General features: G+C 49.0%; 3 protein-coding genes across 4 annotated transcripts in view; 1 reads left to right on the forward strand and 2 right to left on the reverse strand.

The window, feature by feature from the left end:
- Positions 1–11,889, reverse strand: part of TIAM1 (TIAM Rac1 associated GEF 1) — a 127,000-nt gene extending 115,111 nt beyond the window's left edge. The window contains exon 1 of the mRNA XM_040090388.1: positions 11,795–11,889. The gene's annotated coding sequence lies outside the window, so the exon portion shown is untranslated. The remainder of the gene's footprint in view (positions 1–11,794) is intronic.
- Positions 11,890–23,445: 11,556 nt separating this feature from the next.
- Positions 23,446–26,583, forward strand: SOD1 (superoxide dismutase 1). The gene is made up of 5 exons (XM_040056747.2): positions 23,446–23,565; positions 24,013–24,106; positions 24,512–24,581; positions 25,889–26,003; positions 26,307–26,583. The coding sequence occupies exons 1-5, from the start codon at positions 23,491–23,493 to the stop codon at positions 26,415–26,417; spliced, it is 465 nt and encodes a 154-aa protein (XP_039912681.1). The 5' UTR covers positions 23,446–23,490; the 3' UTR covers positions 26,418–26,583.
- A 2,076-nt stretch (positions 26,584–28,659) lies between these two features.
- Positions 28,660–60,713, reverse strand: SCAF4 (SR-related CTD associated factor 4). 2 transcript variants are annotated; one of them, XM_040056208.1, is made up of 21 exons: positions 60,639–60,713; positions 52,936–53,019; positions 52,300–52,344; positions 51,667–51,828; positions 49,413–49,548; positions 47,032–47,171; positions 46,336–46,512; positions 46,039–46,139; positions 45,491–45,538; positions 44,269–44,377; positions 43,778–43,945; positions 43,108–43,193; positions 42,199–42,389; positions 41,174–41,274; positions 38,569–38,682; positions 37,723–37,879; positions 36,771–36,925; positions 35,835–35,997; positions 35,651–35,731; positions 35,380–35,568; positions 28,660–29,827 (listed from the first exon to the last, which is right to left on the reverse strand). In XM_040056208.1, the coding sequence occupies exons 1-21, from the start codon at positions 60,666–60,668 to the stop codon at positions 28,986–28,988; spliced, it is 3,279 nt and encodes a 1,092-aa protein (XP_039912142.1). In that variant the 5' UTR covers positions 60,669–60,713; the 3' UTR covers positions 28,660–28,985. The 2 variants fall into 2 exon arrangements, with proteins under 2 accessions (XP_039912142.1, XP_039912143.1); XM_040056209.2 differs by lacking the exon at positions 45,491–45,538 and having other exon boundaries at positions 60,639–60,704.
- Between the last annotated feature and the right edge of the window lie 3,630 nt (positions 60,714–64,343).

The following is a 64,343-nucleotide window of genomic DNA, read 5'->3' on the forward strand; positions in this document are numbered from 1 at the left end:
AACCCCTTCACATGAAGGGCAGCACAGAAACCCAGCAGAAGACTTCCCCGCACCCAGAAAGATTATTTGGGATAAACAGGTCCCTGTCTGCCTGTGCTGGAGCAGATGAGCCACGAGGCAAGAAATCCACACATTCCTTCTGTCAACAAGGATTTGGGATGATCTGAGAGAAGATCCCCAGCCCAAGCTGCTCACATTATCCTGAGGCTCACTCCCACCACGCACGAGCTCTTCCCTCTCCTGCCCACGAAAACAGGGGAATAAATTACCTCCCTGTGCATGAGACTCGGTTGCTCACTGATTCCAGAGACCTGGAGCATCTGCAGCAGGCAGATCTCCCGAGGCATTTCATGTCCTGCCATTCCCAATTCCCCACAGGATGATTCCCATTAGGGTGCCACTGCCTCCTCTGCAGGATTTCAGCTGCCATGGATCCTACAAAACTCTGCTTCCACTGCTGCTGCCAACCCTTGCAGCATGCCAGAGCTCCAGTCCTTCTGGAAAAACATTCTTTCCTCTTTTTTTTGTCCATCCATATCCCTTTGTTTTTGTCCCCCACCGCAGGATGAAGCCAACAGGTGAGGCAAGAGCCAGGCTCAAAGATGTCCTTCCACACTTCCAGCACAAGGAACAACCTGAAGCACAATTTCTCTTCAAGAAAATTTGGGGTCTCTGCAGAAAAACTATGGATTCGCTCCTACAGCTACACCAAGCAGAGAGTTCGGTGTTAAGCGCAGGGTTCAGTCCCCTGTGCTGCTGCCTCTCCTGCTCCCACTGCAGGGCAAAAGGAGGCAATGGGGAAAGCACTGCCAAAAAGAAATGAACTTGTAACGTGCTCCAATCCAAGGCAGCGAGAGGGTACCCAGTACCCCAGCAAGCCCTGGTTCCACGTCTGAGCTTTGCAGGAACAGGGGGCCAGGTCAAGACACCAAACTGGAGGGGCCAGGGCCAGAAGCAGCCACAGAAGCTCAGCAAGTGTGCCAAGGCAGCGTGCAGACTCACCTGGCCAGAGTTCCAGGGGTCTGGAGGAGCAAGGGCACCTGCTTCTCCTTCCAGCAGCAGTCCTGGCACACCTGCCCTACCCTGACCTGCCCAGAAGCAGGGGATGCAGGAGAAGCCCCCCAGCAGACACATCCATCTGCCCCAGGAGCTCTTTGGGACTGGAAGAACAGTTTAGTTCTGTGAAACAGTCAGGAAAACCAGAGAGCCCCAGGGGGCAGATGAGGGGCAGATAAAGCCTACCTGGAGCAGGGGCTAAGGCAAGGAGATGACTCCCTGCCACAAAAATGCAGACAGCTTATCTATCAGACCCCAGGGGGTCCCTTCTGAGGGATGTTTTCCCTTCTTTTCCAGGAAGAGAAAGGAGAGGGAGTGTCTTTCGGCACTCCGAGTTAAAAAATACAGAGCAGACCTACTCTCTGTTGGCCAACCTACAAGCACTCCTTCCACTCCCCCCTCCAGGTGCCCCCTCACTGTCCCCCTGCCTCCATCACCCCTGGACAAGGCCAGAGGGGGAGGAGATCAGCGAAGATTCCAACCTCCGTGGGGAGAAAAGGCAAGGAAAAGGGATGGCGTGTGGAATCTGTCAGTTAAATCAAGCATTTGAATTCTCAACTGCAACCAAGCTCTACACAGGCGCATTTTTCACCCTGGCTTGATTTGGGGATGCCCATACTCACAGGTTTTGCTTTACAAGGTCTGCTGTCTGTTTAAAAGCAGTGCCCAGCTCTGCTTCTGAGAGCTTTGGGGGAACTTGGTTCCCTCTCTATGGGAGAACTATTTAGTGTCTTTGCTGGTGACAAGGACAGTGGGACTGACGACACCGAGCTCCGTGGTGCAGTCACACCCCAGAGGGAAGGGATCCAGGGGCACCCAGAGGGACCTGGGTGCACGGTGAGAACGTCGTGATGTTCAGCGAAGCCAAGGGCAAGTGCTGCACCTGGCTGGGGGCAATGCCAAGGACAAACACAGGCTGGGAGAGAATGAACTTCCCACGGCCAGAGGGCAGGGATGGATGGGACAGTGGAAAGGAATTATTCCCTGGGAGGGTGGTGAGGCCCTGGCACAGGGTGCCCAGAGAAGCTGTGGCTGCCCCTGGATCCCTGGCAGTGTCCAAGGCCAGGCTGGACATTGGGGCTTGGAGCAAGCTGGGACAGTGGAAAGTGTTCCTGTCCATGGCACCGGGTGATGCTCGAGGTCCCTTCCACCCAAAGCACCCTGGATTCCCTGCAGTGGATGAGCCGTGCCCACAGCCTGAGAGGCAGCCCACAGATGGCCTGGGCAGGCTGCAGTGAGTAATGCAATCAGCCCTAAGCGCCCGGTCACATGCTGCAGGGACCGCAGGAGCTGTGAGCTCCCACACTGCACTGCACTCACCCTTCACCTCAGCCACACACACAGCACGAAAAATTCAACAAACCAACCAAACCAACCCCGCCCACAGCGTGGATCTGGCCATCAGCTGAGCTGCCGGCCAGCACCATCGGAGCCTCACACAACACGCACCCAACACGCACGATGACATCTGGCAGTTTTCAAGTTCGTATTAGCCGGTGAGAAACTCATGCAGTCCTCACACAACCTGATGCACACCGTTAAAAACCAAGTGAGAGGCTCCCTCTGGGGAAAAAAAAAAAAAAAAAGTCCCCCAATGCACATTTACTGGAAACTGGGGGAGCGTTTTGGAGAAGTGTTAGTAGCACCTGCCCAGGTCTATCCTCATGCCCAGGACAGAAGGGTCTGGCACTTTTTAGTACCTTCATATTATGAATAGAGACATACAGATGCGTTTCATAGCGGAAGAAGACTCAGTGTGATGCGGGAATGCCTTCACGGGAAGAGGGAGCTGCACAAAGAGCTGCCTTGTTCATCCAGCTTGAGTTCACCCCAAATCCTGCCCCAGCAGGTACCTCCAAACACCTACATGTGGCCAAAGGAAAACTGTGCTTTTATTTTCCCAATCTCCTGAAGCCTTCCTGTGATGCAAATCAGAACATTCCCCGGAAATCACGTGCTGCCAACAAACAATTTCCACTTGTAGAACAGAAGTAGGAATTTCACACCAATTCCAAGTTGAAAGCTAAACAGCTTTAATTTGGGACACAAGGACAAAAACCGCACATTGCCAACAAATAATTGCCCAAAGTAAAACAAGGCGCTCAGCCTCTCTCACACAACCCTTTCAGAGAGGACAGAGGCACATCAGGAGGGTTCCAGTGCAATAATTACAATTAATCCACTACTTAATCTCCTAATCACCCCATGGCAAACACGGTTCTCAGACATTTCTAAACCGCAGAATCATCCCGGTTGGAAAAGCCCTCCCAGACCATGAACCTGACCTGTGTCTGATCCCCACCTTGTCACAGCGCTGAGTGCCACATCCAGGCCTTCCTACCTTCACAGACAGCCCATTCCAATGTCTAACCTTTCTGTGACGAAGTTCCTGCTGATGCCCAACCTGAACCTCCCTAAATGACACATTCATTCCTTTTCAAACCATCCTACTCACAAAAATTTCACTGAGAAAAGAACTTGGAAAACGCCCAGGTAACACCAGTTACTTCATTCAAAGCTCCAAGAAAAGCAGATTCTCAGCCAAGGCCAGAAGCTCCCCACATTGGGGGGCCCCACCCTCCCTTCCAGCTCCTTGGGCTGGGGTTTACATCATTCATGGTCCATGAGCTGTTCCAGTCACTGGATATGCAGAGCCCCCAGCAAGTCCCTCTTTCTCAGTATATTCCACCTAACACACACAGAACAGATTTAAACAGGCAGGGAATGAGTTTAACCAGCCCGAGGGACAGAAAAACTCTGTGTTACCAACACAGTCTGAGAGCAGACAAGGGTAAGAATAGAAATTCTGGCAGGTTTTGTGACACTTCAGGTTTAGGAAAGACCTCAAACACTGACTTTTTCTTTGCTTTATTACCAGAGGAAAGGAAGTATTCCAGCACGGGAGCCCTGAAGCTAAAATTATACCCCTGTAATTTGGGTTCAGCAGAAGTTGGTACAATTCAGATCCTGGCCACAATGAGAGGTCTCCAACCTTATCAACTGTCAACAATTACTACTGGCCAGGCACACAAACCAGCTTTGTTCTGCACTGGAAGCCACAAATGCAAGCAGCAGTAATTGCTACCAAAGGCAAAACACACAAAAACCCCAGCCAGGCCATCCAAAATAACTCTCCAAAGAGGAATAAACACAGGGATGGACAAAGAAGTCTTGCTATCCCCACTCATGGCTTTGAAAAACCAAGAGTAAAATCCAATACTGTATACCCAGCAAAGCAGGGGGCTAGCAAGGAAAAAGGCCCCTAAAAAGACACTTGTTAACGATTAGGAGTTGAATGCACGTTTAATGGAACATCCTGTTCGCTAGTGATGGAATTTCATTAGCAGTTTAAGGGAAAGCGACACATGGAAGAGACAAAACGCAATCAATTTCTCCTGGAACGGCACACATTGCCACTCTGAGCCTCAGCAAGCTCATCCCAACCCGTATTAAAACCCAAATCAATTAATACTAATGGCTCACCTTATTTTCACAGAGGGATCTTCACACTCCAGCGAGCCTCCATAAAAAAGCGAAGACAAAAGGTGATTTGTACAAAAGCAACTCGCTTGTGTGGGGTTTTTATATTCATTTAGCTATGCATTTCATTATGCTGGCAGGTGATTCTGTCAGCTCCAGCGCCCTTCCTCACAACCACCCCTGAGCAAAGGGGCGACACGAGCCCATGCTGCTGTTAGAACCCACGGAACAAACTCGGTTTTATGGGTCACGGGAGAAATCCCAACGCCGCTGACTTCGCTGCCAGATCTGCCAAGGTGTCAGTGTGACTTTGCCAGGACACAGGGATGGCCAAGCCAGGAAATGTGTTTTAGCAGGAACAAGCCAGGATTTATGTTCACAGAATCCTGGGATGGTTGGGATCTCTGAGATCACCCAGTCCTATCCCCCTGCCAAGGCAGGGGCACCTGGAGCAGGTGACATAGGAATTTGGGATTTTTGGGATGTCCCCAGAGGGGGAGACTCCAGGCCCTCCCTGGGCAGCTCCTCCAGGGCTCTGCCCCCTCCACGGACAGCAGTTCTTCCTCAGGGTGAGATGGAAATTGTTGTGTTTCAGTTCATGGCTATCCCTGACAGCTCTCATCTCTCGAATCAGACACCAAACCCTCTGGATCAAACCCCACTGCCACGTCCTGAAAGCCTGATGGTACCAGAACATTAGGCTAAGTGGAAGAGTTAACTGCAGTAAGCTCTCTCTGCAGTTTTTTTGGTTTTTTCCTTCCTGTGCTTCTGCAGATTTAGAAGTGCCTCTGCTACTGTATCACACCTGCCAGACATCAGGGAAAGGTTCGTGGAGAAGGAACAAGCTACACAATGGAGGCCTCCAGCAAGTCCTGCAGGTAGGAATGCAGAAATGCAGTTAGGGCATGAATTTAGGCTTTCATCGAAGCTCTGAAGAGCACAGAAACTCTGCAGGAACTCGCTGGGTGGTCAGGAAGCAGGACTCTCAAGGTTTCAGACACACTTTCCATAAGCAAACTGAGGTGAGGCGCTGGTGCAGCCAAACAGAGCCCTGCTGCAACACGGGGGGAGAGGCTTTTTGTCCAAGACCTCACTGGTGATGGAGGGCAGCAATTTCCAGGGAAAATCCCAGCAGAGAGTTCAGTGGAGGGACAGAGTGGAAGGGCTGGACGGGCCATTCCTCCCCAAGCCGTGCCAAGGAGCAAAGGCAGGCTGAGATTCGCCTTAGAAGAGGCAAAGTGTGGTGGGCTGGGGTATGGGATCATTTGACACAACAAAACCTGCCCGCTGCTAAAGCACTGCATGGGTGCCACAGACAAGCAGGAACTGAATCCAAGCAGGAATTGCCCTGGCTTGCTGAGAGCTGTGTGTCTGGCTGAGCACTGCTTCTAAGGGAGGTGGGCTGAAGCCTTGACAAAACTACCAAGTTACTGTAAAACACACAAAAAAATAAACAAAAATATATAAAAAGAAAGGGGAGGTGGGTAATCAAAACACCCCAAAGCCAAGCAAAACTTTCCTAATGCTGCTGGATTTCTGCACACTTCCTCCTGCAAATCAGACAGACAAGACACAGGCAGTCAGGACGTTCATGTTCTTGCAGAGGAGTGCTAGTGTAGCGGGAAAAATCGTGGGCAAAGGATTGAGCCGCAGCTTTCTGGCACGAGGTTTTACATCTCTAGATACAAGATGTTTTGAGTGAGAGATGAGAGATGTTTTCCAGCTGTGGTTTAACTGGAGCCCAGAGACATTCAGCTGCTCTGTAAAGGTAGTTGCAAGAGCACTTTTTGACAACAAAGGGAGAGGAAACTCCAGTCATCTGATAGTGCTTTTGTCAGCCAGTCTGAGCACTGACTGAGGCAGGATGAGACGGGTCACACAGCAGGGAAAAAGATTTCTTTTTTTAGGTGCTTGGTTCGGGGCGAGCCCACGGCAGCAGGATTGGGAGGGCAGGGATTCGGCTCCTGGCTCCCCAAGCCCTCACTCCTGCAGTGCCAAGGGAAGGCAGTCCTGCCCTGCAGCAAGGCACGCAATTAGGCAAAGCAAACGAGTTGTCAATAAACCCTTGAGCGTTCAATGAGATGTTGCTAATGGGGAGGCAAATGTACACTGTCAGAATCCCAGCCACGAGAGCAACAATCCCCAAGTCAGGCTTGATGTTTCTGTGATGAAGCTATTTTCAGTTGCTTTGAATCTTCTTCAGGAAAGGCAGTCTTGGAAATTTAAATAAATAAATAAATAAATAAAAAGGAGTCACAACTGTGCTGAGCTGAGATGCACGCACTTAATCAGTCCAGGTGTTTAAATTATTTATCCTCGAGGAGGAAAACTGTACTAATCTTGGGCACAGCGCATGTGAAGGGGAAAAGCAGACACAAAGACACGCCAAACGCTGCGATGCAGCAGAGGATCCTCTCACGTACAAGGTAACTGTGGCCAGAGGTGTCCCAAGCTTTCGCTGCTGCAGCCTGGGCGGCATAACTCAAAACACAGGGATTTCCTGCTACCAGAAAAAAGGCTTCCCTACTGTCAGGTGAAATTACTGCTTTCAGCCAGCACAAAGCCCTAGTCCAAAGATGGCACTTTCCCTAGCTGGAAAGGGCACAACTTCAAAGCTGTGTTTTTGTTCAAACCCAACCCCAGTGTCTGGGGAAACACAGCACTTCAGGAACTGCTGTGTCCCAAGCAAGTGCCACATCCAGTGCTCAGGACTAGCCCACCCCTCCTCATCACCAGCACACAGAAAACAGCCTTTCCTCTCCTCTCACCTGAGCCTTCTCCTCCTCTCTCTCACCGGCCAAAGCTGCAGGGAGACTTCCCAGCTGGAAGATACACAGCATATCCCACTGCAGCCTTGCTCCCATGGGAACAAGCTCCAAACTAAAATCCCTTCCCAGTCTGTGCTGTATCACAAGGCTTGGGCTGAGCACAGAGAAGGAAAAACTTTCACCTTTCCTTAAAGCGACTCAGAGAGAAGTTCAAGGTATCCCAGCTCACTTGCAGCCACTGCCAGCTGCTGTTTCAATCATTTTGTTTCTCTAATCTGGGCAGCACACCAAAGATCACAAGGTTTGGGTTTAAGTCTCATTTTAAAAACATCTTGTAGGAGAAGAATCATTCCTCCATTTTATTAAGCAAAGCCCATAGGCTGCTGAGAGGGCTGCTGTAGGCAGCAGCATCAGGGGGACTTTACATACGTGGTAAATATGTAAAGAGGAAAACATTGAGCTGGAAGGCTACTAATAAAAATAGAGAGGAAGACCCCTGAGACACTCACTTTTTAATTCCCTTTTACACAAGCCAACACTTAAAGGCTCCTGGCTGGGCTTCCCCAAGAAACCTACAAAGCACTTTACAGCACCATTGCTCAAACCTGCACAAGTCCCCAGCAGGTCCATTTCCAAGGGAATGTTTATGTTTGTTACTGACACAACACTTCACCGACCAAGGAGAAACCAACAAGGAAGCGACACCCACAGCTTGGAAAGTAACACGGGCTCTAATTGAGCTGCAGTGGGAAAGTGACTTCTTGTTACAGCCAAGGTCCTTGAAATTACTGCTCAGATAAGCGTCCAGGAGACACTGCAAGAGGGAGATGCTTTCACAAGGAGCACCAGCCAAAGGAGAGGGGAAAGAGGGGGAAAAAATAACAACATACCAGCCTTCAGCGTCATGGCCTGCCCAACTGCCCCCAGGTAGAGAAGAGCCTGAGCTTCACCCACCCCTTCTTTCCAGCCTTCATTTGATGATTGTCTTCAGCTGACATCAGCCTTTCTACACCGTTTTCCCAGGCTGTATTTTTGTCATTAGTTCTGGTCAGAGACAAGATCCCAGAACCACAAAACCTCCTGAGCTGGGAGGGACCCACAAGGATCATCCAGCCCAGCTCCTGGCCCTGCACAGACACCCCAACAATCCCACCCCGTGCACCCCTGGCAGAGCTGTCCAAGTGCTCCTGGAGCTCGGGCAGCCTTGGGGCCGTGCCCATTCCCTGGGGAGCCTGGGCAGTGCCCAGCACCCTCTAATATCCAACATAAACCTCCCTGGCACAACCCCAGCCCTTCCCTGTCACTGTCACAGAGAGCAGAGATCAGAGGAAGCTGCAGACCCCAGTGAGGTTCCCCTCAGTCTCCTCTCCTCCAGGTGAGCATTCCAAGTGTCCTCAGTTGTTCCTTGTATGGCCTCTCCAGACCCTTCACCATCCTCGTGTCCCTCCTTGTTGGATACTCTCCAACAGCTTGAGACCTTTTTTTTTTTTTTTTTTTTTTTTTTTTTGGCTTGGGGTTATTTTTTAATTTTTTTTTAATGGATTATTTGGGTTTTTTTAATTACAGTGCCTTTTGCTCTAACTCTAAGCATAATGACTTTAGGGGCTGACAGTTCCCATTCCTGCTTTCATGGCAGAGTTACACACCTGAAGAAGATCCGTTTGGTCCTTCAAGGCTTTTAAACATGTTCTCAGATAGGCACAGCTGCGTTTTTAACAGTAGCTGAGATTACAGAATTTAAGAAAGGAAAATTTGATATAACGTTTCATGCTTTAGTTAACAATCTTCCAAGACACAAAGCTGCTCCAGTTGCTCTGGAAACTGTAACTTGGACACAACCATGCAGATACATCAGCCCCCTGGCTATAAATGAAACCACTTTAGCAACACTGCACATTTGTATGACAAACATTTATTAAAGCAAGCATTGCATCCTCATCCTCCCATAGCAAGGGCACATCCCGTGGTCCTCCACGACAGTGCACAGCTCTGATCTCTGAGCTGCAAGGGACAGAGTCAGGGGGGCTGTGGATCTACCACCGAAATAACAACCCCCAGGTAAGGGAGAAAGGGGAAACATGGGTGGGTGTGTGAGGGATAAAACAAACACGGATCCAAAGCAGGGCTGTGCCTTCCACACCCCAGGCACAGCTGGAAGCCAACACTGGCACCAAAAGGAGGACTTACAAGACAAAGGGACACGGTGGCCGGGCTGGGATTTGGTGCACACGCTGCTGGCCCAGAAGAAGGCAGTGGGAAGCTGGGAACAGAGCAAGAAGAGCCCCTGGGAGAAGGAAAGCGGGAGGGGGATGCTCAAACGCCGAGTGGGAGGAATGAGTGAGGGGTGTTTGCGGAGGAGGACTGGACACAGCACCACACCAGATGCCAGGCACATGGGCTTTTCAAAAACGGGGAAATATTCCATACACAAATGACGGCCTGAGTGCTGGTTGCTGTGGAAACCATAACTTTGAATTCAGTGGCTAAAACCCAGCACTGCTATTTATACCGCGCTCCTCACTACAGCACGAGAACTTCGCCTCGAAAGCAGGGCTCTGGTACTCACAAACGTGGTCCTCCCCCTGTAATACACACTGAGCCCCTCAAACCAGGCAGCACAAGCTTTTCCCAATGCTCCCAGCCACTGAAGGACTACACAGCACCATCACCTCAGACGGGCTAAGAAACCCCACCACCACCTTTCCTCTTCCAAACGCAAGACCAGGTGAATCCCTGGACAGATGTGGGGCAGGAGCCATTGGATTCTGCTTCGGCCAAGAGCACCCAGAGACACCAAAAAAGGCCCTTTCAAACAGCAGTTTATCTTGTCTCCCTCAAGGCAAATTCCAGTCAGCATCACCTGAGATTATGCAGGACCAGAGCCCAAAGTCAGTTATCATTAGAGATGATGAGCATTTGTGTAAGGACTCCAGAATATTGCCTTTAATATCCCAGAAAGCGTAACTGGGTCATAAATGCAAGAATAACAACAACAGCAGAAAAGCTGCAGAATAAACCATTTTGGAGAGAATCCCTGTAACAACAGGCATTTTCAAGCTGCTCTGCTGTTGGAGAAGGAAATGGCTTTCTCCTCCATGGGAATCGTGATTCTGGGGCATCAAGAGCTCCGGCAGCCGAAGTGGGAACAGGAGTGATCTGCCTGCAGCCAGAGCTGAGGTGAGCCAACTCCGCTACATTCCTTTTCCACCTCCACCATTCCAGGGCCTGGGAGGGAAGAAACAGCCCCATTCATTCCCCACCCACTCCCCAATCGTGTTTTCCCCTGGATGAAGGTGCAAGTGTAGCACGGCCAACAGCTATCACAGGGTGACAATCCCATTCCAAGACATTTCCCAGGACCTGGGCACCTATCGGTCCCCAAATCCGTGTAGAAGGGCAGAGAAGGCAAAGTCTGAGAGGCAAGCACACTTGCCAAGGTCGCTGATACCTCCAGAATCCCACAGGACTGTCCCATGCGTGGGACTCCCTGGGAAGCATCAAGGACAGCAGCTCCAAGCAATCCAGCAGCAACACTGCCTGGGGAAGGGCAGCCAGGGACTGCACAGGGACAGGAGTGGGGATGCTCCTGGACAAGCTCCAGGAAGGGTGGCAGGAAGTTGCTCTCTGTGGGATTGGACCCTTACAGCACAGGTGAAGGAGATCTCGTCTGCCCTTGCTCAATAATTTACATCACAGCGCTGAAGTGTCATTGAAAACGACAGGAGCATTTTAATAATACTGGAAGGGGGAAAGATGCCCTAATCACAGACACCCAACTAATCCCTCCTTAGATCTCGGCCTCCCCCAATTTATTCCAAGACATTTTCAAATCAGAATTTCAAAATCGTTAACAACTCCCGAGTGCTACCTAATCCCTCAGCTTCTGCCAGCCCAGTCCTCCGGATGCCCCGATCAAGTGGGAACGAAGGACCATTGATGAAGAACACCATGTCAGTTTCTCCCAGCGCAGGACCATTGACGAAGAACAACACCATGTCAGTTTCTCCCACCGCTTCCCAAGCCAACGTGGAAAGACGCACACGTTCCCGCAATTCCGTTTGTGCCAGTGCTCCCCGTGGAGCCCGGGGCTGCGAGCATCCTCCGGGAGCCCGCAACTCCTGCCAGGGCAGCGCTTCCCCTGGAGCCTCGGCCTGCGAGCATCCCTCGGGAGCCGTGACTCCGGGCTGCGCCGGCCTCCGCTGACCCTGCGGCCGGGGCGGGCACTCGCCTGCCCCGCACCGCTCACCTGTGCGCGCCCCAGCGCCTCTGGGGCGCCTCGGGCCGCTCGCCCGCGGCTTCGCCGGCGGGGCAGGCACCGGGCTCCGGCCAGCGGGGGCCGGCGGTGACATTTCCAGCGCGGAGGCTGCGGCAGGGCCGGCTCGGGACCCGCCGCGCGCCCCCGTGCCTGGCGGAGCGGGAACGGGGACAGGGATGCCCGCGGTGCCCCGGCGCGCGCGGCGATGCGGGCACGCGACCGGACGCGCACTCACCTGCACGGCGCCGGGGTCGCCAGCACCACGGGCGGGCGGTCGGTCGGTCGGTCGGTCGGCGATGGGTGGCCGGCTGGCAGTGCCGGGTGGCGGCCGGGCGGGCGGGTGCGTGGCGGCGGCTGCGGGCCGGTCGCTGGCCGGGGGTCGCCGCCCGCCCCGGGAGCCGCTCCCGGTGCCCGCCGGGCGCCCGCGGCTGAGCGCGCGCCGCCGCCGATAGGCGCCGCTGCCACATCGGTCCCCGCCTAGCGCCGCGCGAAGCGCCGCCCATTGGCCGCGCCGCGCGTCAATCCGGGCCAGGCCGGCCAATGAGCGACGGCGGCGGCGGCGGCGGGGCCTTTGGAGTCGGGGAGCCCCGTGCGTGACAATGGGCGCGCGCGGGAGGGGCGGGGAGCGCGCGCGCGAGCGAGCGAACGAGCGCGGCGCGCGCCGGGACTCGGCCAATCGCGGCGCGGTGCGCGCGGCGGGCGCGGAGCCTCCGCCGCCCCTCGCGACCCCTCGCGACCCCGCGCGACCCCGCGCGACCCCGCGCGAGCCCTCGCGCTTCCTCACGGATCTCGTGGCCCCAGACCCCCGGCACCCCCCCGCTGCCAGCTCCGGCGTCGTTCGGGATGAATAAAACCCTCTCACCCCGTCTTCTGAGCGCCAGCGAGTCAGGCGTTGCTTTATTTTTAGCCCGGCGTACGGCTGGGTGTACGGCGAAATTCCAGCCTCCACACAGACACGGATACGGAACGTTTTCACCTATTCATCCGTTTCGTCAAATGATGGCATTTCTAAATTACACAGCTCTCTTTCGTTAATTAGTACTATCCTACTGGTTATTGATTGCTCACTTCACGGTAATTAGTCCATATTTTTAGACTTTTTAGTATCTATTTCCTCCAGCAGGGCCTTTCCAACACATCTACTGGCTCTTTTTTAGTTTCTTCTTTATCTTCTGCTTCCTGCAAAATGTCCTTGTGTTCCATAAATTCTGCGTTCCAGATGTCCAATCGCACCAATCCATCTTCCTCTCCTGAGCTTTGTTCGTTGGAACACATCAGAGTTAGTTCATCAAAAGTTAAAGTTCGTCATTCTCCCAGCTGCATTCCTGCAAAAGTCGCTTATGACAGCTTTGCTAAATGCTGGCTAAGATTAATCTAAGAATAACACAGGACAATCAATACACATATTGGTTATGATAAATTAAAACAATTAATTTGAAGGTTAATTAAAACCATTGACTAAAATTATAAAGCTCTATCGTTTCTGACAATGCAGTGGGGAACTGTTTGAGGCACCCGCTCCTCCCTGGCTCCTGACCCCTTTAAGGCCCCCAGGAACGGTGCTCAGCTTTCCCTGTCTCTGCCTCTGCCTCTGAAATGTGGAATGTGCCAAAATTCCCTAAAATAGGATGTTCCGTGATGTTTGATCTTCGTACGCTTTCAAGCCTGATCTGCTAGAAAGGCGATTTTATCCCAGAAACAGAGAGCAATCAACAAGGTGATATCCAGGTGTTAGAAAAACAAATTACCTTTTAAGGTGTCGGGCTGGACACGTTTCCATGATGTCAGAGCCAGGGGAGGTGAGCAGAGCTTGGGAAAAAGGATGTGCTTCTGATAGCGGACACGAGGAATGCAGGATTTACGGCCCACAAGGACGTTTGGCAGAACCCCCAAGATAAGGAAGAAACTAATAAAAGTAACCGTGCAGAATGAGCTCCCACGGGGGAAAAAGGGAATTCCGGGAGAGCAGATCGTGACCACCAGCTCCAAAACCCCACCGACCCAAAAGAAGAGGAACGCCGAGCATGGGAATGAGCAGGAGACGCCAGAGAATCATTAACCAACAGATGACAGAACACTAATTAATAAGGGAGCTATGTAACTTGTAGCCAGTGAACATGAATGCCTTTGTTTGCATCACTCACGGCCTCCCTTCAGCGGGACAGGGCTCAGCCCAAAGAGAGCACTTGGATTTTGTTAAATCTCGGCTCAAGCCTGGAGAGGCACATTTTACAATGCACTAATAAGTAAACGCAAGCTGGTGTCTGAACTGACAATGTTTTTCAACAAAAAAAAAAACAGTGGGAGCACCTCACCAACACCTTTGAAAGTCAGAGTGGGGAAATCGAAGCCAACCCAATGTGTACCTAATAAAGAATATTTATTTTCTAATACCGTGTATTTGTTCTGCCTTTAAAAGTCAAATACAAAATCTCAGATATCGCTAATCACGTGTTGCTTGCAAATCAAGTCCAAATATTAAATGCCAGTTTTCTTCATTAAGCCATTGACTAATTAATGGCAGGTTTTAGATGGCATTACCATGCCAAGCACCTTAGCAGAGCATTTAACCGGCACGATTAAACACAGCTCCTTTCCTGACTCTGATTTCAGGCGCGCCAGGGCCTCCCCACCCTCACAGCCCCGAATTCCTTGCCAATATCCCATCTAACGCTGCCCTCTGGCAGTGGAAGCCATTCCCTGTGTCCTGTCCCTCCATCCCTTGTCTCCAGTCCCTCTCCAGCTCTCCCCGCAGACCCGCAGCTCCTGCCAGCGCATATGGGCACATTTTTAACTCATCCCACCTCGTCCTGCTGCTTTTGCAGGGCCTCGGCTGTGATGGGTGAGACTCATTAGTCATCTGACAGTTCCAGTTCCTCTGCACGTCAAGCCCCATCCCTTCATTTGCATTCCCAGACTGCTGTGCCGAGCCCGTGTGCTGGCTGTCCCCCTCCACCTACTCACTGCTAATTTGGGAGCTGCTATTTTTGTCCCGCGGTGATTGTGTGCATAAAAAGTTCGCTTTCCTCCGAAATGTTTTCAAAGGAAGCAGAAGATGGGCCAGAGCTGAAAATTCCCCCTGCTACACGTCAATTGCCCAACATCAGCAAGCCTTGTTTTCAGGGAATTAAGCAGGAGTAAAACACCTTCCTGGGAAAATCCTGAGTTTACGAACGATTGAGCTGCACAAAGGAGAGTTGTTTCTCACAGGGGCACACAGGAGTTGCTCTGTCAGAAAGAAACAATTTGGCGACTCTCAAAGAACAGAGTAAAACTTAACTGCAAGGGCAGCAATTCCGTGATTGGAAACAGGGCGCAGCATTCCTCGTGGAAGAATCTGTATGGAGGAGGAAAGCTCAGAAACAAAGTTCTGTCCCTACTGCAGACATTCCACTGTTTAAATTTCGGAAATAAAGCCCTTTTCTCTTTGCAATGCATGTTGTGGTATTTCTCCTCCACGCAAAAGCATGCTCTTGCTCCGGAGCAGCGCACGCCTGTACCTGAGAGACAGGAACCACAGGGGACATTTCAAGTGGGAAGGTGGAAAAAGGGTTTAAAAAAAAAAAAAAAAAAGAAAGAGGAAACCATTCTTTGAAAAGTAGTGGCAGACTGTGACCAGTATAAACCAGGCCGCCCAAACTGGTTTGAATTAGGTCTTGCTCTGTACTGGTGAAACACTTACTTTCCTGTCAGATCTCCCTGTAGCTTAGAGAAGATGTTCACCACAACCATTGCCTTATTTTTGTCTTTGAAAATAGGAATGACAATTTAATAATGAAGGTTTCTGGATTTTATGTAAGTGACTCAGGTTGGCTGCCAGCTGCGTATATGGAAAAGGAATATTCCTGCTTAACATGAATTTTAGCGAGGACAGTCTGCTCCCCTAAGTGCAAAATATCCATCAGCCCTCACAGTCCCTTGGAGAAGCTCTTCCAGGCCTCTGCCTGCTTCAAAAATCATAAAAATGCCTTCCCAGGTGTTTTTCAGCTGGCATTTCTGTCAGGCTGCAGCGAGCTAATAGTGGAATCACATCCTCGTGATGTGCCTGGAGGATTATGTAAAAGAGGGAAATGCATTTGATGAATTATTGTCCACCTCAGCCTCTCTTTTGAGGAATGCTGTTACCTGTGTTACTGGCACTGTGGATGAAGTGGTCTGTGAAATCAGAGTTCTCTGGATAATGGCAGAGCCAGAGCTTTCCCGGGGTATTGCTGCTCATCCCATAGGACACACACAAGGCAGACAGGAGCCTTGGCTTCCAATCCTGTTTGTTGTCAGCTTATTCAGATAAAGTCTTGCTTTCAATGTCAGTGCTAATTTCAGAAAATCCCAGAATGGTTCCAGTTAGGAGGGAGTTTAAAGCAAATCCCATTCCACCCCCTGCCATGGACAGGAACACCTTCCACTGTCCCAGGCTGCTCCAAGCCCCAATGTCCAGCCTGGCCTTGGACACTGCCAGGGATCCAGGGGCAGCCGCAGCTGCTCCGGGCACCCTGTGCCAGGGCCTCACCACCCTCCCAGGGAATAATTCCTGCCCACTATCCCATCCACCCCTGCCCTCTGCCTGTGGGAAGTTCATTCTCTCCCAGCCTGTGTTTGTCCTTGGCATTGCCCTCAGCCAGGTGCAGCACTTGCCCTTGGCTTTGTTGAACATCACGAGGTTCTCACCGTGCCACCTCTGCAGCCCACCCAGGTCCCTCTGGGTGCCCCTGGATCCCTTCCCTCTGGGGTGTGACTGCACCACGGAGCTCGGTGTCGTCAGTCCCACTGTCCTTGTCACCAGCAAAGACACTAAATAGTTCTCCCACAGGAAAACAGTTGGGCTTAATGATCTCAAGGGACTTTTCCAACCTAAACAATTCCATGATTCTATGCCCACGAGATGCCCAGAGGCACACAGCTGCTTGTGAAAGGCATGGGAGAGAGTACCCCCACCCTTCCTGGCTACATCAACAGCCCAGAGCTTTTCTTCCTCAAATATTAATGTTTTCCTGATTACCTGCTGCTTATGGGAAGGTGACTGTGCCTGTGTACTCCTCTGAATAATTCATTTAAAATATTAAAGCCATACAGAAATGAGCTTTTACTCAACAGTGGGTTGCAACATGGTCTGTCCAATGCCATCCTTGCCCAGTGAGGGAAGCACTGGGAAGATTCCCAGCATCTTAGTGCTTTGGAGATGGCAGCGTGGAGAGCAAAACCAGCATGGGAGTTGTTAGAGAGGACCTTCTCCCACCTGTGTGTCGGTGTGGAGCAGGGAAGGAAGGCAGGAGTTGCAGGGAGGAGCGGGAGGCAGGGTGGGAAGCAGGTCCTTCAGTTTGTCTGTATTTGTGAGCTACGTTCAGCAGCATTGCTTCTGCAGGGCCTGTGAGCAATGGGGTCACTGCCTCGCCTCCAAATAAACAAATTAAACCAACAGTGCAGACCTGGGCCCTTTGTATTCCTGCTATATGTGGTGCCATTCGCTTTAAACCCCTTTCTCCCCAGACAGATTGGTTTCATGTCCATGGATGGGGTTTTCCCCACACAAACACGAGTCCTTATGCCCCTTGTTTTTATCTCAGTCTATGCACGATGCCATACAAAGATCCCAGAGGAATTAGAGCAATCATTTCTACCCATGTGAAAGCTTTTGGATCTTTTTTCCAGACTAGCTGCTTTCAACCCTTGCAAGAGAGTCTCTCTTCCACAAAACTATGAGCTAACCTCCACAATTCCTGTGGGACACGGAAGGAAGGGGTTTTGGGTTTTTTTCTTTATACAGTTTATGTTGCCACACAGTCCATGAGATTCATCAAGGCACCCAATTTACAAGCCTAGATGGAAAAGGATGTTTTTGTTTAAATGCAGCTGATCAGTCTACGTCGTCCCTTCCCTTTGCTTCCCCAGACCCCTCACTCATAAAGGTATTTTACCTTTTTTTGTTGCTGCTGCTGCCGCTTCCGATTTTCCAGGATTTTTCCAAAGCCGAGGCCCGTGGGAGGGAGAGCGACGCCTCAAACGTGGAGCACTGGCGCCATCCAGTGGCGCTCACGGACCATTGCGGCGCTAATCAACCCCGCGCTGCGTGCCGCAAGCATTGAACCCCAAACTCTCCCCCCGACCCCGCGCTGCGTGCCGCAAGCATTGAACCCCAAACTCTCCCCCCGACCCCGCGCTGCGTGCCGCAAGCATTGAACCCCAAACTCTCCCCCCGACCCCGCGCTGCCTGCCGCAAGCATTGAACCCCAAACTCTCCCCCCGACCCCGCGCTGCCTGCCGCAAGCATTGAACCCCAAACTCTCCCCCCGACCCCGCGCTGCCTGCCGCAAGCATTGAACCCCAAACTCTCCCCCCGACCCCGCGCTGCGTGCCGCAAGCATTGAACCCCAAACTCTCCCCCCGACCCCGCGCTGCGTGCCGCAAGCATTGAACCCCAAACTCTCCCCCCGACCCCGCGCTGCGTGCCGCAAGCATTGAACCCCAAACTCTCCCCCCGACCCCGCGCTGCGTGCCGCAAGCATTGAACCCCAAACTCTCCCCCCGACCCCGCGCTGCCTGCCGCAAGCATTGAACCCCAAACTCTCCCCCCACACCGTTCGCAGCCACTCGCGCTGCGGTTTTTTTTGTCCCCAGCAGAGCCCACGCTGAAAAAAATGTAAGAAACAATAAGTTTGTTCTAGCTTGCGTTAAGCACATTTTTCCTTTCCTACCACTGTTTTCTTTAGAAACTGTCTTCTAGAGCTCAGTCTCTGCAGTAACACCTAAAAATGTACATGCTCAGGGGGCACTTTGTGGCTCTCCACGACTCCCTGCCAGGAGGGGGCAGCCAGGGTCCGTAGGATTCAGGGACAGGACAAGAGGAAAGGTGCCCTGAGGCTGCAGCGAGGTGGATTTGGCTCTGGGCACACCAGGGCTGCACCCACCTGCCCGTGCCCAGCAGCTCCTTCTGTCGCTCAGACCTCCCGGCAGAGCTGCGCCTGGAGCTGTGCCTTCAGCACGGCGTGTCCGAGCGATCCTGGCCAGGAAACCCCTGCTCAGCACGGCGTGGCTTAGGCGGGATCACAGCGACAGGCCGGGATTAGGGAATAAGCACGCGTGCAGCCGGCGCCGCTCCCCAGCAGCTGGGTGCCAGGAGCTGCCCCTGCTCCAGCTGCGGACGGAGCGGCCCCGCCAAGCTGGGCACTGCCAAGCGCTTCCCAGGCTGTGACACGCTGGCTGCCAGCCAGGGACTGTCAGGAGGCTTCAACTGTCCCACCAGGCCCTCCTGGATTGCCCAGACTGCCAGGCCTGGATGTGATTCAGCACAGACACAGGTTGTGGGCACGCCACAGCCTCTTCCAGAGCAGCGACGCAGCCTGGCCCTGGCAGAGCCACAGGCAGGATGCGTGGTCTCTCCACACAGCTCAGCGTGGATGGGAACTTCTGCTCCTTCCTCCACCTCCAGCAGGCACAGCCCAGCCCCTGGCCTTGCAGACACCCAGAGGTGCTCTGAGCACATTTTGGGAAGGCGTCGTGGCCACACGAGCCCGCAGGGACGGTGGCTGCCGGCGGGCACGCGGGGTGCGAGGTCTGCGGGCTGCCTCCTGCAGCGCCCTTCGGCCCTTTGGCACGGCTGGAGACCGCAGAAAAACTTCCACACAGGCGCGGAGTACGTAAATATTCATGAATAAATACTGCACAGTGCTGTGGAAACTGCATGGAAATACGTGGCTGGTGCATTTTCCAGCTGCATTCCCACCTACTGATTGCTTGTATTAAGCCAGCACCCCGAAGCCTCGTTTTACTGACAGCTCTACAAACCCAGCGTGGTGCTTGTGAAGGAATTCACCCACTCCCCGGCCATCCAGAGCTCCCAGGGAAGAAACCACATGTTTAAAACTCCAAATAAAACCACATCTTTGTTATTCTGGACACCTGCCTGTTATATTCTGTTTGTCCTTCCTGCTTTCCTGCAGAAACAGGGTAGTTTGCCCTGTTGTAGCATTTATTTTCCAATTGCGTTATTAATTAGCATTTTCCCTGTGGTTTTGTACTTTGCATCTCGAGGATTGCCCAACACAGCTGAGTTAAATCCGAGCCACCTCACCCTTGGGTGTCCGGACACCTGCTGTACCACTAAACGGGGCATGTGGCAAAAAAGAGAGCGCAGGGCAGTTTGTGTCTGAATTAAATCCAAATGAAGCCCCCTGGATCTTACCTCTGGCACACGCACACGTGGGCTGGGGTTTGCAAAGGTTTTTGCTCACTCTTGTTACAGCTGTAAGGACTTCCCAAAAAAAACCCCTGGCAATAAAATGTAAGACCAAGCTTTTCTTTCCCATCACTGTGAATGAAATCCTTATCCAGTCATTATACATGAAGCATGACAAGGTACAGGGTTTCTCTGGGCTTTGTTGCTCTTTATCCAAGTTGATATTTTTAAATATACGTCCGATAAATATATCTCTATATTTACACACAGACACACAGTGTTGTGGTTGCATTCCTTTAGGCGCCTTTCAGTGGCCAAAACAACATTCCTGAGGACATAAACATTTTGAGAGACTCTCACAAAAAAAACCAGAAAGAAACAACGTTTTTCAGATGTACTTTCTGGACAGTATTTTCTTTGGTCACTTTCAGAAGGGAAGTTTCCACGGTCTAATTAACAACTTAAAAACCATTTAAACCTGCAGCTAAGTTTCAGTTTGATCGCCCTCATCCCTCTGTGCCGCAGCAGCAGCTGCCATAAAGCCCTCGGCTGATTGTTGTTTCTGCAAACGCAGGGCAATCCTCAGAATACATCCTATTTTTCATCCATCCTGGCTTTGTGGTCCCAGTTCAGCTTGTCAGGCTGTTTCCACGGGGAAACGTGCCCGGGCTTTGGCTCTGCGTGGAACATTGAAAGCGCCCGGTGAATGTGAACTGGCAAGAGCAGCAGTACCACCACAAATAATTAAACCCGCGGTGGGCAGAGCTCGGGCAGCCCCAGTGCCGCGGCAGGCTGCGGCGAGGCGCAGCTCACGCCCCACGCCGGGTACAAAGTTCTCTACCAACATTTACTCAACCTCTCCTCTGAGGCTCGCGTTTCGAGTTTGCTCAGCCCGGGCAGCGGCGGAGGGTGAGGGACTGGCGGCACAAAGATTAGCTCAGCTCAGCTGCCAGCGAATGTCGGCTTTTAATCTTGCCTGCTCCACGCAAAGGCTTTCCCGCTGACACCGCTTTAATTACATGGACACCCTGGTCACGGGCCGCGCTTCCCCTCATTCCAGCAGCGGGCTTTCCACCGGGGAGCCGCCAGTTTGTAGTGCAAGGCTAATCTCCGCGGCACTTTTCACCTTGGAAGTGCCACACAAGCAGAAACTCAGCGAATTCCCTCTGCCAGCATCCCCCGGGGGCGGAGAGGGGAAGTGTTAATGACACACAAAGTCTCGCTCAGGACACGAGCTCCGGAACCCAGAGTGAGATGGACATTCCAGTCTTAGTTCAGCTCCAACCCAGAGTGAGATGGACATTCCAGTCTTAGTTCAGGTCCATGGTTTTCCCAGGGAATCATCACAAGCAGGAAATACCATGTATTTGCACCAGATGTATGGCTGCCACGGGAAACACAACTCTCAGAATACCCTCTTATATAAAATCTCACTGAGAAATTGCTCCCTCAAGGGCTTTATCCTTGCTCCAGGCCACCTTTTTTACGGGACCTAAGGGTTGGGATTGTTTGTTACTTTGTCACATTTTGCTGAGAAGTTCATTAACGTTTCTCTTAGGTCGCTGTTAACCTGCATCGCCCAGCGGTTTTTTTCATCGGCCTTTAAACTGGCAGATTAGGAAAGAGTCAAAATGCCCTTCCTCTTCTGTCCCCTCTGCTCTGACACTCCAAATAACAAGAAAATCACGCCACCATTTGACGTGACAGGGTTGAATGATGATTTTTGGGGTGCCAAACACCCTGCACTGTGGGGGTGGATTTTGTCACCTACGGGTCAGATTTAAGAAAATAAAAGAGTTAAAAAGAATAATGTGGGAGAAAACATATCAAAAACGCTTCCCTGGCTTCTTGATGCGAATGAGCACACCAGTAACTGATACTTTGGTATTTCCATTGTACTTGTGAAAGAAAAGGATCACAGAGAACACTCTCAAGACTGTGACTTGTGTAAGATTGCTGATCTCTTTCTGCAGGAATTCTTGTGTTAGCCCTGGAAATCCCCACCTCTCCGGGGTGTCCCTGAGCACGGCAGCTCTGTCAGCCGAGTTCTGCCCAACCGGGCCACCCCAGGCGTCCTCACACCGATCACTAACGCCTTCAGTCTCCGAAATTACTTCGGGTTACTTCACTTCAGCTATGAAGAAACCTGACACCTCTGGCTCTCGTCCATCCGTTTGCGCCACATTTGTGTGGGGGAATGAAGCAGGGGAGGTCTTGGAACTCAGTTCCAGGGAGGAAGCAACAAACCTCATGAAAACATCAGGGCAGGTTTGGAGATCAGGCTAGAAGTAAGAGAAAGCCCTGCACAGGAGGGCCTTGAGGGGTGAGAATAGGGATAAGGGGAGTAAAATGAGACATTACCATCTAAAAGAAAGTTTACAAACCTCTTTAAATCAACCGAGGGCCACCTCGAGGGCACTGGAACCTCTCCAGCTGATGGAGAGAGGCTCGGGGTGCTGCTATTGTGCCACAAGCACGGACCTGTTTCCTCGCAAGCTGCCGAGTCTCCTCTCCAGGCACGTCAGGACTGACTTTATCTCACACTGCCAAGGAGCCTCTGAGATAGGAAGCTCTGGCTGGCTCTCTTCCCAGCATCTTTCCAGGGTTAAACTACAAATCCCAGTGTGTCTCTAGACAGCCTCCATGTATTTATGTGGATCAAGGTTTTTTCACCTGATTTGGTGTTCCCAAGCAAAACAAAACTCAGCTTCAGTAATGTCACCTGAACCGTGACTTAGCTCTTTTGTACGAGTCTGATGTGTGAAACAACCACAACCCCTCTGCACAATGAGGTCCCAAACAAGTAACTGAAAACTACCTGGGCTTTAAGTCATTTATACCTCAGTCAGAGAGATTAATAAACAGCCCCATGTACAGCAGGGCAGGGGGATTCTGCCCCTCTGCCCTGCTCAGGTGAGATCCCACCTGCAGAGCTGCTCCAACTCTGAGGCCAATAGCAGAAGGACGTGGAGCTGCTGGAGAATCCAGAGGGGCAATGGCTTCGAACTGACACAGAATGGGTGCAGATGGGATATCGGGAAGGCATTCTTCCCTGTGAGGGTGGGCAGGCCCTGGCACAGGGAGCCCAGAGAAGCTGTGGCTGCCCCTGGATCCCTGGAAGTGTCCAAGGCCAGGTTTGATGGGGCTTGGAGCAAGCTGGGACAGTGGAAGGTGTCCCTGCCCACGGAATGGGTGAATCTGGATGAGTTTAAGGTCCCTCGCAACCCAAACCTTTCCGTGATTACCTAAAATCCCTGGTGCTCCAAAATGTTTCTTTGATTCTGATTTAAGTTCAAAGCACCCTCCGGGCAGAGCAGCTCTACTGAAATGCAGAGTGGCAGCTTCCCAACCGCGTTCCAGGTTCGGACGAGAGCGGAGCACCCGCCCCAGCGCGACCGCAACTGCGGCAGGAGGGGTGCGACGAGAAGGGGCAGCGCAGGGAAACAGGGGGAACAAAGCTGAGAGCCATGCCGTGAGCAGCATCTCCCTCTCCGGTCCTTCTCCCGCTCCGTCTCTGAATCCTTCCCGGTCCCGAGCCCCATCCCGGTCCCGATCCCCGTTACGCGCCTCCGGCCGCCAGAGGGCGCCTCCCGCCGCCGCCGGTCCCCGCCGCTTCCACCTCCCCGCGCCGCGATTGGCCGGGCCGCGCGCGCTGCGCAGCGCGATTGGCCGCGGCGCCGAGCGCCCGCCATATATAAAGGGAGAGGGGGCGGGGCGCGTCCGCAGTCCGCGGGCGCTGCGGGCGGGGTGGGGACAAGATGGCGGCGGTGCGGGCCGTGTGCGTGATGCGGGGCGAGGGGGCTGTGCAGGGCGTCATCCACTTCGAGCAGCAGGTGAGGGCACGGCCGGGCCGCTGAGGCCCCCCCGGCGGGTGCGAAGCCCCCCCGATCTCCCTCTTCAGCCTCCTCGCCGTGGCCAGCGGGGCGGGAGGGACCCGCGGCGAGCTCAGCTCGGGGGCGCTGCGGTTCCAAATGGCCGCGGCCCTTGGGAGCTGCGCCGTCCCTTGTGGCCGGCCGAGGAGCCGCGGCCGCGGGGTCACTCGCGCTCCGCTGTGAAAGGACGGGATCTTTCTGGAAGGCCCCATCAGATAACGGGTACTCCTTGCGCTTAGCGATAAAACACGGGAAAGAATGCGTTTGAGGGCGTTAAACGAACACAAACATTCTGGACAATGTTGTCGTGGGCTCGTGGCGGGGCCCCCAGTGCTTTCTGTCACCTTCGTTTGACACGGAGCCGTGTGATGCCAAAGTCCTTGTGGTGATAAATCCTCTGCTTTGAAGGGTACTGGACCGGTGAAAGTCACTGGGAAAATCACTGGATTGGCCGATGGAGAGCACGGCTTCCACGTCCATGAGTTCGGTGACAACACCAATGGTAAGATGTCCCTCCAGGCCTTGGGGTCACGGCTGGAAAAGCGGCTGCTCAGCTCTAAAGAGCTGCCCGTGGTGTTGCAGCAGCAGCTTGGGTCTCACGGCTGCAAATCTGTGTGAGGAAATCATGATGTTTCCTGAGGAATTGCTTCCCCAGCTACTGCTTCTGAGCGTGTTGAGGCTGGTGGTCAAGATCTGACATACCAAGCACTCACCTGAATGCTTGAATAACCCAGCGTTATGAAATAAGGAAGCTTCTGGCTGGACTTGTAAGTCTGTAGCAGGTGATTTATACCCAGGGGATTAGCAGGGCAGGGCACGGGAGAGGAGCTGTTTGCCATCGCCGGGAGCGGTGTGAGAGCAGCAGGTTGATCCTGGGATCCTTCTCTGATGCTGTGCTGTGTTCCAGGGTGCACCAGTGCTGGCCCTCACTTCAACCCAGAGCGGAAGCAGCATGGGGCTCCCAGCGATGCTGAGAGGTGAGTCCAGGGCATGGACACTGCCAGAAAATCCCTGGTAATTCCTGCAGGGTTCCCGAGGTCACTTAGCCACACTGGTAACTCCAGCGTTTGTTTTTCTGAGAGCGCAGTGTGGAGTACTCTCCTGGGGGCATTTTCTGGTTTTGGGAGGAGGGGAAAGCGAGGGCCTGAGGGTCATTCTGTCTGTACCTCAGTAGGATGTGAGACCTGGCTGTTCGCTGGGAGCAGCTCTCGCAGCCCAGTTCCCTTGGGTGGGTGCCAGAGGAGGCCGTGTGGCCGTGTGTGGGGAGCAGGGCTCAGGCACAGGGCCTTGCACAGGGATCAGCCTGGGAATGCTCATGTTGGTGTCCGTGAGCGCTCCCTGTGTGGCTGATGACTCCCACCTGAGCCATAGCCCGGGCAGAGCTAGGTGCTGGATGTGGGCCAGCTCCTGCATGACACAGCATGAAACGTGTGTGTCGGGGCCCTGGCGGCCGCGGCTCGGGGATAAAGGTTGGGATTGCACGGACCTTGGGGCTGCTGGAGCCTTGGCAGATCCTGCTCCCGGTGTGGCTGTGGGGAGGGGAATTCCTTAGGAGAGGTGCAAGAAGTGGATCATGCTTTTATCAGCATGCAGAAACAATTGGACCAAAGCTTCTGGGAAATTTAAATCAAGCAAATTCCTCAGGGGAGAGCTGCCGTTAACCCAGTTCTATAGGACCTGGTTAAAAATAAGGAATCTGTGTAAAAAGCTGGTGGTCAGCCCTGGGCTGGCTGGTCTGGTCACCCAGCAGGAATGTGTCAGTATTCCAGGTTCTGAATCTGGCCAGAGGAGCCTGACAGAACAAGATCAGCTGCATTCTGAGTGACTGCTGTGCAGGACACAGCACACCAGCACGTCCAGAAGTGCTGTGAGAATTCCAGTGCTCCAGGCTCAGTTCTCCAGGGAAGCCTTAGCAGAGATGTAGCTCTGATAGAAGCTGCGTGGGAAACCAGCATGCCAAGTGATGGGGCAATGCCAAACTGGAATAATCATCCCTGGTACTGGCTAGAACTGAGCAGTTCCTGCATTGCCTTCGACCTGCTGTCTGACAAACTGCTTTTCCTAATCCTTCTTAAACCAAAAGCCTGCAGCTGCCTGTGGAATAGCGGAGCTGTCATGGACAGCAAAAGCTCTGAGAACAGTGGCAGTGTTCCACCAAGTCTGCAGGAAAGGTCATTCCACTGGATTTGGGAGCCTTTGTTATGTTGTTACATGAACTCCCAGCCTTCCCTTGGAAGAGCTTTCAGTCCAGGCCGCTTTCTGAGTTTCCTGTGTTTTTGTGCAGGCACGTGGGAGACCTGGGCAATGTGACTGCCAAAGGAGGTGTGGCCGAGGTGGAGATCCAGGATTCTGTCATTTCCCTCTCCGGACCACACTGCATCATTGGCCGTACCATGGTGGTGAGTGCTGAGGGGCCTTGGGAAGCTGCAGAGCAGGGAGAGGGGATTGACAGCCTTCCCTCTGCGTCTTAGTGTGGCACTTCACTGCCGTGAGCCCTAATTCCCTGACGGCCTTCGCAGATGTCCCTCCCTAACGCTGCCCCTTCCCGCTGTGGGTGCCTGAATCACCCTGGAGCACAGGTCCCGTTGGGAGTTTTTAGCATGGGTATCATTGTGTAACTGTCTGGTGGCACTGCTGCTGCCAGGAGCAGCGATGACCGGATCCAGGTTGGATCAGTTAAGGTCCCTTCAATTCCCTTCCAGGTGCATGAGAAGCGGGATGACCTGGGCAGAGGGGGAGATAACGAGAGCAAGTTAACTGGAAACGCGGGGCCGCGCCTGGCCTGCGGAGTGATCGGGATCGCCAAGAGCTAAGTGTGGTACCTGCAGTGCTCTTCCATTGCTGCTCTTGCCCTTCCTCAAGCTCAAGATCTGTCACTAATGTCCTGCTCCTCTGCATCCCAAGCGGCACTCAACACGCTGGAGACTGACCGAGTTTTGTATGATGTACGTTCAATTAAAGTGTCCCTGATGGAACGGCTCTGTGGTCTCTGCTCACCTCCTGCTGTCACCATTCCGTGTCACATCCTGCTGGGAGGGAAGATGTGAGCAGTGCTCCTGTCCCCGACCCCAGTGAGCCCCAGGCGCTCTGGCAAAGAGCAGCAGCCCCTGGGGTGTCAGGGCTTCCTCCTGGGGCAGGGGCAGCATTTGTAGTCTGCAAACTTGTGTAATAAATGTTCTGGGCAGATACACCCGGGTCTGGCTGTCTGTGAACAGGGAATCAGCCCAAACCTGCCCCTGCTGGGAAAGGGGGCCTGGGCTTCAGCAGGTGGGTGGTGAAATTCCATCCAGCAAGAGGTTGCAGGCAGTATCCCAGGAGTGACCACTGTGTGCCAGTGCCAGCCCTCCATCCTGTTCTGGTGTGTCCTTCTAAAATAGATTTCAGGGTCTCTCTTAATAGGGAAGGTGAGTCTTTATAATGAGGACTTGAACCAACGTTTCTTTCTTCTGTACCTCAGGATATTCAAGTAGCAGGCTGTAGTTGTAGGTAACCCCATTCCACTGAGGCACATGACCAAGGGAAGTGGGTAGTAGAGCAGGAATACTGTAAAAAACACTTTGAACTTACGTTCCCTGTTGCTGCCCGACCACTCTGAGTCTTCACCTCCCTGTGCCTCTTCCAGAGTGTTGGTGCTGCTGCTGCTGCGAGAGTTATGCACAGGCACTGCTGCAGAAGGTGCTAAAGAGCTGTTCCAGTTTTCCAGGCTCTGCTTTCAAATCCCTACTGAGGCAGAGAACAGGGGTGGGATTTGTTTCACAGAGCAGCCTTGCATCTCTTTTTCTTGTCTCCAGCTCTCTGAGGAGGTGTTCTCAGTGGAACAAACTCTCCCTCCTTAGAGAGCTGGGGCAGCTTTTTCCAAAGCTCAAACCTCAGTGTGGGACAAGGGAATGTCCCATGGGCCCGGCAGGAAACACCCAGTGAGGACACAAGTTTTAACACATGGAAGTTGAGGTCACTACAATCTGTAAACAGGTTCTTTCTCTCTTTATTCTGCTATTGCAAGAACATAAAAATAGATGTCCTCTCCCCAGACCAGAGCTCCACAGTGGCTCTCCCACCCTCTCCCTCCCCCAGAAACAATTCCCTCTGCCACAGGGCAGCTGACGAAGGACTGATGTAAGGAAGCAGCTGCCCCTTCCTTGGGGAAAAACCCCCAACTTTAAAGGTAGAACACACCTATAGCAAGGAGAAATAAACCATTGAATATGCACAGGGTTCATACAGGTTTGGCCTGGCGCTGCTGGGGCCAGGGGAGCTCTGAGCCACAGCGGAGCCATGTGGGGTGGGCAGAACTCACCAGTGTCCCTGACCCAGAAATGGGCCGTGGAGAAACTGCACCTGCCCTGGGCACGGCTGACATAAGGTGGAAGTGCTCTGGAGAGGAGGTGGCACAACACCCAGGAACACCAGGAGCTGCCCTCTGAACCCAGCCTAGGGGGGCCATGACCTACCTCTGGCAGGGTGAGGAGGGGCTGGCGTTCCTGAGGAGCAGCCCCATCTCCATGGAGGAAGGGCCACGTCCTTGTCCCAGCCCTGCCCCGAGAGCTGGGCTGGAATTTTGCTGCCTCCGAGGTCTCACTTCCCACAAAGTACAAAAGCCGCGGAGCGGGCGCTGTCCGGCCCAGTGCACGCTTTGTAACATCAGAGCAGACGGTTGGTGCCTGAAGGTGTCACTTCTTAAAAAAAAAGGCAAATTAAGGGCAACAGGAACCACAGAACCAACTGGCGGGAGCAGGAAAAAAAAAATAAAGCAAAGAATGGATTGCATTGCAAACACTAAAACAGTTAACTCTGCAATTAACATCTTAAAACTAACTTTTACCCGGGGTGGTCAAGTAGCTCATTAAAATGCAGCAAACTAAAACTCCAGAGGACTATTACAAATAAAAATTCTCTTCTGTGAATCGCTACACAAACAGATGGATTTCCTTTAACAAACAGAACCAAACCAGTCTAATTTAGACTCCAGTACAACATTTACAGTTCCAACTTTAGGCTGCTGAACACTCCTTTTCCACTTCAGTGCAGCGTAGGAAGAATAGCACACGTTAAAAGTTTGTTACGAAAATAGAGTTTATTAAAAACACATCCCTATTGTTTTGAGGAGCTTTCACCGTTACCTTTTCTTAAATTAAAAAAAAAATAGAAAGCACTTCTACTTCTGATTCGTAAACTTTTTAAAGTCAAAACTTTAAAAAAGTTACAGCAAAAATGGGTAATATTTTAATCATCTCTTCAGTATTTTATGTTACGTTGTGGCTATTTTAAATAGGAGGGAAGCAATCAAATTGCTCACAGTGCCCCGCGTCGGGGGCGCAGGGGCGGAAGCGGATTTACAGCACTGTACAACTAAAGCTCGACACTCCAAGCCGGGCGCGGCCCTAGCGCGGCGCCTCCGCCGTGGAGCCCGTGTCCTTGTCCGCCTGTTCCAGGGATGAGGTAGCCTCGGGCACCGACTCTGGCGCGGGTTTCGCACCCGTGGGTTCAGCATCTCCCGCAGCGAGTTCTGAAACAAGGTCCGCGCCCTCCGTTTTGCTGCCGTGGGGCTCGTGGTTTTTGTCGCCTTCCGCCCTGTCTGTCACCTCCGGCTTTTCCTTGCCACGGGTTTCTTCCTTGTCTCTACGAGACTCCCGATCCCTGGAATCCCTCTCCCTGTCTCGGTGGCCGCTGGAGCGCCTGCTCCTGTCCTCCGAGTCCCTGTGCCTGTCGCGCTCGGGGCTGCGGCGTCCCCAGTCTCGCCTGTCGCGGCCGCCCGGCCGCTCGTGCTCCCGGTCGTCGCGGCCGCCGTAGCGCTCCCGGTCGTTCTCCGCCCGGTTCCCGAAGGATCTCCTCCCGAAGCGCTCCTGGTCTCTGCCGGGCGTGAACTGCCTGTCGTTCCTGAACTGCCGCCCGTCCCTGTTCTCCTCGGGCCCGCCGCCGGGCCCGCCGCCACCCGGGCCGCCCCCGGGCCGCACAAAGTGGCCGGGCGGCGGGAAGGGGGCTTTCATTCCGTGCGGAGGAGGCATCCCGAAGCCGCCGGGGCCCGGCGGGGGCCCTCTGTGCATCATGTGCGGGGGCATGTGGCGCGGGGGCATCATGGGGAAGCGCGGCATCGGCGGCGGCGGCGGCATCCCCGGCGGGCGCTGCAGCGGGATCAGCCCGGGCCGGGCGCCCAGCAGCCCCGTGGACGGAGTCTGCAGCCCCACCACGGGCGCGGGTGGCGGCGGGGCCACGCCCTGGGTGCCTGCAAGGAACACACAAGGGACAGTCAGAGCCGGGAGGGAGGGAACGCGGACCGTTTCCCTAACTTTGAACACCATCTGCGGTTATCCCTGGAAAAGAGCGCCCCAGAACCCGGAGCGGAGCTTCCTGGGCTCTCCACGCACTGCCCAGGCAGCCGCGCTGCCAACACCCGCCGTGTGCTGCCCGCAGCAATGACCCTGCCAGGGCAGCAGCTAATCCCCAATCCCAGAGGCTTCCTTCGGGGAGAGCCTTTGCCCCCGTGCAGGTCAGGGCTCCCCCTCAGCCCCAGCTCAGCCTCCTGCATCCTCAACCGACCGCAGCCAAAGCCCCTTCCTGGTGTTGTGCTTCCAGGTAAAGATACCTCACCGCCTGCAGTCGGATTCAAACATTTCCTCCTGCTACAAAGAGCAGCTGAACACCTCAGAGCTGCACAGCAGCAGCAAAGAGACTCCTGCACATAGGCAGCAGAGATGAGGCTGGAATACAGCTGGGAGCACAGCTCTGTTTGCCGTTCCAGAGAAAAGGGATGCAACAAAGATTCATTTCAGTAGAATAAACCTTGTGATGTAAACTAAAAGGAAACGCGACAGGTCATTCCTGACTTCTCTTTTTTATAATAGTGTTTCATCCTTTATAGCACATATCCAGCACCAACTGTTTTCCAGTTTTATCCCCAACGCTCTTCATAGGAGGAAAAAGCCTCCCTCCCCAAACGTACTGTCAGATAAAGCTCAGCCCAAAGCTCCAGACACCATCCCAAGGAGCCAGAAGGAAGGAGGAGTTCTGAGCTCCAGCCGAGGCCTTCCCCCCCCAGGGCAGGCGCCTCCTCAGTCTGAACCAGGAACACAGAGCCCTCACACTGCTCCCATCTGCTCACCAGCACCTCCTGCCCTGGAAACAGCACCTGCCTGGGTAACACCAGAATGTGAAATACTGTGGAAATTAATCTTGGAATTAGTGTCAGCAGTGAGAACTGCACTAGGGTGCAGCTTCCCCAGCAGCCACAGCAGCTCCCCTTCAGCTGCCATGGTGTTCATCCCTCCCTTCTCCAGCTTTGGCACCTGTCCCCAGAGCTGAGCTTTCTGTGCTGCCCTTTCTCCACACCACTGACTCTTAGGGACACCTCTGACAGGAACCTTTCTCACGTGGGTGCTCTTCAAATTCCTATTGGAAGGAAGCTGTATTTTGCCAGTGAGAAGACTCGTGTGCCATCTTCCAGCCCATGATATCCTCTCCCCTTTCCCTCCGAGCAGTCAGACACAGCTCCACAGGTCACGCTCTTGGAGAGAAATTGTCCAATACCGACCAACAGCATTTCATTTCTGCATTTTTCCCTTTCTCTAAAATGCAGAGCCTTCCCCCCACCTGGTCAATAACCAGGTCTGTAATCACCCAGTTAAAACTCCTGTGATGGAACTACAGATCTGACAAGACAGACTAACAGCTAATGATGTCTCCCAGAAATTCGGAGATTTGGGGATATTCCTGTTGGTAAAAACACCTTTTCATCTTCCTCAGAAGATTAAAACAAGGCAGAATAGAGTAACTGAGAACTAAAGAACTGAAGTTAAGTGCTGAGAAGAAGCAGAGCAGATGTGGGTTACAAGAGCATGAACTTGAGGTGAGGGAGGGAAGTCTCACATTTAATAAGCACAAGTCATTAAATTTCTCAACCTTATTTCTACAAACTGCAGAACTGAAGCAACATACTGGTACCTGCAACGCCTTCATTCTGAACTGCATCTGCTGGAGTCGCACACTTTTAATTTTAAATTTATTTTAAGTATCAACCCACTTCAATGCTGGGGCTAAAGCAACTGGAGAACTACTGGAGTTTCCTCACTCTGCTGACAGATCAGGCACCAACTAAGAACCTAAAGAGCTGTCCGGAAACACATCCTAGTTTACCGAAAATGTTCAGGGAAATTCATTCAGGTACAGACACATGCATCACATCTGGGGCCAAGTCCTCTTTTGGTTTAGGAAGTACCTGACATTCAAGTACTTTCTTGAAGTGGGTATGAACCTCCTGAGCTCCAAGAGAAGCCCTGAGGTGATTTCCTGACCCAGCTTTTCCTACCGGAGTCAGTTCCCTCACGCCTGACACCTGCTCCTCTGTCCCAATGTGCAAAACCACACCTTGCCTTCACAACAGATTTTATGGGTTTCAGAGGAGCAACCATCACACACCAAAGTGTCCCAAGTTTCATCACTTGACTCCCATGACACAGCCCAAGTGCTCAGGCTGGCCTCAAGTATCTTCTGTCCAGGGAGGGCACGGGAGCCATCCTTTTGATAAATGCTCTGATAAATTGGGTATGAAGCCACATTTCCACATCACTGTGATCCAGATGTGACATCTCTCCCAGCTGGACAAAGCCCACGTTCCCTTGGGATAATTCCCCTGTCACCAGTACTGACACACCTGATTTACTCTTACATAAACTCTGCTCACTAAGTGGTTCCAGTAACTCACAACCCCTTCAATCACTTCCCAGCACATGGAGCCCTGTGGTTTCTGTCTGTCCCAGCACACAAACCTCAGGAACACTCATGGAACAAGCCAAAAGCTCAAGGATCCAGCACAACAGCAGCAGGTTTTCCAGTCCACTTCAAAGCTGCTGTTCTCCAACATTCTGCGTGTTCTCCAGTGGGGAATGTGGCATCTTACAGCTAGAACATTAAATACTGGCAGGGAATTCTTGAGAGAGAGACCATCTGGTGGGTTTTTCTTTCAGAGCAAATCAAGACTGTTAAGAAAGAAGCCTGAACTAAAAGGCCTAAATATGGAGTCACAGCTGAAAAATCTTGCCAAAAATCCCAACATTTTGGGACAGTCACACTCTGAGGGGCTCAGAGAATGCTGTATTTGTGTCTTATGATTTAATGCAGGTTACAAAAATCACTTCAGTACAAACCATGAGCTTGTACTACCAGGAAGTGAATGCAAATTCAATGGTAACTCCAGAATAACTTTGCTTTGATTACATGTTACGATTCTTGTAAGAATTTGGGTAAAAAGAGCACTAGATCAGGACCTATAAATGCAATAGGGTGTGTTTCATCAGGTTAACAGATCACAGAATCATCTGAGTGTTCCAAACACAGCAGTTTATTACTGGCCTGAGCTACAGCATTTGCTCAATGCTGGGAACATGTGGGCCAATCCCAAAGGATTTAAAGGCTATCATTTCCTGCAGCAGGCACACCTCAAAGGAGCCTACAAATACCTGCTCTGCAGACCATTTCAAATTCCCTGAGCACACACTCACTGAGCCATCACAGCTGGACTGTCCTGTTCCATGGACAACAAGGTGACACAGCACAGAGTGAGGTCAAGAGCACAACTAAATCTCAACAACCTGAGGGTGGGCTTTAGAAAAAAGCACAACAAAACTCAGACCCAAAGTCCAAGAGGCATCACTCCTCTGAAGCACATCCATATCCTGGTTGGAATGGATGAAGGAATTACAGTGGAGGCACAAAGGAAATCAGTGGAGTTGAGACAAAATTTATGAAAGGCTATGAAATGTTATAATAATACCTTCAGAATTACTTTGTAACGTGTCTTCCACAGAAAAACTGAACCCAGAGAGAGAAGCGGCATTTTTTGAAGTTACAGAAGTCATTTAAGAGTGCCTGTGTTTTGTAGGGAGTTTGGAAGTGTTCCCAAACCAGAAGTTTGGATCTCTCCCACAGCCTCTTCCCAGCAGTCTTCATCCCTTGAGTTCAGCCTGCTGCAGGAGCTCTCCCATCCTGCCCAAGTACCCGGAGAATGTATCCTCATCCTTCCCAGGACACTCTCTGGCCTCCCACATGCAGAGCTACACTCAATGCACGAGTGACTCCAAGTGCTTTTAAGAAGAGTGTAAATTGTGCTAACTTACTGAGAGGTTTTAAAAAGCCAGGACAACTGATAGTAATCTTTTATCTTCCATGACATAAACTATTATCATCTGTTTCTTCTGGTTTTCCTGCCTCTTTTATCAGACTGAACAGTGCCCCGCAACTGCAGAATGTCCAGGGTGGGTTTTACGTAACTCTTGAATTATAAATAACTTCTTGAAATCAGACACTCCCCAACATCAAATGCTACTGCCTAGGCAAACATTACTCCAGGGCTGCTCCGTGAGCTCTAAACCCTCCCCTCACTGACAGAAGTCACTGTGACCACAGAGAGAACTTTCTCTGCCTCAGCCACTCAGTGAACGAGTCAATGGAAGCAAAGGCAAGTTCTTAATTTCCATGTTTCTCAATTTCAGCTTCCTTGGATTTTTAAGAATAAAAAGCAGCTGCTGTCCAAGGAACTGATCTAGGTGTCTAACTTAATTCAGTCTTCATTTTGTAAAACCTTTCTGTTATGTGTGCAGAGGTACAGCAAAGGGCAGAGGAGCCTCATACATTCCCAAGGCCTGGAATATGAAGTGCAGGTTATGCTGTCCAAGACAGTGAAACTCCAAAACTCTGTGCTACCTTTACAGAAAGTGTCAGTCAGCAGGAAGGTGTGAATTTCTGAAATTCCTAACAAAATTCCCTGACTCCATGGTGTCACCACAGAGTTTCTTAAGCTTTTCTGTTTTAAAACAGTCTTCTGTCAAGTTTTCAACGTGAAGGATCCATACATCATTAGTTAGGGATGGAAAATTTAGCCTTCACGTCCAATAGAGCAGTGAGCTCTCAGGGAGACAAATCTCTGCTTTTTTTCAGTGATCATGGAAAATTCTGGGCAGAAACCCACTAGCACAAAATTAGCTTTTTCATTCATTTCTTAGGCTCTCATGTAGAGACCTAAAACTCCATAAATGCAGTAATCTCACTAAAATTTGGAGGTAACAAGTCTCTTGGGTAAATTCTTGACACTGGCCCATCCAAGGCCATCATAAAATAAGCATTTAGCAGAGCTTTGTAACAGTTCACGCTCCCTTTCAAAATCTGACCAAGTTTGTTTCATATTAGGAAAAGTAATTTATCCAACATACTCCCATTACCGTGGGTTTGCTAGTCAAAAAAAATTTGGTAATATTTAAATAATATCTTCTACAAAGGTTTCAAAACCTGTCCTACTGCAGGGCTGCATAAAAGCTTTTGGTTTTCTGTTCTATTAAAACAATTTATTCCACACACAACAAGAATGTACCCCATCCTCAGAGATCTCAAAAACACACTAGAAATAGTTTCTCTGCACATTAATTTTATGTATGTAATAGTTGAGTCTAAAACCTGGTTCCTATGTCATACAGACGTGCTGCTGTAAGTTCATTTTCTACACTGTATAAACCACACCTTGTTAAAAGCAGAGAGCATTCGAATTTGTAACTTACACATCATGGCTTTGTTTCTTCAGAAAACAGATCTTCAATAATAAAAAATATTGACTGTTTCTTCTCTGCAAAATTAAGCCTCTAAAAGTGATTTCAGAGCCCACATTACGACAGAAATTTCAAAAATGTGCTTCCCCTTCCCCTGGACTGTAAGTCAGTAGCCAAATCAGAATGGTATTATTTTAAATGTAGGGAACAACGAAGTGCAGAACTTACCCAAGAGGGAACTTACCAAGGAGTGGAACAGCCTGTGTGACGGGAGGAGGGACATTGGTAGGTGCTACAGGAGGTGGAACAGTGCCATAGATTTTGGAAGTGTCAGTACTTTCAGCATTCCCTCTGCCTCCAGAAACTACTGTTGGGATGGGATTTCCTACAGACGACTCCTTTGTAGTGTCCTCATTCCCACCAGTTGCTGTAGCTGAGGAACAAGGCAAGGACACATTCAACACCAGCCAGCAATTCCTGCAGGACCCCTGCCTTCCACAGGGCCCAACACTTACAGTTTGGGATGTTCACTGCCGGAGTGTGTGGGACAGAGACCGGAGGAGTTATGGGAGGTGGTGGCCCGGGAGGAAGGAATCCTACAAAAAGCACAGGAGAACCCTGAGTGTCCCCCTGGCACAACCCCCCTGAGCCAGCGCAGCTCTGGGCCCAGCAGGGCCCGGGCTGGTGCACCCCACAAACCTGGAGGTAAATGCAGCGGGTTGAAGCCGGGCCGGAGGAACGGAGGCGGCGGTGGCGGCGGCACCCCAGGAGCAAATCCAGGAGGGGGGATTCCTAGAGGGGCTGTGAAAGCAGGGGGCTGGAGTGCACCAACCACGGGAGGCCCTGATGGATGGGGAGGAACCTAGGAGAAAGGAAGGGGAAAGATGGGTTACCCCAAGAGTGCCCCAGCGATTCTCAGTCCCGCTGGGCATCTCTGTCTTTGTCCGGCTCCACCAGGACATCTCAGTGACCCCAAATTCCTCTGCAACAAGGGGGGACTTTCACAAAAGATCCAGGAGCACTGCAGGAACTCGCATCACTGAAAATACCAACACCAGTCCTGTCTGCCTTTGCAATTAGAGAAGAATTTTCCTCTGTGCTAAATGGGTACTAATGCATGTCGGTAACCCACATACCCCTCACACAGTGCCTGGGATCCATTTCCACCCAGCGTGATGGATTTCCAGACAGGACCCACTGGAATGCTCACAACTTCAGAGCAATTAAAAACCTCTGCTTGTCTCTTCCTCACTACCCTAGTTTGCACATTAGAGTGACTGGTGTTTCCTTTTCCTTTATTTCTGATTTATATCAAGCTCTGAATTTAAATCAGCAGATTTAAGGGATTCTATTATTTTAACACTGACAAGAAACTACTGATATAAAAGTAGGGGAGTATCTGCCAATAAGAAAAGCCTTTAGAGGAACATTAATTAATAAAACAAGTAACAAGAAAAGGCCAATCACAAAACCTGAAGATGCAATTCAGCCCTTCTATAACAAAGATTCTATTGCAGTAATTTCTCTGTGACTGAGAGAATACAGTTATCATTCATGGCACCCCCTCATTCAGGGCAACGCCCTGAATTATTATTTAAAGTGAGTTTTTGTTTATTTGTGTGGAACAACTCTCACCTGCGGAGGAGGTACTGTTATTGGTGCAGGCATGGGAACGGGAATTGGGACAGGTAAAGCTTTGGGAATAGGTGACACTGGTTCATTGTGTGCAGCTTCTGCGCCTCCATTCTGAGCCACTTCATTTTCGGACTTCTTGGGAATTCCCTTCCACTCTGTCCAAAAACAGAACCCCAAGAGACACCGATCAGACAAGCAGTGCCACGTGAAACATGCTTAGTCATGTTTACAAAAGCGATCTAATTGAAAATACTCAGTTAATAGGCAGCACAGAGCTAAGAAGTATTTAAACTACTTCTGACAATAAAAACTCCAAATTCATTTAAACACAGCAACCACTGAAACAGCAAAGAAAGCTGTTCCTTTCAGTGGTCATTTAACAATCCTTTGCACTGGCAGTGTTTATAAACGCCCAGGATTCTGTTACATTATCTGTGACAAAAACTTTAAGGCTTTTTGGGACAAGCTTTCAACAGGTTCATTCTATTGCTCTCGGGCAAGAAGGCAGCAGCTTTGTCACTAATTTGAGAACTCATTTCTAAAAAACCCAACATCCTCAGGTCTCAAACAAGGAAAAGGAGAATACAACTATAAAGAATTGCAGCAAAAGAAGAGAAATGTCAAATACAGCTTTAAACTTAATTTATGGAAGAAATAGCTCCCATTGTCTGTCAGAACTTCCTGGGAAAAGCCAGCTAAGCACAAAGAGGGATCAGTGAGGGGGCACTTTGGGGAAGAGAAAAGCACTGAGAAGACCGGAACACACTGACATTATGTTCATGATTCATTACACTTTTGTTTAAAACACACGACTGATTTTTGTGTGTTCAGCATGAAGAGCTGCTACAATTAGAACACGCACACAATAATCACCAGCTAACTGGGCAAACTGGACAGAATGGCCAAACCCTGAAATAAAGGTTCAATAACAAAACATGCAGTAACACTGTACCCGGACTAAGGGTCTCGTTGTCCAGCATTCCTCCTTCACAGAAACTTTCAAGATCTTCAGGTTTGACTTTGTCCCATGGTATGTAAGTCACACCCAACTCCACATCCCAATACTGCTTGTAGTCTGGCTTTATTCCTTTATTCAGAGCCCAAGCAATCTTAGGGGGGAAATACAAGTGGTCAGCAAAATGTTTCCATTTTAATGGATTTAATATTTCATTCTCACAAAACAGCACTTGAGGGTAAAAAGCAAAAAGTCTAAGTGAAACAGCTACAAAACTCTGAAGTTGTTTTGGTTTTTTTTAAAGCAGACTTAGCTCCTATTCTTTGGCTTGACTCTTGCACACCATTTGTAAAAACGTATAAAGCTAGCTGCTTCTGATGATCCCCAGCCACTAAGATTAATTCCACTTCCCTCTGGAGGACAGTGTCACACTAGTTTGACATTCTACAGAAGGAAGAACTTCCCTAATTAATGCACATTTCCTTATTTATTAGTACTCTTTGGAGGATTATCATACGTAATGAAACTCTGTTAGGAGACAACTGGCAGCAAGAAACACAGTGCCAGCCCCCTGTAATAAGCAAAAGAATATAATTTCTGTTGATTAAACAGAAAATTATTGGCAATCTTTCAAGGAAACGGATAAAAGGTTCCATTAATCCCACTATAGACCAGGAACAATAATTATCAAAGACCAGTTCACTCATGTATTTTTTCAGAATTTAACAGAGTATCATCTCCAGAACACAAGTAAGTCTGAAATACCCCAAAGCCCAGCACAGATGAGCTAGGATGACAGTAATTACAGCAGCTTTGGAAAGCCTGACGTTTTCCAAGCAGTACCTTGATGGATTTCTGGTTGACTTTGAAGTTGCCCCGGCTCAGTTTCTGGAGGGCTCTGTTGGCATCTTGTCTGTGCACCATGACAATGTAGGCACATCCTCTGGGCGGTATCATCTGCGTGGGGTTTAAGGGGAAGAGTTCACTTTGCAGCTAACAAACAGTGAACAACACACAAATGCTCAGTTACAGCAAGATGGGACATCAGGGGGTGTTCCAAAAGGGGCCAGGGAACTATGGAAAGAAATGTTAGTCATTATCTTCTGGAAATTCACATTTCCAGTGAACTAAAACTTCCACAACTTCTGAAAACTTCCAAAACTCTAAAGTACAGCTGACTTTTGCATATTTAATCCTTTCAAACTGCTTAACGATAGTGTTCCTGTAAATTCTAATGTTTGGCAATTAGTTACTTTGTTGGAATGCACAATAGTATACTCCTTGTCATGGGTTAGTACAGTTTGGTTTTTTAGTTATAGAAGAATGTAGAGTAATTCTCCAGGTCAGCACCTGGGAATTGCTTTAGAAAGGATAGGGACCTATCAGAGAGTTAGTTGGAATATTGGCATCTGTTCTAACCACTGAAATTGTTACTTTGGGAAGTACCACATAAAACCCCGTGAACTTCCTGTAGGTGGGTCTTTTTTCTTCTTCCCTTTGGCCAGATAGAGACAGGTAACATCGAGCTGGGCCTCCTGCTCCCCCCTTTTGTGGGGGAGCTGGCCTGAGGCCTGGCCGGATTCCATCGGCTCCCAGGTGAAGGGTGGGGGGGAAGGAGAGGTTGCTGTTTCGCAACAGCTACTTTCTTCAGACTTCTCTGAAGCAGGGAGAGATCTCTGCTGGGCCCCTGATAAGAGCTATGGGCACCATTTAGGCTGAAGCCACCCTGATTTACACCGAGGGGTGGGCTGAGAAGGCATTTATGATCCTGCCTGGTTTTTTTTTGATTCCGGACTGCCCGGGTGCCCTGATCTCTGATGTTTCTGTGTGAGTTCTTCCTCCCTCAGCAGCGAGGCCCTGAAACATCTAACACCACAAGCTACAGAGAGAGAAACAAAGACTCCGAGCAGATTTAACTCTTTCTTAGCAACATGGAGCTTCCAGAGCTTAGCCCTTCTCTGAGAGAGTAAGAAAGGACAGAGAGAACATAATGAACAACAGCATGAAGTCAGTAAAGCAAGAGTGAAAAGACTATTCGGACAGAGGGTTGAAGAGCTGGTCGTTCTATCCTTACTTGAGCCATGGAAATGAACTCTATATTTAGGTCATTCCTTTAAATCATGGGAAAGTTATGCATTTGGGGAGATGACTGTTTTAATTTGTGTGTGGATTTGAGCAAAAGTGTTCATGATGAATTAAGTAATATTAAACCTGCAAGATGCTTGAACAGAGATAAAGATGAGAAGCCCCCTGCGCCAGTGAAGAAGTGAGAAGATATCTCTGTACCTTGAGGTGAAGAATCCTTTGCTTTGGAGTTATTCATCTTTAAAAGGTGACACCCCAGTATGCAAAAGTCTACGACCCATGACCCATAAGCAGCTTTGGAACCCGCTAATGGGAGGGGGTCACAAAAGCAAGTTTCTCCAGGCGGTTGTTTTTGTGACAGTTTAAAACCCACAAGAGAACTGTTCTAAGTTGTCAGTGGGATCCATGACTCTAAAAGACACTCTTCCCCTAATAAATTGATGAAAGACTATTGTCAGATAGTGAAACTGACTGAAAATTACAAGTTTTGTCTCTTTATGTTGTTTTGTAAGAAAATGAACAGTTTGTAAAGGGAGGGAAGAGTGTTTTTTGAAGTTTCATTCCGTTTTAGGTTTTTTCCCAACTTTCTTTCTTTCTATTCTTTTAGTGTATGTCAATAAAACTATTTGTTAAATTTAAGGTTGAACCTGCTTTGTTTTTCTCCTAGTCTCTCTCCCACAGAAAGAGTAAGTACCAAGACCAAAATTTAGTGAACGTGAAACCACTACACCCCTTCACTCAGCCACCTGCACCTCCACATTCAGTTCTAGCTGCAGATTTGAAATAATTTTTATTTGTAATGAATTTGAGGAAAAAAACTCCTATGCTCTTTTACAAAACCTGGGAATAGAAGAAAATTCATCACTTATGTTTGTTTGAATGAATGAAATTTTTGAAGTTACTGGAACAGCTATAATTTATATATAAAATATCCTTAAATACAGCAAAATAAAATGACAGTTCTCTCTGTTTATGGCTGAAATGACAAAAAAGCAACAAGAACATCAGCTGAGAGTCCACACTCCTATAATCAAATAAAATGAAGCAGCCAAGGAATTCAGAAGCATGGGATGTAATTCTGCAGCCATCACTCTGCTGAGAAAGCAGGATTTTTATGAAAATGGGATAATCTTCTGTGTTACCCCACGAGCATTTCAGTACTGCAGGAAGCCAAAGCAGCTCCCTTCTTGCTCGTGTACAAGTCAGCCACATGAATTGAGTGCACAGGCTGAAAACACAACACAGAGGAAAGGAGAGGCCAGCTCCTTAGAATGGATCAGAAATAGCTGTGCCTCAGCACCCTGGGGAGACGTTCTGTACCCAGGCGTATCAAAGCGGCTCACGCTGCTCCCCTTCTACTCACATTGATCGACTCAATGGGACCAAACTCCTCCAGGAGACTTCCCACGTCCTGCTGAGTTGTCCTTTTGTCCAGCTGTCCTACCCAGAGCGTGGTACTGCAAACTACAACCAAGAGTTAGCACAGGTGGCCAGAGCCATTACTGACCCAAGCCCCTTACAGGACAGATAACCAACACTTATCCCATGCTGAATCCAGGGAATTCACCAAGAAAGGAGCTCAAGGTATCCCCCCAGGCTGCAGATTACTCCAGCAACATTGAATACTCATCCAGGTTTTCCACCTGAGAGACAGAGAACTGCAAACTTTGACAGACCATGACAGAACCTGGGAAAGGCGCTGGCAGCAGCACATCTCACAGCACTGCCAGGGAGCTTCCACTGAACAGCTGCCAGGGCTCTGCAGGCCTTTACACCCCTGGGACTGTCACTCACCAGATCTCAGCTCTTAAAACACCTCAGGTTTTTGTCCCTCTTATATAAGAAAGAGTGTTTTTGTTTTACTTGATGACCCCGGAGAAGATTCCACACTCCCAAGGAATATTCACAAGACAACTACCATGTTTGGTCTATAAACACTGGCAAAGCCAGGATTATATCAGAAATCCAAACATTAGCCTGTGTGTTTTTCAGGTCAAAGCTCCCCTTCAGGTTGGAGAGATACATGAGACTGAATACTTAGGAAAACTTTAATAATTTACAATTAACTCAAATTCTTTTTATTCAGTCTGCACCTTATATGTCTCGAAAAAAGGAAAAGAAAAACATGGGGCTTCACCTCTACTTTTTCTCGTTTTACAGCAAAAATATTTCTAACTTGGAGATACTCCAGAAATGCTAAACCATCTAGTATGAGTAAAGAAGTACAGGGAAGTGTGGTGAAACTCCTACCAGGAATCACAAGGCAGTTAATTTGTGCTCTGTCTGGACGAGCCTCGGCAACCACAAGCAGCAGCATTAAACCCAAGGATCACAAGAACACGGCATTGCTGGAAGCCACACAAGCAAGCAGGAGGAGAAGGGACTCACCACTGACAGTCTCTGCCTTGATCTGGGGCAGGCCCTTGGTGCGGCGCTCCCTGTCCCGCTCGCGCTCGCGCCGCTCCTGCGAGCGGGACTTGGGCGAGTGCCGGCGCCGCTCCCGGGAGCGCGAGCGGGAGCGCCGGTGCCGCGAGCGCCGCGAGCGCGAGCCCGACCGCGAGCGTCTCCTCTTGGGGGACCTGTGGGGACCAGAGCCACGCGCTCAGTGCCCGTCGCACGGCCTCGCTTAAGGGTTCAATACCCAAAGGGTTCCATCGCTAAGGGAATAAATACATCAACCCGAGCTCATCCACAGGCATTCAGCGCCACAATAAATTACGGCAACAGCCGATTCGAACGGCTGGTTACTTTCCAATTTCTCATCGCCTACTGATCCTGTCTTGAAGCTGACCATCAAAACAGTGTCAACTTCAACACAGGCTAAGTTACACCTGGGTCAACAAGGCAAATGTTTATTCCTTTACAAAGGAATGGCTAAAAAAAATTATAAACAAATTCTGCCACTGAAATTGTATTTTACTCCATGTTCGAGTTCTAAACCACTCAAGGTGTGGAAGACCTTTTAAGCTTTCGGAGAAATCATGTGGAATTTGGTGAACAAGATGACTTGCAATTAAATGGAGAGATCTGCTCAGTCAGCTGGGATGTGACACGCGTGACCACAAATGTTATCATAAAAAAAGTGGTTTTAGACCAGAGGCAAAACTAAACTATCACATTCTGCCTCCCTAAAATTTTCTCTGGACTGACAAGCATGGAAGTTGCTCTCTTCCAGTGAGAGAGAACTGCATAGCTACAATATTTCCTCTAGAAGGGAGATGACTTTAGAGGTTCCTATGTCTTAGAGTTGCTCATCTGCTTTTCATTCCTGCACTAAAAGAACTTTCTCTCATTTACCTTGATGCAGATCTGGATCTTGATTTCCTACTGTCAGAAACATGCCGCTTTCCCTCCTGAATGGGTGGCTGTTCCACTTCCATATCCTAAAACATGAAGTTGGCAGGTGTTATGGGTGAGCAGACAAGCATTTTCTTTTTATGCTCAGACTGAATTAACAGCACTGAAAATACATTGAATATTCAAATGTGTGAAATTAAAGAGTAAAGTGTGATCACTAGGAGGGAGAGGCTCCAGTAACGCATGTACTTAATACGGCCACTGAACAGACAGCATAAAAAAAATTTACACAATTCCCATCTTCATTTTGCAAACTATTAGTTTTCCACGTTTTACCCCATTTCAGCACGACCTGCAACTCCACAGAATATGATTTTATTCCTAAAGATCAGTCAGTTGATCCTGCTCCACCATCAAAATCCTAGGCAAGTGAGATCTGCTGCAACTTTTCTACAAGATGTTATAAGAAACTACTTTAAGCCTCAAGTATGCTGGAGAAATGAAAGAGACAAGTCCTGGAGCTCTCCAACTGTCTTCCAGCAGAGCCAGCCTCACAGCCAGCTGTGTCCTGGCCACCCTGACATTTCTGCTCCAGGACAATGCACACATACTTGGGAAAGACATGTATGAAAGCATTTAGGTCGGTCTGTTCACTGCAAGGGCTGCTCACCTGCTGGTGGGGTTTCTGCAGGTGTGGCTCAGCCTGGACTGGAAAGGGAGACTGGAAAGTTGGCTGCACTGGCGCTGCTGGAGGCATCACTGGCTGAGCCATGGGTGGGAACTGGGGGGTAGGCAGGAGACCAAAGCCTGGCATCTGCCCATTCGGAGGAAGTGGCACCTTGGGAGAAGAAAAATCACAGAATTCCAGCTAGGAGGAGGAATTACATTTGCTCTCCCAGCAGGCTCAAGTCAAGTTCTATGTCTGCTCAAAAGTCACAACAAAAGATGGGGGAAAGATGAAGCATTTGGGTGTAGGAGTAACAATCATGTCCTTTAAAGCCTGACTAAGACAGACACCAAAAACATGTTTCTTTGGGAAGATGGAGGGCTAAGCCACATTCATTCTTCACCAACAGGAAAATCACTTCCTTCCTTCTGCAACAAAGAAAGCAGCAAAGGATGGAAAACACAATGGGGAACAAAGGAAAAGCCTGGGATTACCTGGTGCCGCATTGGATCCTGCTGCATTCCCATCATCCGCTGCTGAAAAGGATCCATATTTGGGAGCTGAGGAAATACTGGCTGTTGCATGCCTTCTCCTGGAAACCCACTAAAACCAGGAATATTTTGATGAGACAAGTCAGTAGATGCAGAGATTTGTCTTTATTTTAAAGATTTCTATGCACATTTACACATTCTTGCTGTTATTTTAGACAGAACCATTATCTTTACTATGATCCCGTTTCCAACAAAAAAGAAAAGGAAGAAAGAGTGGCTTCCTGATCTTTTCTCCACTCTAAGAGCAGTCCTTCCACATTTAAAGAGATGCTACACAAAGGTTAGAGCCTCTCTCACCCCTGTACTTATACGAGCTTGCTAAAGATCTCAGCCTACAGAAACATTTCAGGAAGGCTTTCTGCCTTGGGCTAAATCTCTTCCTCTGCAGTTCCTCTTTTGGGAACAAAAGAAGCAATGCTTTTCTCCTCAAGGAAAAGAAACTGGCTGTACTTTTGCTGTAAGAAAACACTTTGGTTTGGGAGTAAATAGGGCAGAGGAGAAGGGGGGGTGCTTCACATGAGGATTACAGTGACACCCATCACTTCCTGATTCAACACACAGAATGGACAGTGCTCAGGGAATTCTGGAGGTGTGTGCAGGTAACAGGACCTGCTTGCAGGATGCAGCCTGTGCGAGAAACTCAGCAGCATTTCAGGGGGATAGAGGAATTTGATGGTGATGGGAAATGGAACTTTGCAGTATCTGAAGACAATTCGGAGAAGATTCTGGAGAGATGAGTATTTTACAGAGGGAATTACTGAGCTTGCGTGCCCAGACTGGGAACACTGGAATACCACCCTCAGGGACACCTCGCACAGTTGTGAGGCACTAAGGACACGGGCCCTGGAGCACCACCAACAGAACATAAATGTGCCCACGAGCCTCCAGCTGGGCAGACATGAGCAGTGCCTACGTTTGACCTACGTCATCTTTTTGTACTCCAGAGTTCCATCTGCATTCTAAGGCAAATCCTAGCCATTTCCTTCAAAGGCATCTAAATGAACTACTACTCAATGGATGTAAAGTGCTCGAGGTGAGAGACACAGTCAGAAAGCTGATGACAGAGTTAGTGGTTCTGGTTTTGAGAGCAGGGTTTAGATGCAGATACAGAGAGTAAGACATGGGGCCACGTACTGAAGCAGGGAAAAAAGAAATATGGACTAACCCCGGCATTGAGCACCATCCAGCCTGTGCACTGAATGAGAGAGAAGTCCTGTGGAAAAAACTGGGATGTGGTCACGTCATTCCAGACTTTATCATAACGCACAGCAAAAGGGAAACAGGAGCCTGAGCTCGCTTGCATGGGGACAGAATGTTTGCCAACATAAAACTGTAAAGCCAATTTTCATTTCTTCAATATTTTAAACTATCACAATGTTTGGAATAGCAGCTTTTCCCCAGCCAGTAAAGTAATCCAGCTGATCCAGTGATGCCCTGACACCCTCAGTTGTACTGTAAAAACATGGAACTCATCCTGCAACCAAAACTGAGCTTTCCTCTACAGAACACAGTCCTCCACCAACGAGGCAACACCAGATCTACACCAGATCACCAAAGTAACGAGGCACAAAAATCACCCCACCAAAAACTGTTAACAGGGTTTTAAATTTGGACTGTAGCAGTTAAACACTGAACTAACTTGGAATTTTAATCTACTTTCTAACCTAAAAATGTTTTAGGACTAAGATTTCTTAGTTTTATTACGACACTTACAAAGCCGGCTGAGACACTGAGGGGGAAGGAGCTGAATCCTCTTTCTTTGAATCTTCCACTGCCTCTGGTTCATCATCATAGTCAAACCGATCTAGCAGCTTCTGAAAGAAATTACATTGGCACAGCTATTTTTTCTGCATCTTACCCGACTGGCCGCCAAAATATCTTTATTACCACATTCTTACAACATTTGTAAGCTCTGAAACTAAAGACATGGTTAGAATTGGGGAAAAATAGAAATCTATATTCCATAACCAATTTTCCTTCAGCTTCAAAAAAATGCAAGCCAAGACTTACTTTGTCAAATGATGTTTTCTGCTCAGGGGCTGTGAAAGCAGCTTTCTGCTCTGGGGCCTGTGCTGCTGTGGTTTTCAGCTGAGCAGTAATAGCTTGAACCTGAGCCATCACAGTGTTGTCTATGACCGGTGACTGGGGCTTCTGAGGCTGTTGGAAGGTCTGCAGGATTTGCTGGAGCTACAGAAATGTAAGACAGTATTAAGTGGATGCTCTCATATGAACACCAAGTGTTGAAAGAGCTGTAGGATATAAATTTTGTCAATACAGCCTGTGACATGGGACAAACACACCAACAATCTGACTGAGCTGTGGAGCATTTACAGCAAGACCAGGAGTCCCTTTTTAAATACTTTGGTGGCAAAATTCAGTAGATCCCAACGTTGCAGTGTTCAGGCCCTTCAACACTGCAAACATTTAAGTGGACTGAACAATAAAATCCCTCATTTTCTTTGAGATGTTCCACCTGTTCTGGAAACCCCATTACTGCATCAATTCATAATTAATTATTTAGGGACATAAAACTGAATATTGTCAAATATCACAATTATTGGATGGAAGAATTTAAATACTCTAATTCCTGCAGGTTTTCCACTGAAGACCTTTGGGAAGCTCTTGTGCTTCAAATCCAGGCTGTCAATTCCACCGTTTCCCCCCTCATTTCACAGAGAAGGAGAAGGGAATGAGTGAGCAGGTTACCTGTTGTCCTTGTGTTGTCTGGAACAACTGGGCTACAGCTGCGAAGGCATCGGAACTGGGCAGCTGTGGCACGGTGGGCACTGAGTTCGCAGTCACTTGCGGGGGCTCCGAGGGAACCTTGGCCGGAGGGGGTGGCGAACCTGAGGGTTTCCAGGACCACAGGAAGGGCTGTGTGACTCCACAACATCCCTCCTGCTCCCCACAGCAAGTGTCTGCCCACAACCCCCTGTTAAACCCCCAAGGGCCTATTTATACCAGCCCAGCTGCATATTCTGGTCATTCTGCCATGAACCGCTCCGGCCACTGCTCACACCCGCACTTGGGGCGCAGTGAGACAGGAAAGCTGGTCCCACATGGAATTTTAGCTCCCAGCTCCATGTTTGTAGCTGGGCAGGTTTAGAAAACCTCTCACTCAAACAGCATTAGCTTCAACACCTTGAACGTGGTGGTTCTGCTTCCACAGACCTGGGCTCATCCTTTTGGATGAGTGATCCAAACCAACCATTTCATGGCTCACTGGAAGAGCAGCTGAGTTTCTCTCAGTAATTTCCACCAGTAACTGAACTTTTGCAGAGAAGTCTGGCAATAATTAAAGGGTTTTTTTTAAGGATTACCTCATAGGCAATTTTCTTTGATAAAGTTTGTTCACATGTCCTTTCTGCATGTGTACAACCCACACCTGCAGCTGATGGATGAATCCTCCCACTCATTTTTCGAGGAAAAGACTCCCATTTCCACTAAGCTTTGCTGAGACTGAGATCACAATTTAAGACATGCCATTAGTGTTCCCGTTCTCTCTGCCTTACATTACGACAACTTTTTAATAAACATCTTGCCAGTACCAAGTAAATCAGCAATAATCCCATCAATTCCTACACACTGTGAGTAACTATTCTTCAGCAGATCTGTTTTTAATGGACATCATAAAGCTGTACAAGGAGTGAGTTAAAAAAACCTGCGCAGACAGATATATTTAGTTTGAAACACTAAGCAAACATGTTTGCCTTGCAATAGCAACTTCTTTAAAGCCATTCCTCTGTTTGCACTTCAAATAACTCCAATGTTGACAGGCAGCAAGCACAAGCAAATGTGTTCAACAGTACTTTCCCAGAAGTGAAATGCAACACAAAGTAAAAAGGTAAGTGTTGTTTTTAAATTTAAAGTAACTCCCAAAATTATTTCCTGTATACATTCAGCAAGATACTTGCTCGCTCAAGGGAGAAAATTAACATTTCTCTGTCTTTATGGGCAAAACAGACTCTACTTCACCTAATGCATTAATGTATTTATTATTATTCATTAGCATATTTATTGCAGGGCCAAATCACCCCCTCTGGTGCATCTGAATAACCTCACTGAAAATCTCTGCAGAAGGCAGCCAACCTGTTCACCACTACTGAAGAGAGACAGAGCTGGACAGGCAGTGCCCCTCACCTGCCCCAAAATTCAGTTGTACAGCCACCACTCTGTCCCCAGGCTTGGGTGCCAAGGCATTCCCTGGCCCTGTCAGGTTTATAAACCCTTTAATGGGATGCACTTCCATGAACACAGCTGGAGATGGTTTCTGTTTTGCTGTCTCTCACCACACCTCACTCCCTCCGTCCCATTTTCCCAGTCCTACTCCACGAGCACAGTAAATAAGGAAGCTACCAAAGCTCAGTGTGACACACGGAGTGCAGAGCCAAAAAGCAGCTCTCCGGAGAGAGAAGGGATTGCGGAATGCATATTCCCCGTAACCTCACTCCCAGCTTTGCTGGGGCACTAAATAGGTCAGTGCAGGAACTGTGGGCAGGCTGGCACTGCTGTGCTCTGCAGGTCGGTGCTTCCCAGCCAGCAGCCCGTGCAAAATCCCCGGCACAAATGTTCTCTTTGAGAACCTGGATGAGAAACACCAGTGCAAGACTCTCGGGGCTGCACACTGAGACACTGACAGCTGCTGCATTCGGCTGCTAAGCTGACTCCAAGGAAGATGAAGCTCTTTAACATCTAAGATCTCACTTACTTACCTAGATCCTGGCATTAAAAAATGACATCAGAATTACAAAGTGGAGAAATCACATAAAAATATTTCAAAGCAAAAGAAAAGGTAGCATCTCTTTAAGAGGGCACACTGAAGTCACCTGTAAGTGTGCACATACACATGTACACGTGCAAATATACATGATAAACATTTAATATATTTCCCAAATCCCAATTATCATGCTGATAATTTCTGAAGTACACTATCAGCGCTTGTTTAAAATGAGTTTGGCTGCTCATTGTGACAAAGCTGACTTTATTGCTGTGTGGCTGCTGGAACTAAGAGCAGGCACTTTGTGCTGAAAGCAAACAAGCTGTTGCCATTTGCCCTTTGAGAGCAGAAGTTAAAATGTCCTTCCTACCTTCGTTGTTGGTAGCATTCTCTGCCATGGGTGCAGTGGCACTGGTTCCTGCTGCCATATCCAAGAGAGGCTGAATTATTTCAATTTTAAATACTCCATTTTTCTGCCAGAGGTTCAGAACACGAACTATTTTACTCTGTTGAAAGAAAAGGAAGCACCAGTGCTGAATTCAGCTTTTTTAAGTCACCATTTTATATCCACTGTATGCAGAGAATGTTTGAACACCATGTGACATAATCACACCAACTTAACAAACCCTGTGTCGTGACAGAGGGCAGCAGCACCTTTGAACTGGCAAAGATAAAAACTGCCAACTTATTTTACTGTCAAAGCAATCTGTGACATTTCTCTTCTGGCCAGTCAGAAATCCAGGTGTGATGTGCAATCCAGGACATCCTTTCAGCCCCACAGCTACACGGGTGATGAAACCACCAATCCGTATGACCAAAAAGAGAAAAGGAAGATGAGCTGGAAAGCCTTCATAAAGAGAGGGGCAGTTAGACCAGAAAATGCTCCCACAACACTCTGAAGTCACATTGAGGGTTCCTTGCTTGGTATTATTCCTAACCCAACCAATTCTATGTTGAGACCAGAAACTGCATCTCCATTATTTATCCAAAAGATAAGAAAAGCAAGTGGGAAACATCCTCACTGATCACTGCAGAAGGATTAATTTAGAATCTCTGATTGTCAGCTGTTATTTTAAGCTCATTTCTTCTTTTTTTTTTTTTTTTACATGAAGAACAATGCAGCTTCCAGGAACAAGCTGGAAATTTGCCTTTCCTTCTTTAGCCCAGCATTCAAACAAAAATGTCTCAGTAGTTGTGCTGCTTCAGCTGGAACACGCAAGCAGGTAGAAGGCAGAACACACGTTGTACTGCTGTCCTTTCTGCAGACTTAGTCATTCACTTGCCACATACAAGCTTTAAAGTACCCTTTAGTTCAAATGAATTGATTCTGTTCTTTCCCTGTGACTCAGTTACACACACCCATGTAAATACAACTCTAAGTGATTAAAGAATTTTACCAAATGTTTGCTAAAATAACATCAATTACAGAGAAATCTGAAATGTCTACTTTTAAGTAACATTTTGATCTGAAAAACAGGGGTTTTTGGGTTTTTTTTTCCCTTTGGGTATTCTATCTCTCCAGAAAACTTGAAAATTATACAAAGGCCAAAAAATGGGCAAATGTAATACTCATGTTTTCAGACACATATTAATTTTAGAGAAGGTCTGTTTTAAAATAAAAAGGCAGCATTATCCTCTTCCGATATCACCCACAGTTGTTGTGTATCTGCAGATCAGGGATTTTTTTTTTTGCTTAGGAACTAGAATTTCATTAAAATGTCTTTTAAATAATACTCCCTATATCCATTAGTTCCATGAAGGAGATGGACAGTCTCATTCACTCAGATGAACAAAAGGATAATGCAAAAACAAAAAGGAGAAGGGACTGCTCTGTTTCACAGGCTATCAACCCAGGAGCTCCCAAATATCAGCCTCAATGCCTGAAGGTGTAAATGTTCCACATTAGAAAACTACAGAGCATCCAAACCTTCCAAAATTTTATTTAGAGAGTTAGGGAAGAAGTCAGGTAGAAAAGGAGTATTTCACTCTTAAAAAGAGAAAGGGAGTAGGTGATTTTCTGGAAACCAGCTTGCAACCTCTAAAACACAGTGATCCTGGGAGTCTCAAAACTGTTCTGACAGAGGTAAAAAAACCCATCTTCTCTGGACCATCAGGAATTCACACCACTTTCTGAATCTCTGTTCTACTAAAAAGTACAGCAGAACAAAGAAAAATGAGGCCTTAGACCAGCCCTGACAGTGGAGAGCAACAATAAAACTCAAGTATGGGACTGGAAAAGACTGAAGAAATCAACATGATGATTTTCTCAGAAAACATTTCTGAGCAGAACAGTCTCTGCCTACAAAAATCAAAGCTTCTCCTGCAACGCTTTCTTGTTGTGGCAGACACTGCCTTCCAAAGGAAGTTCTGAAGGAGCCTCAAGAAGGACTTTTGTCACACTAACACACACTGCTGAAATGTCTGCAGAGGCGAAACAAAGCTGATGAGGTCAGACAAAATTCGTCCTTTAATTGGAATTTGCATGTAACTGCTGCCTTTGATAATCCCTCCCAGCAACAGTCACTACCAGGGTCAGAGAGAATCCCCAAATCACTGCCGCAGGAACGCAAGCACCAAGGCAGCACCCCACCAATGCACAGCAGCACCTGGAGTGCTCATCCTACCTTGTCTTCAGATGGACACAGATACAAATACTGGAATGTGGCAGTAATATTCTTCGAGAACCTTGGCCCAAAGACATCCTTGTCTGTTCCAAACTGGTGCCGAGACTGCCGCACGATGGAGTCGATGACGTACAAGCCCGGCACTTTGTACTCCGGCTTGCACTGCAAACAGCACAGACGTTCTGCGTCAGACTCCACCAGCAAACATCCCCCTGAGAGCCTCACAGCAACCTGCTCTGGGGCTCAAACACACCTCTGCATTCCAGCCCCTTGCTGCTCAAGCCCAGGCAAGCATGAACACTGCATTCTCTGGAAATACAGATGGTCCTAGTGACAATTAATTGGAAGTTCAGCACCTCTGGGTTCCCCCCACAGCTGCTGCGCAGGGAAGATGGGAAATCTCACAATTTACTTCTTTCCTCCCCTCCTTAACGTATGATGGAAAACTACAATGTGGAGCTTATACAGGCAAAGTGATAGCAAAGTGTGTGAAATCCTAACAAACCAGAATTTCCTCCCTCAAACCCTAGGTAACAGAAACCTTTCTGGTTATTTACTAGCATTATTAGCAATATCTAGCAAAGCATGCAGATAACTATCAAGAAATTTCTTTTTTTTTTTTTTACTTTTTACCTTTTTGATAAACTTCTCCACAATCTGGACAACATGCTTGTAGAGCTGGAAAATAAACACAGCCATTAATTTATCATCTCCTCAGCAGTGGCACATCATTTTAGAAGCATTTTAACTCTTTGTGCTTACTACCATTTCAGAAAGGCTACAGGACGTTGCAGTCACATTCTAAAAAGAAGGATGTTCCCAAACTGAGAAAAACATCCCATGGGGGAAACACAGACCCAAGCCAGAAGTGTGTCAGTGTGCAGACACATGGCACAGAGCTTGCCAAGTTATCAGTGAAAGCTCTCTGGATTTACTTTCTCTGCAATCCACACTGCTTTCACATGCTAAGATGCAGTTGCATCCAGCAATATTTAGTTCTAGCATACAAAAATCACAGCACTCTAGTGGGTGCAGCATGAAAAAGCAACAACACAAAATAAAAAAATAAAATCAAGCAGGCATTTTGCTCCTAGTCCAAAACCAAGGGATGATATTCACCACCCACTTGTTTCTAGACAACAGCCTTAACAGCAACTAGAATAAACCATCCCCGAAGCTGAGATTGGGAAATCCTGAGCATTTACTTATAAGTGAAATAATAAAACATTGCTGCTGTTACACTTTCATCTTTGTTTTGTGGTACTTTACCTTAATAGCTTTAATGGCAGCTTTTGTGATGAGAATCATCTTTGCTCGGGAAATAGGAGGTTTCATCTCCATCAGTGAGAAGAGCTAAAACAGAGAAAACAAACATTAAAAACGTGTTCTGCAGTTCAGCTACTAATTTAAAACAACATTTCAGGTGGGTGACTTGGTTACTGCCGTCCCACACTCGGCATGGCCAGGCTGCTGGCTGGCCCTGGGAGAACTGGATGTTGTACAAACCCCACAGAAATCACAATGTACCAGCTCACTGCTAAAAAGAACTGCTTCGAGTGCTCTGCAGACCTGGCTGCCTTACCCTCCAAATGGCTCCCAGGGGAAAAGCTCACTCCTCAAGGAGAGCGTTTGCAGAAGTCGTAGGTATTAGATGAAGTTTATAGAGGTTTATATGAAGTGTATACAAGTTAGCCTTATGGGTGACATTGACCATAACTGAAAATAAGCATTAGCCCCATATTTCAGAAACTGAGACCAGAACTGCACACAGAGCTGGAGACAGCAAGCTGACCACACACAGAATTGTTTTTGCCTTGAAATATTCCTCACAAATCACAGAAAAAAATTGGTTTGCGTTACATAATTTCACTTTTGTCTTAATCATAATGAAAAAATTGAGTCCTTGAATGCGAGTAGAAAATGTCATCAATTATTTGCCACAAAGCAAAGTAAGAGAATCAAAGTGTCTTCATTTGTCAGTGTAATGGAAAGTAAGATGTCATTTAAAACTTGGTCTCTCATTTTATTAATCAAAGCTCCAAGAGGCTGGTGAAGTGACCAACTTGCACAGATTTATCCACTGTCTCAGTTAAGGAAAAAAAAAAAAAAAACTATCAATGAAGGAGACTAAAAAATTGGCCACATACTCAAAGAGAAGGGAAGCGCTAACAGCGCCTTCAGCTGTACAAAAGGAACCTTACACCTAGAAAACACCAAGAGTAGGAAACAAGGTATTTACTTTCTTAACTTGATTCCTGTTCCAGGAGATAGGAAAGAAGAAAAACTGTCCTTCCAGACAGTGGTAGCCACAGGCCTCTTCCAACACCAACACAAGAACCATGACTTTTCATTATTCATCCCTACAAAATGCAAGTTCCTGTGCCAGAATGTTGGGGTTTTTCAGCCATTTCAGCTGTAAGAGATACTTCAGCTAACATTGCTGCCTGCTGAGAAATCACAGTACAGACAAATAAAAACTGCCAGACAAAAGACAGAAGGAGAGAGGGGTCTGTGAGCTGATGTGGGGTTTTTTAAAAAAAAGCTTGTTTTCAATTTAAACTTAAGTGCTTTAGAATAAGTGCAGAAACTCTTGATGAACAAAGTCAGCGATATTATTGAAACTCAGGAAAATCTGCTTTAAGAGGTAATGAAAGGGGGGAAAAAAATCCAAACCCCAACACCCACAAACAAACCAGCAGAAGGGTTAAAAACTGAGATGCGGGAGGAAGAAAAAGAGACAGGATTATGACAGGCACTCCATATCCCCTCCCTTACTCACGAAGAAGCAACTGGTCCTCCAGGAAAGGATCCAGTCCCAAAGAAAAAGAACAAAGGAGCTGGTGTGGAAGCACCGCTTTGGCATTTGTATTTCAGGAACACAAGGAGAGATCCCAAGGAAACTGGGAGAGCTGAGAGCAGGGGCCCAAGGTGACAAGAAACTAGTGCAGCAAAATAATAAAAAGAAGTGTCCTATAAGTATCCCAAGCAGGACACTGCAACTGGGAGAAACACACACACAAAAAAATCCAACGACAAATAAACTGCCAGGGAGAAGGAAGGCACGAATTATCTATTTATCCTGCTCTTTTCACCCCTCCACACCATCTCTTGGAATTTTACCTCAGAATTTTGCTCCTTTTTAAAATTATCTAAGATCTCACAACACCAAATAACTACATTCAATTTTTATGTAATTCTCAATATCAGTTTCATGTATCAACACCAAGTTTTAGAGATGGGTACAGCTAAAATTTAGCTCCCTTCCTAGTTCCTCGTGGCTTCTCCCTGTTGGAAAGGGGAGCTGCTCAGAAGACATCCAAGTACTTCCAGTTGCATTCATTCAATCAGACCTGGATCTTCTTTCACACACATTTCCCAAACCAATACACGAAAAAGTCACCCAACCACTATTTTTAGAGGGCTGTTTCACAATAACACATCCAATTTCTCAAAGGACACCACGGTCAACTCAAGGAACAACTTGGACACAAGAACTTACATTCTATTTACAAAAAAAAAAAAAAAAAAAAAAAAAAAAAAAAAAAAAAAAAAAAACAAAAAAACCAACACCCAAACAAAAATCCCAAGTGATGTATGTAACAAAGGCAAAGAGAATTTATGGCTTGAGAGGTTTCCAAAGTCCTGCCTCACAACAGGAGCCTGTGCCTGGAATGCTGCGACCTGCTAGAAACGACTTTCTGCTTTTACTGCCCCTAACTGCACATTTACAGGATGTTGATACAAAAGGAAGAGAGGTATTCAAGGATATTAAACTCAAGCCACAATACAAAATATGGTTTTAAGAGTATTTCTGGGTGCTTCTCCCAGCAAGATGGAAGTACACAGTGAAGTACCCATAAAGCCTGGGATGCAGAAGGCAGAAAATTCACCTGCTCAGTTTCAGGCTATGAATGCTATTAAAGCATGGCAGGACAGCGAAAGGGAAACCAAGCACAGAGTGACTGTCCCCAAACTGAGTGTGAAGTACCACAGAGTTCCAAAGAGAACACGGGGCAGGGGTGAACAGAGACCTTCCAGCTCCCACTGTGCCCCAGCTCCAGCCCAGGAGCCCGTGAGGTGCAGAGGGGCAGGTAATGGCACAAGGAACAGGGTGCTGATGGCCTTGACTCCTTGCTCTTTTGAGCAGCAAATTATTAATTTCTTTCATTCTGTAATTAATACCCTTTGATGGTTTAGTTTATATGAAACCAGGGGGTTTCGAAGTAAAGGGGAGAACTGCTACTTTAAAATTTACCCAGATTGATGTATGACCTAAGTCTAACTGGTTTAAGTGTGAGGCAACACAGAAAAATAACTTTTAGGCTTTGAACTGACTTCCTTGGCTTTGCCCTCTTGCTCAGGTGCCTGTGCCATAAAAAGGTGTCTTTATTTACAAATAAAGAGCTAAGGGCCCATTTTAAACACTCACTAAACAAACCCCAGAGCACAGCAGCAGCACACAGAGGAGCACGAGCTACTGAACCAGACAGTGGCTAGTGATTAGTGGGTATCAAGCACGCAGGTCATTGTCAGGACACCTCATTCAACCTCCCCTTCTCCAGTTTCCAGAGCAGCCTAACACGGCCTCAACCATTCCAACACGCCTTAGGTGTCCAACACTCCCCCAAGAAGGCTCCATGCACAGGGAGCACTCTGTACATCCATTCACTGTCTTTTGGAATGTATTAATGCATTTACAAACCACCCGGCCCAGCCAACCACCAGCGACTTACAGACATAACTGCAGTTACTTGTTCCTGCACAGAAACAGAGGGATCATGGAGGATACGACCAACAAGCACAGATATTGCACTATTTTGATAACAAAACACCTTTATTGTTAATGCATGACCAGATCTCTAAAAGGAATTCTGTCATCTCTGTACATTTTCCTTCCCCTGTAAAAGTCACTGCTTCCTTTCCTCTTCAGATCCCCGCTCTTCCTTAAGGGAAGGAGAAGGATCTGTTGCTAAGCTGCATCTCAGAGGATCAATGCAAGTTTTAAATGCTTGACCACCAGCTATGAAGCACAGCAAGTATTAGGTGCTGCTGAAGGTAAGAGATCACCATAAAATCCAGAGCTGTCAGGCTGCATTCTTCGGAAAATCAAGTGAGATTTGAATTTGACCAGGTATGACCCCCTGGCAATGAAGCTCAATAGCACTTCATCAACTAAGCTACTTCTGTGGCCTAGAAAGACCATTCACAAATCCTGAACCACTGGGGAGAAACGTCTTCACAAAAGATACTCATATGAAAATGACATCATGCCAGCACACAGAATAGAGTTTTGTTTTCTACTCATGTGCTTTGGAAATGCAGCCTTCAGGATCAGCGCAGGGCTCTTTTGTCCAGCACATCTCCTGGAAAACTGCTTGTCTCACTACTTCTTTTACCAGGAATCTCTACCACAATGTCACAGCTTCCAATATTCCTGGAAACAAGTTCAGGGCAGAGGCAAGAGACTCCAGCCAGATGCTGGTAGTTGTGTCCTTCTCCTTTTCCGTGCACATGGAGACTCACTGGGGATCCTGAGCTCCAGTAACTGCTGGAGAACCACTGAGAAGGATATCCTGCTAACCTCTATTTATAGCTCCTCAGGATGGAGGGGAAGGTTGTCACAGCACGGGCAAAACAAAGTCTTGCCAGAAAACAGCCACACTGGATCCAAACTTCAACTGTCCAGTGCCCTAAGGATGGGCAAACAGCAGAGAAGGAATGTGCAGCTCCAGCTTTAATTAAACAGCCCCAGGACCTCCCATCTGTTTGTCTCTAGGTACATTGAGGTGGGTACCAATTGTTTCAGGGGTACACATTAACTACTTAGACACAGGACTAAGGGAATGATATGCCTTACTTAACACAAATAAAAGATTACAAAACAGGGAAGCTGACCTTATTCTACTTCCAGCAGCATGACTGTGAAAAAAAAAAAAAATCTTCATTTCTAACTTTCATAACGAGTAAACTATGCCTCAAGTTTTCCAGATTAAAGAAAAGGACAGACATCCCCTAAACTAAAACATGCCAAGGATTTATACAGTAGATGTGTGGGTTTGGTGGGGGTTTTTGGTTTGTTTGTGTTTTCAGGGTGTGATTTTTTTTTTTTTTTCTTAAGGAAAGTGTTTGCTTGCTTCCTTAAAACCCTAAAAAGTTCTGTCCTATTACCCAATTACCTTTGGTGATTCATTTATATTGTACCATTACTGTAACATAACATGTTCACCTAACAGCACGTGAATTATAACTTTGTGAAAGGAAACTCCTCAGAGAAAACACACTCCACTACAGACCTGTCAAATCCCACCTATTCAGCTGGCAGCACCTGCTCAAGCTACATCTGGATTTATAAAAAGCAGCCAGTACAAAACCCCTGCTTGCTCCTGCAGAAACACGAGGACTTGGATGAGGACATTTGCTGGCAAAGTTGCATTCAAAATGCAGGTCCAAAGAACAGCACTGGGAACGGCACCACAATCCAACACGATGGAATTACACAACCCAGGAGTTCCCACCCCTTGCCTGAGCCAAACTCACTTCTCTCCCTCCCCGAGCCCTTCTGCCCAAGAGGGGACACCAACCTCACAGCTCAGAGAACAGCAGGTTTACAGCCGCGCTCTGAACTTGGGCCTCCCACCACCTGAGAAACCGCCACAAACACCAAACCCCACCTGGTGGACTAAGTGGCATCTCCTCTTCCAGGCAGAGCGGCGAAGTGCTGGCAGGTGCCATCTCCAGGGAAGCAAAGCCAGCAGGAAATCACCTCTAGCACACAGAGCAAGTGCAGCACCAAACTGCAGTTGGACCTGCCACGGTAAAACCGCAATTCCCAGGACACAGCTGCACTGTACAGCCAGCAAGTGCAGGAATTCTGGGCCTGTAGGTATTCTGTAGCTGCCCCATCCTCATCGCTGAAGCTGTTTCCCTCCCAATAAAAGAATTAACTAGCCAGTGACCGGGGAGTGGCACCCCTGAAGGCCTCACAAATGACCCCTCCAAGGCTGAGCTATCCCCACCACTCTGGGAACAACACCCAGACCTTGCTCTGTCCCTGAGAAAGCCCAGAAATGAACAATACCTGCCCGTAAATCTGACCCTCCCCACATTTCATGTCAGCCGGCGTCGCTTTGCGTGCACAGCTCCAGGCAACACAGGCGGAAAAGGGAAGGGATCAGTCTGAGAACTGGACTTTATGCCCTGCACACCACAAGTACAGCTCCTGAGAGGGAACAGGACAGGAACCACACAGCCCCTGAAGTTATTCGTGTGCTGCTTTACACACCAGTAGCTCTACAGAAGCACTCAGGCGTACAAAGGACTGCAGAACAGGGATTTTAGCAAGTACAGCTCTCTCCCTCAGAACAGAGACACATCTGAAACCCAGTGCTTTGCTCTTCCAGCAGCCACACCATGAGGATTTCACTCAGTGTTTCTAACTGCACCAAAGCAAAGCATCCCACTGTTCCTGCAGGGGAGAGGAAGAGGTACAGATACAAACACGCCCGTTACCAAGACATGGATTAGTCACGGGAGCCCCAAACACCACTCTTGCTCTGCGGTCACCATCCAGCACAAGCAGTGGGGTTATTGCAGTGGGGCACTGGGCACTGCCCGCACCACTCAGGTTTGTGAGGCAGCAGTGCTCAGCTGGACCACTGATCAGACTGGGCAGGTAATTAAGAATATTGCTGTTCCCTCCTTCCATCAACACTAAAAACGGCACACGTGTGCTGCTTTAATTTTTTCAGAAAGGTGACTTTGCACCCTGCTATCCCACTGGTTCAGAGCTGCACAAAATCCCCAAAACACTGGCAAATAAACAAACCATTAACAGGAGCTGCATGCTATCCACTTTTCCCTTTGCACTTGCAGAGTTTTGGTATGGATGAGGGCATTCTGAGGTGTGTGTATGACAAACCCTTGCAGAGAGTGAGCCTTACACAGCCTGAGTCCATCACACGGGAGCAGCTGCCATTTCTCCTGTTTCTGTTCAACAGGCAGGCACAGCCACCCAGCCTCCAACACCAATCTGGGAACAGGCTCTAGCTCAGCTTTACATGACTTTCTGTCCATGGAGGATCTGCAAAGCTGCACTGTCCAACTGAGGCAGAAATATAACTAACAGTAAGTAATAATCATATTAAAGTCACGTGTCAAAAACTTTATGCAGCAAAGGCTGAATTGACTTGCTATTTATTATGCAAAAAAAAAAACCACTGTGAGCTTTACTTCCAACTCCTCTGGGCTAAGAAATAAAAAAAAAAAAAAAAAAAAAAAAAAAAAAAAAAAAAAAAAAAAAAAAAAGAAGAAGACAGGGAGGGGCCTTCTGTGCGTACGAAAGGCGAGCAAACGCCTTCCACCCAGTCCTGTCCCCAGAACTGGGATCGATCCCCGAGTCCCATCCCAGGCGCCGTTCCCAGACTGGGATGAGGCCCCTTCCCTCTGCAGCCTCTGCCCGTGCCGCCGCCTCGCACCGCAGCTCTCTCGCCAAGCCACTACCGGGAAACTCAAGTCCCGAAACGCGGCTTGCCCAGCCCCGAACAACACACACGGCCGGGGGCGCCGCGTGACAGCGAGCTCGCCTGGAACCCCTGCCAACAGGGATCCGGCCCGGGATCCCGCTCTCGGGCGCTGCCCGGAGCAAACCGAGGGGAACAGCCAGAGGACGGAGCCTGGAGGGGAGGCCCCAAGATCCCCTCAAGGCCTGCCCCGTGCAGGCCCGGCCCGGCCCGGCCCTCGCGGGGCCTCGCGGAGCGGCCGCTGAGCGGCCCGGCCGCGCTCGCCTCCATTTTCCCCCGGAGCGCGGCTCTCCGCCCGGCAGCAGGCCCGGGCCGGCGCTCCCCGAGCAGGCCGCAGGCGGCGGGGCCGGGCCCGGCCGGAAGCGCGGGGAGCCGGGGGACGCGATGGCGGCCGCCGTGTGTCCCCCCCCCGCGCCGCGGCCCGCGCTTCGCCGCCCGCTCCCCGGCTCTCACCTCTTGGTTGAAGGCGTTCACGGCCTCCATGTCGGCGCTGGCGGCGGGAGGCGGCGGGAAGGCGGCGGGCGGGGCGGGCGGGCGGCGCGGCGGGGCCGGTCGGTGCCCTCAGGGCGCGGCCATGATGGCGGCGGCCATGGCGGGGCTCGCGGGCAGCGCGCGGCCCGGGCCGACCGCGCGACGGGCGGGGGGGGGGAAGGCGCGATGCACGCCGGGATCGGCCGGGCCTCCTCCCGGCCCACGCGAGAGGTTGGGAAGGAGGGCTGGCGGGGCCACGTGACCGCCCCGCGCGCGCGCCAGCGCCATGTCAGCGCGCCCCCCCCCCCCCCCCGCTCCGCTGCCGGGAAGGCGAGAATGGCGGCGCCAGCAGCGTCGGTGCCCTCAGCCGCTGTCACTGTCACCGGCGCTGCCCTAGCCCCTGGGAGGGTACCGCTGTCCCGACACGCTCCACGGTTCGGCCCTAGGGCTGGAATGTGTTCAGCTGAGCTCGGCTCGGCTCGGCTCGGCTCGGCACCGGTCGCTGCATTCCGTGCAGCTCGGCTCGGCTCCCTGACAATAAATAAATAATAAATAATATTGCCTATCTACTGTCAGTGACTTTGCCTTTTGTGATGTTGGCCGCTTCCAAGGAGTTAAATTAACTTCACGTACGGGTTTTGAGCTGTTCTTCTTGCTCGTGTACTGGAATCCAGCAGAGTCTTTGTCACTTTATGCATCGGGAAACACAACTTCAGCAGAATTTCATATAGTCTAAGCTCAGCTCGGTTCGGCTTGGTTTGGCTAAACACGGCTCGGTTCGGCCAAACTCGGTTCAGAAGAAGGGGTTTAGGGCAGCTCAGTGGGTACAATAAAATCGGGCCATAGGGTACAATAAAGTTTTGCGCCCTATCAGTGCTTTTACATGGGATGTAAACACGAAGTATTCTCCTGAGAAAGAGTGCGTCACTAATTAACTTGCAAGCACTTTCTGGGTTTGCAATACACTTGTAAAAAAAACCCAACCAAAAAAACCCCACAAAAACCCCTATTTGGATTATATTTGAGGGAGGAGAAAGAGATCCAATGCAACAGACAACTTTTAGGTCAAAGCTGATACCAATTTTCCTTGGTACCCTGGAGAAGCACTGATCAAATCCCAACTTGTGGCTTCTATTAATCTTTCCGGGTATTGGGGAGGGACAAATAATTCCTGACAGGCTTCACACCTTAGATTTCGAAGCTCTCTTTTTTTCAGTTTACTGCCGCTCCGCCAGTGCCCGCAGTGGCCAGGAGATGGCCCCGATGTCCGCACTAAGAGGGATAAACGCAATTCCCTCGCCTCGAAACTGTGTCTGGGGAGTGGCGGCAAATGTCTTGGGCCAACGTGAATTCACGGGATAAAAGATCGCTTTGATCCCGAAGCACATGAGGGGCGCAGATTCAAGAACAAAGTCCAGGAACTTGTCGCTTCACAAAAGAACTCTGTTTCCTTGCTCAGTACGAGGGATCCGACGCGTCCCTGAATTCAGAGGACGGTCATCAAACAAAATTCCTGCGTGTAAGTGGGGGGTTGTTTGTTTTTTAAAGCAAGAATAATCTAAAGGCAGTTTCCAGCACTTTGCTCTGAAATGTTGAGGGCTGGTCTGAAGATTATTTTCCACTGGAAAGGCTTTATCACCTCTGGGGTTTTTTTTTTTTTGTAGTTCTACGTGCCCTTCCTCCCCAAGCTATGGTGTTTATACCCTTCACGCAGCCTGCCTTGTTCTGTTCTCCAGCACAGCCCACTGGTTAAGCCACCCCAATGAGAACCTTTTTATCCTGATAAACCTTTGCCGAGCATCGAGGGCCATCATCCCGAACTGGTTTGGTCACAGCAAGCCAGTTTCTCCCTGCAGCCCAATCCGAAGGGATGGAGCCGTGGACTGGCTGAGGGAGGAGGATGGAGAGCAGCAGTGGTTCCCCTGGGCAGCTCCCCAAGGCTGGCGCTGCATTCTTGTGCAGGTCACAGCACCCCTGTAAATCAGGGAATGGGAAAAACAAGGCTTGCTTTCTGGGTAAAATTGAAAAAGTTTAATAAAAAGATAGTAGGAGACAGAAATAAAGTAAAGGGTTAACGGGCGTGTGCTTGGCATTTGGCTAAGAGCGCACTTGTCATCTTTGGAGGTTCTTTTAAAATACTTTTCTTATTATATCAGCTCGTTGTATATTTGTAGGCTATTATGCACACCTGTATTTTTCTAGGAACTGTTTAGCATAGCTGTTTTTTGGGCTTGCTTTTTCAGAGTATGTGTGGGTTTTGGTTGTGGTTTTATTATCACTTTTAATTTGGGCCTTGGTCTATACTTTCTTCAGATGGCAGATGCTGGTAGTTGGCATATCAATAGCGGGGTCTTCATCACATTTACTGGATGTTATCCTGACTTAAAAACAATTCACTCATAAACATATTAGCTGCTACTACTACCATGTCTAAGGTTTTTTTTTTAATAGCAGAAATAAAAGCAAAGTTATTTTCACATTATACATTTAGCATTCATTTTAATATTTGCAAGAAGCTGACTTTGTAATGTGTATTTATAAGAAGGAACCGGAGTGGTTTGTCTGGGCTGCTCCTTGGATAAACTTTTGATCAGGGGTTTGCTGAGGTGTCAGTGCATTACACAAAGAGCCACGGTCACTGCCCCTCGTGACCTCCTGGCCCTTTCACAGCCATCTTCCCAGTGCCACTTTTGCCACTGATTTATTTCCAGCATTCACTTTCAGACCTTTTGCTTTGCTCTCAACAAAAGCAGTCAGCCCTGCTTGCATCCAAAATTCCCCAGCCTGCGTTCTTTTCAGCCAGAAAACCAAGCGTGAGAACACAAAAACCTGCTTCGTTTTCTTAGTAAAAACATCATTTTATATATATATATTAAAAAATATATATATATATAAAAACACACCCACACACACACAGACTGCACCGTTGCCACTAGGCAGATTGTTTTCTACATTGTGTGCAGCAGGATTCTTGCAGAGGATGATCATTTTTGTGATTCAGGACTGAATTAAACCGTATCAAACTCCATCCAAATCGTAGAATGGCCTGGCTGGGAAGGGACCTTTAAAGCCCCTCCAGTGCCACCCCTGCCATGGGCAGGGACACCTTCCACTGTCCCAGGTTGCTCCAAGCCCCAGTGTCCAACCTGACCTTGGGCACTGCCAGGGGTCCAGGGGCAGCCACAGCTGCTCTGGGCACCCTGTGCACAGAGAAGGATTTCTTCCCAGTATCCAATCTAAACCCTCCCTCTGGCACTGGGAGCCATTCCCTGTGTCCTGTTCCTCCAGGCCCCTGTCCCCAGTCCCTCTCCAGCTCTCTTGTAGGCTCTCCTCAGATGCTGGCCAGAAAGTCCCTAATGCTAAGTTCCTAAGCAATCCAAAGATCTCCTGGGCCCTGCGAGGTGTGAACGCTGGAGTCTGAGAAGGGAAAGCAGCGGAAAACACCTCCAGTGTTGATGGTGTGCCAACACCAAACACTGCCCACTGGCTGGCAGGAGATGAAAGCCCAGGAGCTGTGCAAGGAGGAAGGACACCAGGAGCACCACGGAGGGCTGGCTGCGGGCAGAGAGCTCCTGGCCCGTGAGCTTGGCTCATCCCAAGTGCATGTGTGGGGGGGTTTGTTTTAAAAAAAAAATATATATATATATATATATATATAAAAAATTTTATTTTATTATAATTTTATAT

This window comes from Hirundo rustica, chromosome 2 (assembly GCF_015227805.2).
Source record: "Hirundo rustica isolate bHirRus1 chromosome 2, bHirRus1.pri.v3, whole genome shotgun sequence".
Taxonomy (NCBI): domain Eukaryota; kingdom Metazoa; phylum Chordata; class Aves; order Passeriformes; family Hirundinidae; genus Hirundo; species Hirundo rustica.

What these genes read in the sequence shown, in the direction of transcription:
- SOD1 (XM_040056747.2), top strand. Translation starts at nt 23,491, where the DNA reads ATGGCGGCGGTGCGGGCCGTGTGCGTGATGCGGGGCGAGGGGGCTGTG. An exon ending in GTTCGGTGACAACACCAATG is followed by an intron (nt 24,107 to 24,511) that starts GTAAGATGTCCC and finishes GCTGTGTTCCAG; the next exon opens with GGTGCACCAGTGCTGGCCCT. An exon ending in GCTCCCAGCGATGCTGAGAG is followed by an intron (nt 24,582 to 25,888) that starts GTGAGTCCAGGG and finishes GTTTTTGTGCAG; the next exon opens with GCACGTGGGAGACCTGGGCA.
- SCAF4 (XM_040056208.1), bottom strand. Translation starts at nt 60,668, where the DNA reads ATGGAGGCCGTGAACGCCTTCAACCAAGAG. An exon ending in AGAAAACATCATTTGACAAA is followed by an intron (nt 46,140 to 46,335) that starts GTAAGTCTTGGC and finishes AATTTCTTTCAG; the next exon opens with AAGCTGCTAGATCGGTTTGA. An exon ending in ACAGGCTGTTCCACTCCTTG is followed by an intron (nt 29,828 to 35,379) that starts GTAAGTTCCCTC and finishes TGTTCCTTGCAG; the next exon opens with GCACCCAGGGCGTGGCCCCG.